Source organism: Lepus europaeus, chromosome 6 (assembly GCF_033115175.1).
Source record: "Lepus europaeus isolate LE1 chromosome 6, mLepTim1.pri, whole genome shotgun sequence".
Taxonomy (NCBI): domain Eukaryota; kingdom Metazoa; phylum Chordata; class Mammalia; order Lagomorpha; family Leporidae; genus Lepus; species Lepus europaeus.
Window position 1 is genome coordinate 100,889,034 of NC_084832.1, and position 60,948 is coordinate 100,949,981.

Below are 60,948 nucleotides of genomic sequence, written 5' to 3' on the forward strand. Positions count from 1 at the left end.
CCTCTGCTCTCAAGTTTTCCATTCGTCCAGTGGGAAGAATTATCCCAAGTCCGCGCCTTCCTTCGCTCTGCCATGTAGGGAACACCTGTGTGATGGCATGTGCTTCCCACGATGAATCCTTTTATCTGTCGCCCCTATCAGATGTGAGCTCCTTGAGGCCGAAATCCCATCTTGCTCTCTCCTGTGTCGACCACGCTGTCGAGTTTGATGCCTGCACGTGGAACACTTTCAGTAAACACAAGGTTGGAAGAGCAGCTGTCCCCTGGAGTGTGTGATTTCCTGGCGTGTTCCTGTAGCTTGCTCCACCTCGGCTGTATGGGCTTGGACCATTCCCCCAGCGTCAGATACAGCCTCCCGGAGGGCACACGTGTGAGCAGCCACCAGCAGTCCACCCACTATGGACCCTAACGGCAGACTTCCTGTCCCGAGGCTCTGCTCCTGGGCCCCTGCCTGTGCTGTGAACCCCTGGCATCCAGCAGCCTTCCAATCTCCTAGGACTTGGTCTCCCTACCTGGGAGAGACCAGAGGACCCGTCGGGTGGCCCCCAGACAATCCACCCGAGAGAAGCCAAGAAATCGACCCTCGGCACTTCTTGCTCTGAAATCTTCCCAGGGTGGCAACTGTATCCCTTGTCCCCCTGCTGTCAGCTCGCCTGTCTTTATGAGGTGGGGACCTCGGAGGGTGCCATTTGCTGCCTGGTGGTGTCACATTAGCTCTGTGTCCCTCCAGAGAGCCACCTACTGCTGCACACAGAGAGAGTGCCGGAAGCACACTTGCTGACTGGAGTGCCAAGGACTGGGAGACGAGGTGGGAGATGGAAAGCGTCTGTCCGCATACTGCACAACTGTGGCTGGATGTTTTCGGAACCGCTGGCTGCCTTCACATTTCCTGGTGGAAGTGGGGCAGGTCAACAGACAGCCAGAGTCACAGATAACTTTTGCCCACACATCATTCACTTTTTAGAGTGCTGGCTTGAAACTCTGTGTGTGTGTGTGTGTGTGTAACCGACGTGCCTTCCGTGACCCTCAGGAGTCACTCCAGTTTCTCTGAATGGGCTGATTACAACACAGAGGATGTGGACGCTGGGGTTTTTCCTGTTTGATGTCACACTGCTACCCTTTAAAAGTCTAGGGGGCCAAAGGAGGGAATGCAGCCGAGGCTCCTCACGTCCCTCTCTGCTACTTGCAAGATTCAGTTCAGCCCAGAGGGGAGTCTCAGGTTTCAGTCTCAGCATCTGCCATTCGGAGAGAGAGGCGCGATGTTAGGGGCCCGGCTCCGGCTCTTGGTCTGTGCCCTGGGCGGTGTGTGCAGCTGGTGCGTGGTCCGAGCCTACCCCGACACCTCCCCGCTGCTCAGCTCCAGCTGGGCTGGCCTGACCCACCTGTACACGGCCACCGCCAGGAACAGCTACCACCTGCAGATCCACAAGGACGGCCAAGTGGATGGCACACCGCATCAGACCATCTACAGTGAGTAGGGGCTTCTGGCTGGGAAGAACGGGGACTTCCCCTGTTGTCCACTACGGGGAGTTGGGAGAGGGCTTGGGTTAGACCAGAGTGCTAGTCCAGCCACCAAATGTGTTGCCCAGGAACCGTTTCATGGTGTGTGTGTGTGTGTGTGTGCTATCCTTAGAAGAGTCTGCCTAATGAATACTTACTGATTTCTCTCAACATGAATACTTTGTCTTAGCTAAAACCCCTCTTCCCACAATGAGAGCCCGCTTTCCCTTTGCCTTGGCCAAGGAGTCAAAAAAAAAAAAAAAAAAAAAAAAAAGGTATGGAAAAGAAACGCAAGGAATCTAGGAAGAAGAGAAGATAGATAGATGAACACAGTATGCTTTTTTGGACTTGCTAAATAGGGAGATTATAAAGAAGATTGCTTATCACATCAAGAGGTTGCTTCCAACTCCTAGCTTCTAATATTCTGGCCTCATAATTGTTCTTCGGAAGAATAGATGGAGGGCAGAGTGCCCAGGTGTTGTATCTTGGTGAGTCCGACCGAGAGCCCTTCCTTTCATGTCCTCATTTGTCCATGCACCCATTTGCCCGACGGGGTTACTCATGTTCTGCAGGAGTCCAGGGTGAGTTGGTGACTATTCTCTGTGGAGCTCAAATCTGGCCTAGCAGTGTCAAGGTGAGCTAACTGGGAACTCGCTGGACACATGAGAACACTGGAAAGTTTTCAAAGACTAGGTTTGGGGGACGTTGGATCCCAATCCACAACAGTGTACCTATAAGTGTACCTATAAGAGGGAGAAAGGAGTGAGAAGGGATGTGCGTCTTGATGGGTCTTCTGTTTTAGGAGGACATGTTAAATTACTCCGAGGACACAGAAAAATGAAAACTGACTCAAAATAGTTCAGGTCAAAGGAATGAAGGAATAATCCTGATCTCTAACTGAAAAACTTCTCATAGGAATTATGGGTTCTCCTTTATTGTTGGACTAGAGTAAGGAATTATCTTGCTGTGACCCTGCTGTGTGCAAAGCATTTGTTCTGCTAGGTATCAATGCTTTTTAAGCCTGGTAGCATGATACATGCACACACAGAGCCAACCTTGGAAACCTCAAAGGCTCAATGGGTATTGACAGGCAGTGAAGGGATGGGGAGTTCTCTCCAAATTTCAAGCAGGTGCCAGAAGCAAAGGAGATACAGCAGGACTCAGAGTCACTATTCTTGAAGCTGAGTTTGAGTCTAACAGCATATATCTGAACTAAATCTGAATCTACTTGATGTGACCACAGTCCTGCTCCTGGTATTCAGTGGGTATTAAGTAGGACCTACAATATGTCTGGAATGATCCGGAGAGGGAAGACAGAGCTCTTCAACAGCCTCTAGTCTGCCATCCCTTCTTGCCTGGCAGTGCCTTCTCGAACTTCTAGGCAACACAGGTTTGCACCTCTCAGGGGAGGCCACCTTGGCCTCCTCTACAAAACTGTCTGTGATCTGGGCCCGGCGTTGTGGTGCAATGGGTTTAGCCACTGCCTGCAATGCTGGCATCACATATGAGTTCCAGTTCTAGTCCTGGCTGTTCCATTTCTGATCCAACTCCCTGCTAATGCACCTGGAAAGAGAGCAGATGATATCCCAAGTGCTTGGACCCCTGCCACCCATGTGGGAGACCCAGAAGGAGCTCCAGGCTCCTGGCTTCAGTCTGGCCCAGATCTGGATGTTGCAGCTATTTGGGGAGTGAACTAGTGGATGGAAGATCTCTCTCTCTTTCTCTCTCTTCCCTTCCCCCATAACTGCCTTTCAAACAAATAAATAAATCATAAAAAGGCTACATGTGATTTAAAATGCCTGAGAATAGATGATGACACATTATTCTGACTCCCATAGAAAGAAAGGGTAGAGAACAACTAAGGAATATTTGTGTGTGTGTTTTTTTTTTTAATTTATTTATTTGAAAGTCATAGTTACAAAGAGAGAGGAAGAGACAGAGAAAAGAGAGATCTTCCATCTGCTGGTTCACTCTCCAGATGGCCGCAACAGCTGGGGTTGGGCCAGGCCAAAGCCATGAGTCAGGAGCTTCTTCCCGGTCTCCCATGCAGGTGTAGGGGCCTAAGCAGTGGTTTCCCAGGCCATAAGCAGAGAGCTGGATCAGAAGAGGAGCAGGGCTGGTGTTATGGCATAGGGTGCCGGTTCGAGTCCTGGTAGCTCCAGTTCTGATCCAGTTCTCTGCTATAGCCTGGGAAAGCAGTAGAAGATGGCCCAAGTGTTTGGGCCCCTGCACCCATGTAGGAGACCTGGAAGAAGCTCCTGGCTTCGTATCGGCGTAGCTCTGGTCATTGTGGCCATCTGGGGAGTAAACCAGTGGATGGAAGACCTCTCTCTCTCTCTTTTTCTCTCTCTCTGTCTCTACCTTTCTGTAACTCTGCCTTTCAAGCAAATAAATAAATCTTAAAAAAAAAAAAAAAAAGGAGTAGCCAGGACACGAACCAGCATCCATATGTGATGCTGGCTTCCCAGGTGGAGGCTTAACCTACTAAGCCACACCACTGACCCCCACTGGGACTCAGATGGACAGCATTTGGCAGCTTCGTGGGTTTCCCAGGCAGCCGCTATGCCCCTAGACTCAGTACAGGTAATCTTTGCCCTGACATGGCCATGACCTTTGAGCTTGGAACCAGTCTCCATGGAGGCAGAAGGTGAGGGGGTCAGACTTAAAGCTACTGTCAATTATTTATGGTGTAGGAAGCATGAATACGTTTCAGGCCCTGGCTGGAGACCAGCCTTTGAGAGGAGACACTGAAAGACCACAGGGGGCTGCCTATGGAATGGGAACTACCACATGAGAAAGGACCAAGGACAGCCAGGAGGACCCAAGAAAAATGTTCCATCCAACCTTGATTGCCATTCAGCATGGAAAGACAAGGCCTCTGCTCCCCTGTAGCTCACTGCCAAGGAGCTAAAGACTAGGTATTGACTAGTTAGAGTCTGGTGGGTAGGGCTCCTGCCACAACACTAGCAGAGAAGGGAGAGAGAGGCTGACTCAAATACAGTTCTGGACACATGATGAGCGCTATGGGATGCATTAGACTATTACACCGCTGGCTGGGTGGAGAACCGGACTCTACCTCCAGGGCTGCACCCTTGACAGAGATCTCAGCACAGCCTTAAACATTACAAACACAGAAGGCTTGGAAGAACATGACCACTACCACTGATGGGAAGAGGCATTAGCCAGGCAACAGGAGAGAGAGACGGTGCAGGTGCAGAGAGAGAAACAGGTATACAGCACAGGTGAGAGAATGCTGCAAGTTCAGAGTTTCCCGGCTGGCGCCGTGGCTTAACAGGCTAATCCTCCGCCTTGCGGCGCTGGCACACCAGGTTCTAGTCCCAGTCGGGGTGCCGGATTCTGTCCCGGTTGCCCCTCTTCCAGGCCAGCTCTCTGCTATGGCCCGGGAAGGCAGTGGAGGATGGCCCAAATGCTTGGGCCCTGCACCCGCATGGGGGACCAGGATAAGCACCTGGCTCCTGGCTTCGGATCAGCGAGATGCGCCGGCTGCAGAGTTCCCCAAGCAGCAGGAGGGGGGTGTGGCAGGGAGTGGGTTTGTGTGAGATTGAGACAGAGAGAGATGTGGAAAGAGTTCATTGAGTGACGCCGTCGTCAATCTTCGACACCAACACAGGAAGGTTTCATGAGAGTGCAAGTACCTGAAGGTGGGAATTGGATGTGCAAAGAGTCTCTGACCAGGATGCTTCTCTCTGTAGGTGCCCTGATGATCAGATCGGAGGATGCTGGCTTCGTGGTGATAACAGGTGTCATGAGCAGGAGGTACCTCTGTATGGATTTCAGAGGCAACATTTTTGGATCGGTGAGTGTGAGCGTGTGTGTGTGTGTGCGTGTGTGTGTGCGTGCATGGGGGGGGCAGTGGGTGTGGATCTGCATTTTCCAATAGTTATCTACTTCGGGAAAACAGAAAACATGGACTTTTCTGGCTTGAAGCTTCCATTTGTGGGTGCCTTGCTCATCTGTTCTTAGTGAACATTTTTTTGTCTGGTCTGAAATGTTCACATTTATACAACTTGGGTTTGAACCTAGGCAGTCTGCCTGGCCCCAGAACCCAACCCCTCAGTCCCTTGTCTGCACTGCCCATGGGTGCCCATTCCTGTATCTAACACAGACCTCTGTGTAGTTTTAGGTCATAGAGATACGTAAAAGCGTGTCATAAAGCACATTAGAATGGGCAAGAGGCCAATGGTGTCTGCTTGGACCTGTTACAAGCTGCTACCTTAACCAGTCCCCTCACTTTCCCAAACTTCAGCTTTTTCACTGGGAAAAAAAAAAAATGTGGTGGAGTGGCCCACATGATTAGGGAGCACCTCTGTCACAAGTCTGATCGCTGGTCATTCAGATTGGCAAGCAAAAGGTTCCCCAAAATCAAGCCTGCTGGCATATCCAGTGGATTTTGAGATAGTGACACAGTAGAACTGCTTATTTCAGGATTCTCTTTACCACCAGGCATACTCAGAGAGATGGCACAAAACAGGGATTTTCTGTTTGGGTAGCTGCTAAGTCCCAGTTCCTACAATACTATCTAGCCAGAGTGGATCTACATTTATTTATTTACTTACTTACTTACTTATATTTAAGAGAGAGAGCACATGCAAGTGTTACCATCCATTGGTTCCCTCCCCAAATGCCTTCAACAGCCCTTAGCCAGGAGCTGAGAGCTCATTTGGGGTCTCCTGTGTGGGTGGCCGGGACCCAATGACTTGAGCCGTCACCACTGCCTGCCGGGGTGTGCATTAGCAGGAGGCTGGAGTCAGGAGCCAGAGCTGGGCACTCCGATGTGGGATGTGGGGTGTGGGATGTGTCCGATCCTAACTGCCTGCCCAGAAGGACACTCTTTATCTGTGGAACATCGGAACATCTAGACGAGCACGGCTCCTAACTGTAAAACATTTACTGTGTGGAGTTTGAAAGTTGAGTGAGGCTGGTGCCGTGGCTTAACAGGCTAATCCTCCGCCTTGCGGTGCCGGCACACTGGGTTCTAGTCCCCGTTGGGGCACTGGATTCTATCCCGGTTGCCCCTCTTCCAGGCCAGCTCTCTGCTATGGCCCGGGAAGGCAGTGGAGGATGGCCCAAGTCCTTGGGCCCTGCACCCCATGGGAGACCAGGAGAAGCACCTGGCTCCTGGCTTCAGATCAGTGCAATGAGACGGCCGCAGCGGCCATTGGAGGGTGAGCCAACGGCAAAAAGGAAGACCTTTCTCTCCGTCTCTCTCTCCCACTATCCACTCTGCCTGTCAAAAAAAAAAAAAAAAGTTAAATGAAATACACGTAAAGGCCTTCATAGGCACTCAGGAAGCCTCACTCAGTACTAGATGCGGATCGAGTACTCAAGCCCAGCCAGCGCTCAGTAAAGTTCTTGCCACTGATCTCCAAGCCGCGTGCTCTCTCTGATGTCACTACTCTCACTCACTTTTGATTGTGCAAACCCCATCCAGGCAAGGACACAAGCCCATCAGCTTCCAGCTAGGAGAGGGTTCAAAAAGGTAGAGGGTGGGGGAGGGGGAGGTGACGTGTGACAGCCCTGGCTCCAAACCCTGAATGCAGCCATTGGTGTCAGCTCTCTCTGGGGTGCTGCCCAGCCCAGGTATCAAAGCCATGAGCTGTGCACCCTAGGAGCAGCCACTCCCTGGAAGTTGGGACTATATTCAGTGCTTGGGCAACCTAGAAGCCGTCTATCAACATCACTGTCCCCCAGAAGGGACCCAGGAGGTTAAACAGTGCAACTTAATGGTGTGTGGACTAAGCCAACAAGTCAAAGCTGGACACAAGAGAGCCTTCTGGGCCTTTGGGCCGGTTGGCACACAGCCTAAAGCCCCGGGTCGGGGGGGAGTCTGGGGTCCCAGGCCCACATCCCCAGCCTTCACCCTCTTCCCTCTTGCCTCTCCAGCATTACTTTGACCCCCAGAACTGCAGGTTCAGACACAGAACGCTGGAAAATGGGTACGACGTCTACCACTCTCCGGAGCATCACTTCCTGGTCAGCCTGGGCCGGGCCAAGAGGCCCTTCCTGCCAGGCATGAACCCGCCACCCTACTCCCAGTTCCTGTCCCGGAGGAACGAGATCCCCCTGATCCACTTCAACACGCCGAGGCCACGAAGGCACACCCGGAGCGCCGAGGACGCCTGGGAGCAGGACCCGCTGAACGTGCTGAAGCCCAGGTTCCGGCTGACCCCGGCCCCAGCCTCCTGCTCACAGGAGGCCCCAAGTGCTGAAGACAATGGCCTGGTGGCCAGCGACCCCTTCGGAGTGCTCCGGGGCAATAGGGTGAACATGCACGGGGACAGGATGGGCCCGGAAAGGTGCCACCATTTCCCCAAATTCATCTAGGGATGCCAAGGGAGCCTCATTAACTCTCCTTTAGCAAACTAAACTCTGTATAGGGACCAGCTCCCTTGCCCCTCGATGGATGGGGAAGGTGGTGTGGAATCAGCTGCTTCTCTCCAGTCCTTTCCCCAAGAGTCGTCTCACCACCTTCCTCACCCCTATAACCCTACCTTTCTGAATGAGCAACCCCAACAGGTAAATGAGAAACATCTCCTTCCTTACAAGGGAGAGAAGGGACTCCTTCCTCCCCATTCCCCGTCCCCCTTATATATCTCTTCCCTCGGCCTCTCTTCTTACTCAGTTTGGCATTAAGGTAAAGCAATAGCTTGGTGAGCTCAGTAACTCGCAAGGTGCAGGGTGGGAGAGAATTCCGGCAGCTTCTCCATGGATGCGAGGGTATGTGCTCCTGCCCTGATCCTGTTGGCATTTGGTTCTGCAGGACTTGCTGCTAACAGCTGGACTGGGCAAGTGATGAAAACACGGGTCTCCAGGCTTTGTTCTTTCTCAAGCATCTCTGGAGAAGAACTGTGGGAAAAGGCTGGCGGTAGTCTGCTCAGAAGTCAGCATCTAGGGTGCCTGGTGTCGGAAACCACGCCGGGAAACTCAGCTTCCCTGCCGGGAGGGAGGCGCCCTTTACCCCTCTCTCTCCCTCTGTGCAGCCAGAGCCAGAAAGCAAGAAATGACCCTGTTCCCAACAGGCTTGGGAGCTCGCCTCACCTCTGGGCCCCATCTTTGCCCTTAGTGAATCTGGCCCAAGGACCAGCTTTAGTACAGGGTCATGAAAATCTAGATTGGCGTTACAAAATGGCAAAGGCATTCAAACTCTGCTAGAGGCACTTTGTTAAGCCTCTCCTTCCAGGCTCATAACCATCCATCCTGGATGAATTACAAAAATGGGACTGGGGCAGAGGCCTTGAGATGCTCGGGCTGCTCTGGGGTAGGCCGTCTGTGGACTGAAAGATTGTGTCCCTTTTCCTAAGTGAAGTGGCATCGAGGGCTCAAGGGTAGCGGGCAGAAGTCCAATAACCAGGGGACTAAATTGTAGGAATTAGGAAACGATCTTGACCATGATTTCGTTCGCGCTGTGGAGTAGCGGCTATTGGATTACTTTAAACACTGCTAGGCAGGCACACCTGGGTCTCAATCCACTTGGAAATTTTGGGGGCATTAACCAAAGACAGCTTCCTGTCCCAGGAGCCCCAGCGTTATACTGAGCAGAACAAAGCCTCAAGTAGGGATGCCCAAGAGCTGGGATTGACGTCGGCCCTACAAGGGGGCCTTATTTTCCTACCTCTATTTTAGCGCCCACCTAAACTACAGAATATGCACCTGAAACACAGATCCCAACAACAGCTTCGTGCCAGTCGCCACCGTCTGTAACTGCCACCATATAGGCCAATCGAGCCTTTGTCTACTCGCATTGGACAACTGCTTTTTTCCTGATAGTTTTTAGCTGAACTTGAAGGGCCGGTTCCTCTCTTGAAACACTAAACCTGTGTACCATAGTATATAGCCATGCCTAGCAACTATTTTAATAGTGTTCATTTCCTGTTGGGGATACTATCCTGTATGCCAGCTGGTAGAGGCTCCCCATAATGACAACTAGGTGGAAAAAAATCTCAAAAGGACCTCGGTAGAAAAATGATTGTAATCCTACAACCTCAACACCACCATGAGGGGTTCTTCTGGGCAGAGCCAAGGTGGCCCCTATCACTTCTTTTATGTCCCTTAGCGTGTGGCAATATTTATTTATTTATTTGGAAGAATGTTGCCTGTCACTCCGTATTTATATATATTTATGAAAAATGTAACCCTACTTTTTTTCTTCTGTTTAAGAGAAAAATAAAACTCATCTCAGCTTCTCAAAGTGTTTGCTTTTCTGTATCACTCATGAAAGCATGTCAGGGCAAGGGGATAAAAAGGATGGTGGTGGGGGCAGGGCTGTGGCATAATGGGTAAAGCCGCTGCCTGCAGTTCCAGCATCCCACATGGGTGCCGGTTCAAGTCCCAGCTGCTCCGCTTCCGATCCAGCTCTCTGCTATGGCCTGAGAAAGCAGTAGAAGATTGCCCAAGTGCTTGGGCCCCTGCACCCATGTGGGAGACTGCAAAGAAGCTCCTGGCTTCAGATTGGCACAGCTCTGGCTGTTGCGGCCAATTAGGGAATGAACCAGCGGGTGGAAGACCTCTCTCTCTCTCTCTCACACTCTCTCTTTTTCTCTCTCTTCCTCCCCCACTCTCCTTCTCTCTGTGTAACTCTTTCAAGTAAATAAATAATCTTTAAAAAAAAAAAAAAGAAAGAAAGAAAAAGGAAAGAAAAAAAAAGAAACTGACTTGTTTGGGAAGTTTAAAAAAAATTTTTAAAAGGGATGGTGGGAGTAGAGCATTGGGGAAATCCAGAGAAAGCAAAAATTGAAAAGGGGCATTGGAATTTTTAAATATTCAGATTTTTTCCCCTGTATAAGCAGACTAAGAAAACAAGTTTTATTAATCCAGATAGAATTATTGAAAACAAGGAAATCTTACCGGTATTAGACTTTTGATCATTCTGCCCCTGAAGTAATTTCTTTAAAGAGAGAAATCATCTTTATTTGAAAAATGCACACTGATACAGCCACAGCAGTGTCTCGTAAAGTTAAGACATCAGCTGAGTTGCTGCCCTGTGAGACTTGGTAGGATGTCACCCAGTTCAGGAGTCTGCGCACCCTGTCCTTCTATGGCTGGGGTTCTCAGAGCTCTCCCTTTGGTCTCCATCAGACTAGCAAAACACAGGACGCAAAGACGCTCCTGACACACTGACATGGGATTCACAGCCCTTCAAGCCATAGTTGGCTTTTCATGACCTGGTCTTAGCTATCAGCTCCTCCCTTTTAATAATTAATGTAAAAATACGTAGTGGTTCACCACTTTGGTGTTCAAACCACCTTCTGACCAAGTCTCCCAAGGGAATTTTCTTCTTATGTCTCCCTTGAGAGTCTGCATGCTAAAGCTTTCCATTCTAAGGAACAGGGGACAGGAGCACCATCCCCGGTAGACCCAGAGGCACAGGCTGAAATGCTGATCTTCTTTGATCACACAAAACAGAGTTTTGGCCGGCGCCGTGGCTCAACAGGCTAATCCTCCGCCTTGCGGCGCCGGCACACCGGGTTCTAGTCCCGGTCGGGGCACCGATCCTGTCCCGGTTGCCCCTCTTCCAGGCCAGCTCTCTGCTGTGGCCAGGGAGTGCAGTGGAGGATGGCCCAAGTGCTTGGGCCCTGCACCCCATGGGAGACCAGGAGAAGCACCTGGCTCCTGCCATCGGAACAGCTCGGTGCGCCGGCCGCAACGCGCTACCGCAGCGGCCATTGGAGGGTGAACCAACGGCAAATGGAAGACCTTTTTCTCTCTCTCTCTCTCTCACTGTCCACTCTGCCTGTCAAAAAAAAAAAAAAAAAAAAAAAAACAGAGTTTTCAAAGGCTGGTTGATGTTCCTTCCGAAGTTCTCTCAAGGGGTGGGCATTTGGCATAGTGGTTATTGGATGCCTGCATCCCATATCAAAGTGCCTGGCTCTACTCCTGATTCCAGGTTCGTGTTAACGCAAGTACTTGGCAAGGTTCCTGAAACCCACATGCCAGAGATCCTGACTGAGTTCCTGACTATTGGTTTTTGGCCTGGTCCAACCCCAGCTGTTGAGGGCATTTGGGTAGTGACACAGCGGATGGAAGATCTCAGTGTGTCTGTCGCTGTCTCTCCCTCTGTGTGTGTGTCTCTGCCTCTCAAATACATAAAAATAAATAAGCAGGGATATAGTGGGTAAAGCCACCACCTGCAGTGCTGGCATCCCATATGGGCGCCAGTTTGAGTCCCAGCTGCTCCACTTCCGATCCAGCTCTCTGCTATGGCCTGGAAAGCAGTAGAAAATGGCCCAAGTGCTTGGATCCCTGCACCTGCATGGGGGACCCAGAGGAGACTCCTGGCTCCTGGCTTCAGATCAGCTCAGCTCTAGCCATTGTGGCTACTTTGGAAGTGAACCAGTGGATGGAGGATCTCTCTCTCTCTCTCTCTGCCTCTATGTAACTCTTTTAAATAAATAATAAATAAATCCTTTACCAAAAGAAAAGGCAGAAGGGCCAAGTGATTCTTCATTTTGTTTTTGGCCCACTGGACCCAAAAACCCATAGAAATGGAGCAGTGCCAAATAAGCTCTTGGGAATAAACAGGCCTTCATCTGCTTACAGCGGGAGAATGAAGCAATGAAGAAGAAAAAAAAGGCCGGCGCTGCGGCTCACTAGGCTAATCCTCCGCTTTGCGGCGCCGGCACACCGGGTTCTAGTCCCAGTCGGGGCACCGGATTCTGTCCCAGTTGCCCCTCTTCCAGGCCAGCTCTCTGCTGTGGCCAGGGAGTGCAGTGGAGGATGGCCCAAGTGCTTGGGCTCTGCACCCCATGGGAGACCAGGACAAGCCCCTGGCTCCTGCCATTGGATCAGCGCGGTGCGCCGGCCACAGCGCGCCAACCGCGGCGGCCATTGGAGGGTGAACCAACGGCAAAAGGAAGACCTTTCTCTCTGTCTCTCTCACTGTCCACTCTGCCTGTCAAAAAAAAAAGAAGAAGAAGAAGAAGAAGAAGAAAAAAGAGATACTGTGGCCATTTCTCTTCCACAGGCTTCCGGGGTTCCTTTGTTTCTGCAGGAAAGTCATTCCTGACTAAAGAAAGGAAAAGCAGAGCCTTTAACACAAAGCAATAGATGGGGTGAGGATGGAAGGGGTAAGGGAACAGAAACATCAATGTCGTGAGTGTGACTCGTTTGTGTGTGTGTGTGTGTGTGTTCAGTTCTATATATTTCAAACTGACTGCTAGAGGCTTCAACAACCTCACCATAGGCAGAGTTTCCAGTGTTTAAAGCCCAATCTTTATCCTGTTTACATAATTACAAATCCTTGCCAAAGATGTCATCACAACACCTATATATATATATATATATATATATATATATGGAGATTTACTGTTTATATAGATCTTTCTTTAAAAAAAAGATTTATTTATTTGAAAGGCAGTTACAGAGAGGCAGAGGCAGAGAGAGAGAGAGAGGTTTTCCATCCGCTGGTTCACTCCCCAGATGGCCGCGATGGCCGCAATGGCCTCAGCTGCGCAAGGAGCTTCCTCCTGGTCACTCAAGCAGGTGCAGGGGCCCAAGCACTTGGGCCATCTTCTACTGCTTTCCCAGGCCATAGCAGAGAGCTGGATTGGAAGTGGAGCAGCCAGGACTCAAACTGATGCCCTATGGTATGCCAGCACTGCAGGCGGCGGTTTTACCTGCTAAGCCACAGCAGCGACTCCTATATAGATCTTTCTTGCATTATAACTCATCCAACATTGAGAATCACATAGGTTCCTCTTCTAGTCATGATGGAGTAAATGCTACCTAGATCTGCTCTCTTGCCAAAAACTATAAAACAGAAATATGTAAATAGGAAGTAGTTGTTTCCAGGCATGGTGTAGCTCAACGCTATGATCCTCGGGAGAAAAATAACTCGGGAGTTAAGTGCCACAATCACCCAACTTTCTGCCTCAGGGTTGCTTGAGAGCCACAGCACAAGGAGACAGGACCCAGCCGAGTGTCAGTGTCACTGAGCTGACAGAGAAGCTGGCCTTTGCAGGGCAGGGTAGCCGAGAAGAGGGAGCCTTCCATAGTCTGAATGAGCATTCACAGGAGGCTTTGGCCAACGGTTGGATAGCACACGCACAAGGAAACAAGCAGTAAGCTCTAAAGCTGACCTGCTGCAGCATTAGAAGAGCAGTGAGTGATTCCCAAGGCCGCCAGTGCTGACAAACATCAGAAACCCAACCAGACCCCAGTGAAGAATCTCACTGAGTGTATCAGCATTGTTTTTTCCAAGTCAAGAGGTAGAAACAGAGAGAGACAGACAGAGCTCCCATCTGCTGGTTAATGCCCACAGGGACCAGAACTGGGCAGGGATGAAGCCAGGAATCAGGCACTCAGCCCAGGTCTCCCACATGGGTGACAGGAATCCAACTACTTGAGCCATCACTGCTGCCTCCCTATCAAGAAGCTGGAACTGGGAGCTGGAACCAGGATGGGATGGAGGTGCCTTACCTACCAGGCCAGACTCCTGCTCCCAGAAAGCTGTATCTTCTTAAGCATGGACTAACCCCAGCGAAAAGGAATAACCTACAACAAAGTCAAAGCTGAAACAGGCTTGCTCCCCCAGAGACTGCACCAATGCTGACACAACGACAGTGGGCATGGGGGATGCTTACAGGAGCTCTGTGTCCGGAAGTGAAAGAACAGTAACTACCACTACAAAAACACGAGACAAGCGATGTGCAAAAGAGAAACAACAAAGGATATCTAAAACAAATGGGAGAAATTTCTTTAAATGATACGATTAAGGCTTTACTTGTCAATAATAATCTTGAATATAAATGGATCAAATTCCCCAACTAAAAGACACAGATTGGATGGATGGATTTTAAAAACACAAAACCCAATTATATGCAAGAAACTCACTTCATGAGCCCTGGCAGCTCTGCCAAGAGTTGGATCACTGGAAATGGACCTGCCCTGGAGTCGAAGGATGCCCAGGTCAGAGCCACAGATCTTATTGGCTCTAAGCTGAAAAGCCCTTCACTCAGCCCAACTTCCAATGTGACCACTGCAGCTGAGGGGATGGTCAAGTAGGGTCAGCAACACTGCAGGCAGAACTGTAAATTTCTTGTTAGAGATGCCCCCTGCCTTTACCTGGCCAGCTCTCCTCCCAGGCCAGCCAAGTAATGAAAGTCAACAGAGTGCCTTCCCCTAGGAGGTTCACACCTCCCTTAGGATATACCCCATGTGAAGAGATAGATAGGTCTGGGCCTCTTAACTTACAAGGCCTAAAGCCCACCAGATTATTATCAAGCCCCTTCTATCAGGTTCTATTTGCCTCTCAATCAGAAAAATTACTTGTAGCTTAGACAGCACCTTTCTTAGCTCCTCTAATAATGACTCTGTCCTTTGTTCTAGGCCCTGTCTAGTGCACTTGGGCCTCATTCCTTTGTAATCATAACCTCTACTCTACCACCAATGGCTCTACTCCCAACATGTGTGTACTGATGGTCCTCTTCCCCACTTAATGCTGTATAATTGTTCAAACCTGGTAAATGCCACTCTTAGGATCATTGGTTACTATCCTCACTCTGTCTTTTATGACCTTGTCTAAAAATGATCAGAGTCGGCAAACTTGGAAGGCTTCCATAGCCTTGGCAACTCATGACGACAGCCTAGGATGGTTACTGGCGCCATAAACTAGAGTGTCAATTTGTTGGGTCAACAACAGGAGCCACTGTGCACTTGCTCCTCATGTGGGATCTCTGTCCTTAATGTGCTGTACATTGTGATTTAATGCTATAACTAGTACTCAAACAGTATGTTTCACTTTGTGTTTCTATGTGGGTGCAAACTGTTGAAATCTTTATACTAAATTGATCTTCTGTATATAAAGAGAATTGAAAATGAATCTTGATGCAAATGGAAGGGGAGAGGGAGCGGGAGAGGGGAGGGTTGCAGGTGGGAGGGAAGTTATGGGGGGGGGGGAACCATTGTAATCCATAAGCTGTACACTGGAAATTTATATTCATTAAATAAAAGTTAAAAAAAAAAAAAAAAGAAACTCACTTCACCAATAAAGACACACACAAAGACTGGAACTGAAAGGATAGAAAAAGATGTTCCATGCAAGCAGAAACCAAAAGTGATTTAGCTCTACTTATATCAGATAAAATAACCTTTACAGGCCGGCGTCGCGACTCAATAGGCTAATCCTCCGCCTTGTGGCGCCGGCACACCAGGTTCTAGTCCCGGTCGGGGTGCCAGATTCTGTCCCAGTTGCCCCTCTTCCAGGCCAGCTCTCTGCTGTGGCCCAGGAGTGCAGTGGAGGATGGCCCAGGTGCTTGGGCCTTGCACCCCATGGGAGACCAGGAGAAGCACCTGGCTCTTGGCTTTGGATCAGCGCGGTGCGCCAGCCGCAGCGCACCAGCTGCGGTAGCCATTGGAGAGTGAACCAACGGCAAAGGAAGACCTTTCTCTCTCTCTCTCTCATTGTCCACTCTGCCTGTCTAAAAAAATAAATTAATTTAAAAAAAAACCTTTACAAAAAATATAAAGAGACAAAGAAGGTCTTTATAAAATGATCAAGGAATGGATTCAACAAGAGGAAACAACAATTATAAACATATGTGCACCAAGTTCTGTAGTACCCAGCTTTATAAAACAAAAATTATTACATCTAAAGTGATAGACTTCAATATGTTAATAATGGGGACTCCAACACCCACTTTCATCACAGTGTGAGGAGTCAGATGGGTTCATAGGTGGTTCCCAGTGGAAATTAAGGGTGTGAAATGCTTGCTTCCCCCAAGAGGTATCTTTAGCAAGGTGAAAAGTGCCTGCCCCAGTGCTTGGGAGCTTCTAGCCTCATGAGAACAGCAAGGGGATGGTGGCCCCACCATTCTGAGCTCCCAGTTTACTGGAAAACAACTATCCCGGCCGGCGCTGTGGCTCAATACCTGCGGCGCCGGAACCCTGGGTTCTAGTCCCAATCGGGGTGTCGGATTCTGTCCCGGTTGCCCCTCTTCCAGGCCAGCTCTCTGCTGTGGCCCAGGAGTGCAGTGGAGGATGGCCCAAGTGCTTGGGCCCTGCACCCGCATGGGAGACCAGGAGAAGCACCTGGCTCTTGGCTTTGGATCAGCGCGATGCGCCGGCCGCGGCAGCCATTGGAGGGTGAACCAACAGCAAAAGGAAAAACTTTCTCTCTGTCTCTCTCTCTCACTGTCCACTCTGCCTGTCAAAAAAAAAGAAGAAGAAAAGAAAACAACTATCCCACTCTTCCGATGGCTCTACTGTTTTATCCTGAGCAAGCCAGGCCAGTTCCGAATCTTCCTCTCCTGAACCCCCCTCCTGGCCACTTTGGCAGGAGGTTTCCAACTTAAATAATCCTGTTTTTCTTCTCTTTCTGCCTTGTTTGCCTGATAATTCTTTCATGTGAGACAAAGAACTGAGCTGTCTATTCACTGTTGCTGCCTCACCCATATCAACTGGACAGACCAAACAGACAAAAACTCAACATGGCATTCTGGTACAGCAGGTTAAGCCACCCTCTGCAGTGCTGGCATCCCATCTGGGACCCAGTTTGAGTCCTAGCTGCTCTGCTTTCAAGCCAGCTCCCTGCTAATGCACCTGGGAAAGCGGTAGAAGATGGGCCAAATGCTTGGGCCCCTGGACCCATGTGGGAGACTGGGAAGAAGCTCCTGGCTTTGGCCTGGCCCAACCCCAGCCATTGTGGCCATTTGTGGAGTGAACCAGTGGATGAAAGACCTCTCTCTCTCTCTCTCTGTAACTCTGACTTTCAAATGAATAAATCAGTCTTAGGGGGGAGAAGATATCTCTCTTCCTTTCTCTATCACTTTGCCTTTCAAATAAATAAATAAATATTTTATTTAAAAAACTAAAGTGGACCAATAGACCCAACACAATTACAAAATTTATGAAAGAGTCCATCCAACAGCTACAGAATACACATTCTTGTTTTTAATCTTTATTTATTTTTCATTTTATTTGAAAGGTAAAGAGACTGATGTACAAAGAAAGAACTTCCATCCACTAGTTCACTCCCAAAAGCCTACAATAGCCAGGGCTGGGTCAAACCAAAGCCAGGAGCCCAGAATTTCATCCAGGTTTCCGGAGTGGGTGGCAGTGACCTGAAGCTGGATTGGAAGCAGAGGAACCACGGTTCCAACCAGGCACTCCAGCTTGGGATGCAGGTGCTCCAAGAAGCATCGTAACCACTACACCAAATACCCACCCCCAATTCTTTTCATTAGCACACAGTTCTCTGAGACAAAGCATTAGACCACAAAACAAATCTTAACAAATAAAAAAAAAAATCAAAATCATATTGTGGTGAGTTAGATGGCCTAAATTGGCAGTTCAGACAAGTCCCTGTTGGACTGAGAAAAGGGGAAGTCCCTTTAAGAGAGGACAGGGTGCTTGCTTCTGCCCAGAAGATGCCTTTAGCAAGACAAAATACCAGTCTCTTTCACTCTGAGCTTCTAGTTTTTCATGAGAATAGAAAGAAGTTACCCAGAATCCCCTTCTGATGGCTTTTCTGTTTTACGATTCCAGCTCTCTGATGGGTTTTGTCCCCACCCTTTGAGTCCTTGTTAGCTGTTATTCTGTTACTCCCCCAACACGGTGCTTAAAAGATCTCACCCCGGACAATTTTTCCGGGCAACTCCTTCCTTGAAGACCCCTCTCCCGTCTGCTGCAGCAGAAAGTTTCCGACTTAAATAAACCTTGCTTTGCTCACCGTCCTGCCTGCCTGGAAATTCTCCTTCTCCATGAGGAGACAAGAACTTGGTCACCTTCATCATTGCTTCCCCACAGAAATACAAAGAATCATTAGGATCTATCATAAAGAAGTACATCTCAACAAATTTTAAAACCTAGAAGGGGCCAGCGCTGTGGCGCAACGGGTTAATACCCTGGCCTGAAGCGCCGCCATCCCATACGGGCGCCGGTTCGAGACCCAGCTGCCTCCCATCCAGCTCTCTGCTGTGGCCTGGAAAAGCAGAAGAAGATGGCCCAAGTCCTTGGGCCCCTGGACCCACGTGGGAGACTCGGAAGAAGCTCCTGGCTCCAGATCAGCACAGCTCTGGCTGTTGCAGCCAATTGGGGAGTGAACCATCAGATGGAAGATTCTCTCTCTCTCTTTCTCTCTCTCTGCCTCTCTGCCTCTCTTCTCTCTGTGTAACTCTGACTTTCAAATAAATAAATAAATCTTTAAAAAAAAAAAAAAAACCTAGAAGGAATCGATATATTTCTGGACATACATAACCCACCCAAACAACCATGAAGACATGGAAAACCTGAGCAGATCAGTAATGAGTAATGAGATTAAATCAGCAATAAACTCTCCCAACAAAAAGCCCAGGACCAGATGGCTTCACTGCTGAATTCTACCAAACTTTTCAAAAAATAACGATTTATTTGAAAGGCAGACTGATGGGGAGGGGGGAGAGGGAGAAAGAGAGATCTTCCATCTGCTCACCCATTGCCCAAATGTTCACAACAGGCAGGATAGTCGAGACCAAAGCCAGGAGCCTGGAGCTCCTTTGGGGTCTAACATGGGTGCAGGGTCCCAACTACTTGGGCCATCCTCTGCTGCCTCCCCAGGCACATAAGCAGGGAACTGGATTGGAAGTGGAGAACCAAGAGTTGAACTAGTGCTCCGATACGGGATGCTGGCATTGTTACGGGTGAAACAGCAGCGGGAAACGGTTACTTCACATGGAAGAATTTCCACAGGGACAGGCAGAGAGAAAAGCAACATTTATTGAAGTCAGAGACCTCCTGCCAAAGTGGCCTGGAGGGGGCTCCAAGAGAAGAAAAACCCAAAGGGGCTGGTGGTACTGGAGTTTTTAAGCACAGTTTTGAGAAAAAACCTATCAGCCAATGATCAGTTACAAGACGGGGACAAAATCCATCCAGGTTCTTATCTCTCATGATAAAACAAGAGTCAAGGGTGAGACAGGTGACTTGTTTTACAGTAAACTGGGAGCTCAGAAGGGTGGAGTCACCACTCCCTTGCTAGTCTCATAAGCTTGGAAGCTCCCAAGGAGTGGGGACCTTGCTAAAGACAACTTTTGGGGGAAGGCAAACATGCTGTACTCTCTTAGAGGGACTCCCCTCTCCCTCATTTTCCACCGGGACCAACATGACTGCCTGTTGACCATCTGACTCCCCATAGCATTGCAGGCAGCAGCTTAGCTCGCTCTGCCAAACTTTTTTTTAAGATTTATTTATTTGAAAGTCAGAGTTACACAGAGAGGAGAGGCAGAGAGAGAGCTTCCATCTGATGGTTCACTTCCCAACTGGCTGCAACGGCCAGAGCTGCACTGATCGGAAGCCAGGAGCCAGAGCTTCTTCTGGGTCTCCCACATGGGTGCAGGGGCCCAAGGACTTGGGCCATCTTCTACTGCTTTCCCAGGTCATAGCAGAGAGCTGGATCAGAAGTGGAGCAGCTGGGACTGGAACCGGCACCCATATTGGATACCCGCACTGCAGGCGGTGGTTTTACCCGCTATGCCACAGCACTGGTGTCAGCTTCACCCCCATCCTAATGGGATTCGTTACTCCTGCTTCCCTGCCCACCCTCCAGCAAAGTTTTAAAAGGACCTGTTCCTGAACACGTGGCCCTCTCCTCTCTCTTCTCTCTGTTCCCTCCTGCTCGCTCTGTCTTCTCTCTTTCTCTTCTCTGCGCTCTCTGCTCTCCTCTCCTCTCCCCATCTCCCTCTCTCTTCTCTCCTCACTAGCTCCTCTCCTCTCTGTCTCTCTCTCTCTTATACTCGCCTTCTCTCTCTTTTTCCCTCTTCACCCCTCCCCTCCAGCCTGCTGGGTTTCCCCAATAAACCCTTTCCCTTACTCCGGTGTTTGGCGTGTTTTGTGATGATCTTAGAGACAGCAGCCTGGGAAACCTTGGAAGCAAACCAACACTCACATACCAAAAAGTCTCACCATAGTTCAATGACCTGGTAGGGTGCGACCCAGCCCTCTCCCTGAGGCCAGCTTAGGGGAGTCTCAGCTGCTCTTCACCAAGGGGACTATTAGGGAGTTCTGGGAGAGATTCCACACCCAGAGAGCCCTCCACCCCACAATATTCCAGAGAGGGTGTAGGGGAGGAGAAAGAAGACCCACACCCAGAATCTATAGAAAGTGCAGTCTGAGCTCTCAGTTCTTCACTGAGATGCCCACCTGTTCTGACAGGTGCACACTCTTCATTAAACTTTGCTAGCTTCCTTGCCACTACTCTCTGTCTCATGTCTGAATTCTTTCTTGTGCAAAGAACCCTGGGCAACCGATCCCCAGTAACAATCTCAATGGATGTAGAAAAAGCTCAAAGTAAAATTCAACAACACAGGGCCAGCCATGGCCTGCAGTGCCGGAATCTCATATGGGCGCTGGTTCATACCACAGTTGCTCCACTTCCAATCCAGCTCTGGCTGCCGTGCCTGCAAAAGCAGCAGAGGATGGCTCAAGTCCTTGGGCTCCTGCAACCATGTGGGAGACCCAGAAGAAGCTCCTGGCTCCTGGCTTCTGCCTGGTCCAGCCACAGTCATTGCAGTTATTTGGGGAGTGAACCAGCGGATGGAAAATTGATCTGTCTCTCCGTCTCTCTCCCTCTGTAACTCTGCCTTTCAAATGAATAAAAATAAAATCCAAAAGACTACATATGATGATCCCACAGCCAATATCATACTAAATGGTGCAAAGTTAAAACATCTGGAACTGTAGCAGGTGAAACAGCGGCAGAAAAAAGATTACCTTGGTTCCTTGTCTCACATGGAAGAATTTCCAAGCAGACAAGGAAGAGAAAAGCAAGATGCATTTAAAAGCAAGATTTATTTAAGTCAGAGACCTCCTGGCAGAGTGGCCAGAGGGGGTCTTCAAGAGAGGCAAAACCAGAAGGGGCTGGTGGTACGGTGGTCTTTAAGCACAATTTTGGGGAAGAAAAAAACCTTGATAACAAGGTGGGAACAAAACCCATCAAAAGACCTGACCTGTAATCTTATTGCCCTGTCTGGCTTGCTCCTGATAAAACAAAAATGCCATCTGGAGGTGGGACAGGTAACTCCGTTGTCACAATAAACCGAGCTCAGGAGGATGGAATCGCCACTCCCTTGCTATTTTCCTGGAAGCTCTCAATCAGCACTTTTGATCTTGCTAAAGATAACTTTTGGAGAGCCCGTGCGGAGGCGGTGCAGAGCGCTTCGGCTCTGGGCAGCTCGGACACCAGCGTCGTGCGAGGCTTCAGGCTTCGGCGGAACCTCTTTAAGGAAGGCACAAGAGGTTGACAGCTTCGGTTGAAGTACAGCGAGCAGCGACAGCAGCCAGGAGTCATGAGCGACAGCGGCGAGCAGAACTACGGCGAGCGGGAATCCCGTTCTGCTTCCAGAAGTGGAAGTGCTCACGGATCGGGGAAATCTGCAAGGCATACCCCTGCAAGGTCTCGCTCCAAGGAAGATTCCAGGCGTTCCAGATCAAAGTCCAGGTCCGGATCTGAATCTAGGTCTAGATCCAGAAGCAGCTCTCGAAGGCATTATACAAGGTCATGGTCTCGGTTCCGTTCTCATAGACGATTCCGCAGCAGGTCTTACAGTCGAGATTATCGTAGACGGCATAGCCACAGTCATTCTCCCATGTCTACTCGCAGGGGTCATGTTGGGACTCGGGCAAATCCTGACCCCAACTGTTGGCTTGGAGTATTTGGTTTGAGCTTGTATACCACAGAAAGAGATCTAAGAGAAGTTTTCTCTAAGTATGGTCCCAATGCTGATGTGTCTATTGTATATGACCAGCAGTCTAGGTGTTCAAGAGGATTTGCCTTTGTTTATTTTGAAAATGTAGATGATGCTAAGGAAGCTAAAGGATGTGCCAATGGAATGGAGCTTGATGGGCGTAGAATCAGAGTTGATTTTTCTATAACAAAAAGACCACATACTCCAACACCAGGAATTTACATGGGGAGACCTACATATGGCAGGTCACGCCGTCGGGATGACTACGACAGAGGGTATGATCGAGGCTATGATGATCGAGACTACTGTAGCAGGTCATATAGAGGTGGTGGTGGAGGAGGCGGATGGAGAGCTGCTCAAGATAGAGATCAGATTTATAGAAGGCGCTCACCTTCCCCTTACTATAGTCGTGGAGGATACAGATCACGTTCCAGATCACGGTCCTACTCACCTATTGAAGCATGAAGTTGAACACTCTGAAACCTGCCCTAGAGCTGGGATGTTGTTTGTGGACAATATTTTTTTATTGTCTCCTGTTTAAAAAGTGAACAGTGCCTAGCGAATTAGGTGACTTTTACACCTTTTATGACTGCTTTTGGTGGAGTTGAAATGCCGTTTTCATTCTGCATTTGTGTGGTTTGGTGCTTTGTTCAAAGTTAAGTGTGTTCAGAGAAGTATGTTTTGCGTGTATTTTTTTACAGTCTAGATTTTGACTGCTGAGAAGTTTCTATTGTACAAAACTTCATTTAAAAGGTTTTTCTACTGAATCCAGGGTATTCTGAAGATCGAAGCCTGTGTGTAAAATGTTACCAAATGGCAAAAAGCAACAATAAACAGTTTGGTTTTTACTTTTCTTTCTAACATATCAATGCTTAGCAGAAAGTTCAGGTTAAGTTGTCAGTAGTGTTGGCTGGCGCTGTGGTTTAACGGGCTAATCCTCCACCTTGCGGTGCCGGCACACTGGGTTCTAGTCCCGGTCGGGGCACCGGATTCTATCCTGGTTGCCCCTCTTCCAGGCCAGCTCTCTGCTATGGCCCGGGAAGGCAGTGGAGGATGGCCCAAGTGCTTGGGCCCTGCACCTGCATGGGAGACCAGGAGAAGCACCAGGCTCCTGGCTTCGGATCAGCACGATGCGCCGGCCATGGTGGCCACTGGAGGGTGAACCAGCGGCAAAAAGGAAGACCTTTCTCTCTCTCTCTCTCTCTATCCACTCTGCCTGTCAAAAAAAAAAAAAAAAAAATGGAAAAAAAAAAGTTGTCAGTAGTGAATTTAAAGACAAAAATGCCCGTTATGTCTCCAGTCCATGAAACATACCATACTTATTATACTTGCAAGTTAAGTGTTAAAAATTACGCTCTGTAACTCTGTACTGCTAGCATTAGAACTAAAACTCTCTCAATACAGCAAACGCTTGATGCTTATACAAATGTGGATCTGTCAGCCTTTATGTAACCTGTATTATTTATAGCAGGGAATAAGAAGAGTTACACAATGTATGCCTTTAAAAGGCTTTTTCTTAAAGCTGTTACAGGGGATAATGGTATTTCAACTAGTTATCAGCAAGCAACAATACATTCCACCACAAATGTACTCTTGTTCTAGCTTTGAGACCATATGAAAAAACTGGGTGCTTCAAAGTACGGGATAAGAGAAGGGAACACTACACCTGTGTCATGGATAAACTGAAGACTTTGCCTGTTCATTTTTTAAATATTATTTTCAGGTCCTTTGCTTACCAAAGGAGACCCAATTTCACTCAAATGTTTTGAGAACTGTGTTTAAATAAACGCAAATGAAAGAAAAAAAAAGATAAGTTTTGGGGAGAAGCAAGCATTTTGCACCCTCAATTTCAACCAGGATTCACCTAACTGCCTATTAACCTATCTGACTCCTCACAGAACCATAGACAAATATGTCCAGTCTCATCACTCTTGTTCAATAAAGTACTTGAAATTTTAGCAATTAGACAACAGAACAAAAGAACAGCATAAAATAGGAAGAAGTCAAATTGTCTAACTGCAGATGATATGATTCTCTATATAGAAAATCCTAAAGACTCTACCAAAAGAATATTAGAACTGATACATGAATTCAGTAAAGCTGCAGGATATAAAATCAACATACAGGGGCCGGTGCTGTGGCATAACAAGGTAAAGCTGCCGCCTGCAGTGCCAGCATACCATATGGGCGCCAGTTCAAGACCCAGCTGTTCCACTTCCAATCCAGCTCTCTGCTGTGGCCTGGGAAAGCAGTGGAAGATGGCCCAAGTCCTTGGGTGCCTGTACCCACATGGGAGACCGGAAAAAGCTACTGGCTCCTGGCTTCAGATCAGCGCAGCTCTAGCCATTGTGGCCATCTGGGGACTGAATCAGTGGATGGAAGCTCTCTGTCTCTATCTCAGTAACTCTTTCAAATAAATCTTAAAATAAAAACTTAAGACTCAAAAAGTAAACAAAAAACAGGCAAAGAAAACGACAAAACATTGAATGAGACCCGGAACAACGGAGAGATCTATGGCGTTCTTAAAGGGGGAGATGACTGTTTGCTAAACTACTCGGAAATTCAACACTCAGGCTCCTCAGTCTATCACTGTAGTGGTCCACTGCGGATGACCAGGCCCCTGCTGGCTGCCCTGGCCCTGTTTCTCCAAGTGGCTCAGAGCTTTCATCCTCCCTGCCTCCTTTCTTATGCTCCCACAGTGCCCCCTACAGCTGGTGCTCTACATAGCAACCAGGGAGGTCCCCACCGAAACACGTCTCACCTTGCCACTCCTGTCCAAAGCCTTGTGGCCTCTGCCTGTGTGCCTCTTCCCTGTGGCTGTCTGCCCACTCCCCCACTCCCCTTGCTCCACACTTCAGGGCCTCTGCATGTCCCACACCTCTGGGTTGCTCTTCTCCCTGGGCCGAGCAGAGCTCCCACCCAGGGTCCCTCCCTGCTCATCCTTCCAAGAGCAGCACCCCACCCCCAATCTTCTCTCCTCACCCACCCCTTCCCAGTAGAAGTCCCACAAGCATGGTGACTTTGTAGTTCTGCTGTGGCTACAACAGTTGTAATAGTTAATAATACCTAATGAGTGTGCAATACTCAAACATATTTATTGGATACTAGATTAAAAAATGAATGTGATCCCAGGAAAATGTGTCACAGAAGCTTTCCAGGAACTGATCAGTAATAAAATTTACATTGAGAAAACACAGAGTTCAGTGAAACAGGACACAGCCCACACACAGCCCCCAGCATGCACGGCACAGAATCAGAGCCTTCGCAAAGTGGACTCCTCACAATGGTGTGGGGTATCTACTCCCACACTACTCCCACTACTCCCAGCAAAACCGTACCATTGAATTTTTACCTTAACTGCAAAAAACACATTCCACATAAAGATCTGACTTTCAAAAATCCACTAAAGTGTTAAGAAAAAGGGAGATTAATTTAGGATCTCATGGTACAGAAGGCTTCTTAAAGATACACCAGGAACTCATAGCAGAGTTTGGTAAAGTAGCAGGATATAAAATCAATGCACAAAAATCAACAGCCTTTGTACATAAAGACAATGCCATGGCTGAGAAAGAACTGCTAAGATCAATCCCATTCACAATAGCTACAAAAACAATCAAACACCTTGGAATAAACCTAACCAAGGACGTCAAAGATCTCTACGATGAATTACAAAATCTTAAAGAAAGAAATCGAAGAGCATACCAAAAAAATGGAAAAATCTTCCATGCTCATGGATTGGAAGAATCAATATCATCAAAATGTCCATTCTCCCAAAAGCAATTTATAGATTCAATGTGATACCAATCAAAATACCAAAGACATTCTTCTCAGATCTGGAAAAAATGATGCTGAAATTCACATGGAGGCACAGGAGACCTCGAATAGCTAAAACAATCTTGTACAACAAAAACAAAACTGGAGGCATCACAATACGAGATTTCAGGACATACTACAGGGCAGTTATAATCAAAACAGCATAGTACTGGTACAAACACATGTGGATAGCCAAGGGAACAGAATAGAAACACCAGAAATCAATCCAAACATCTACAGCCAACTTGTATTTGATCAAGGATCTAAAACCAATTCCTGGAGCAAGGACAATCTACTCAACAAATGGTGATGGGAAAACTGGATTTCCACATGCAGAAGTATGAAGCAAGACCCCTACCTTACACAAAAATCCACTCAACATGGATTAAAGATCTAAATCTATAACCCGACACCATCAAATTACTTGAAAGTCAGAGTTACACAGTGAGAGAAGGAGAGGCAGGGAGAGTCCTCTATCCACTGGTTCACTCCCCAATTGGCCACAATGGCCAGAGCTGCATTGATCCGAAGCCAGGAGCCAGGAGCCTCTTCCGGGTCTCCCACGTGGGTGCAGGGGCCCAAGGGCTTGGGCTATCTTCCACTACTTTCCCAGGCCACAGCAGAGAGCTGGATTGGAAGTGGAGCAGCTGGGACTCAAACTGGAGCACACATGGGATGCTGGCACTGCAGGTGGCAGTTTCACCTGCTACGCCACAGCGCCAGCCCCTAGAATGGCTTTCATACAGAAAACAACAAATGCTGGCGAGGATGTGGGGGAAAAGGCACACTAATCCACTGTTGGTAGGAACACAAACTAGGAAAGCCACTACGGAAGACAGTATGGAGATACCTCAGAAATCTGAATATAGACCTACCATATGACCCAGCCATCCCACTCCTCAGAATTTACCCAAGGAAATTAGATTGGCAAATAAAAGAGCTATCTAGACCTCCATGCTTATTGCAACTCAATTCACAATAGCTAAGACATGGAATTAATCTAAATGCCTGTCAACGGAAGACTGGATAAAGAAATTATGGGACATGTACTCTATGGAATACGTACTCTATGGAATATACTACACAGTGGTAAAAAAAAAATGAAATTCAGTCATTTGTAACAAAATGGAGGAATATGGAAAACATCATGCTGAGTGAAATAAGCCAGTCCCAAAGGGACAAATATCATATGTTCTCCCTGATCTGTGACAACTGAGCACCTAAAAAGAAACTTGCAGAAGTGAAATTGACACTATGAGAAGCAATGACTTGATCAGCCCTTGTACTATCAAGGAACAGTTTACTGTTTTATTCCTTTTACTATTTTCTTGTCCTACTTAATACCACTGGTTGGGGGCCGCCGCTGTGGCACAGCAGGTTAATGCCCAGGCCTGAAGCGCCGGCATCCCATATGGGCGCCGGTTCGAGACCCAGCTGCTCCACTTCCATCTAGCTCTCTGCTATCGCCTGGGAAGGCAGTGGAGGATGGCCCAAGTCCTTGGGCCCCTGCATCCATGTGGGAGACCCGGAGGAGGATCCTGGCTCCTGGCTTTGGATTGGCGCAGCTCTGGCCGTTGTGGCCAGTTGGGGAGTAAACCAGTGGTTGGAAGATTCTCTTTCTGCCTCTCCTTTTTCTGTGTAACTCTGACTTTCAAATAAAAAAATAAATTTAAAAAAGCAGGGCACTTTGATAAAAAAAATACCATTGGTTGAACTCATTACACAGAATTATTCTTAGGTGTTTAAATCCAATTGAAAATTGATCCCTATTAAAAATAAGAGTGGGGATAAGAGAGGGAGATGTACAGTCTGGCACACGTTCCCTCAGACTTACCCCTAAGGGTAAAACTAAAAATTTGCCATGGGACTCCAAATCCCATTAAGTTGGCTGGTACCAATGCCATCTTACTAAAGTAATTAAAAGTAATTATGTTAAGTGCATAACTGATCATAAAGATAGGATTAAGTATCAATGGGATCACATAAATAAGATTAAGTTTCTGCCAATAATAGATAGAATTAAAAAGGAGAGAATGCTCCAACATGGGAAGCAGGCTACACAGCAGACTCATAGAATGACAAACACCCTTAAACAGCACTCTGGCCTCAGAATCAGCCCATGAGAGCATTTCAGGCATGGAAAGCCAAGACACTATGGCAAAAAATGGCCTAGATGAAAGATCTCTGTGAGTGAGATCCCAGTGGAAAGAATGGGGCCATCAAAGAAGGAGGTAACTTTCTCTGAAGGGAGGAAAGAACTTTCACTTTGATTATGGCCTTGTCTAAATAATGTCAGTTTGTGGACTCAAAAGACTTCCATAGCCTTGGCAGCTCATGACAAGAGCCTTGGGTGATCATTGACATCATAAATAAGAGTGTCAATTGTTAAATCAACAACAGGAGTCACTGTGCACTTGCTCCCCATGGAGGACCTCTGTCTTTAATGTGTTGTACTATGAAAATTATAGGTAAAACTAGTCTTCAAACAGTACTTTATACTTTGTGTGTCTGTGTGGGTGCAAACTGTTGAAATCTTTTACTTAGTATAGAGTTGATCTTTTGTATATAATTAAAAATGAATCTTAATGAAGAATGGAATGAAAGAGGAGTAGGAGGTGGGACAGGAGAGGGGGTAGGGTGGGAAGAACTGCTATATTCCAAAAGCTGTACCTATGGAATTTATATTTACTAAATAGAAGCTTTCTTAAAAAAAAAAAAAAAAATACACCAGGGGCCAGGAGTTGTAGTGCAGAAGGGTAAGACACCACTGATGCCAGCTTCCCCAGGGAGCACTGTTTGGAGTCCCAGCTGCTCCACCTCTGATCCAGCTCCCTGCTAGTGCACCTGGGAAAGCAGCAGCAGATGCCTGGGCCCACGTGGGAGGCCTGGATGGAGTTCCAGGCTCCTGGCTTTGGCTGGGCCCACCCCTGGCCATTGTGGCCATTTGGTAAGTGAACCAGCAGATGGGAGATCTCTCTCCCTCCTTTTCTCTCTGTAACTCTGCCTTTCTTTTTTTTTTTTTTTATTAAACTTTTATTTAATGAATATAAATTTCCAAAGTACAGCTTATGGGTTACAATGGCTTCCCCCCTCCCATAACTTCCCTCCCGCCCGCAACCTAAAATAAATCAATCTTAAAAAACAAAACAAACACCCAAACCAGAAAAACCTGACAAAAGACAATCAAATCACTTTACACTTACAAATCACTATCACATATATGAAAAGTATGCATCATAAACAAATGTAAGAGACCAGCAACACACTGGGAGATATTTGCAATGTGTGTAACAGAGGCAGGACTCCTACCCAGAATGGTCAAATTACTTCTGCTACTAAGAAAAAAGCCAAACACTCACAGAGAACATCAGGCCAAAAGTATGTACCAATGACTCACCAGTGAGATCAGATCATCAGTATACAAATGCGGGGTGGGGAGTTTGCTGATTAGCAGTCATGGAAAAGCTTATTAAAACAAGGCAATTTTCACTCATTAGATTAGCAAATTTTGCACAGCATCAAGGGCTGACAAGGATTTAGGAAACAGGAATTCTAGATGAAGGCACTTAGTCCAACAGTAAGACACCCATCTCTCACATGGCTCTCAAAAAATAATAAAGTAGCATTCTGAGTGCTGCCCGTCAGTGTGGCCATTCTGAAGAGCCATCTGGCTTTGTAGAACTTGAAGATCCATTTTTTAAAAGATTTATTTATTTATTTATTTATTTGAAAGGCAGAGTTACAGAGGGTGAGACAGAAAGGTCTTCCATCCGCTGGTTCACTCCCCAAATGACCACAACCAGGTGGATCCAAAGCCAAGAGCTTCCTCCAGGTCTCCCACATGGGTGCAGGGGCCCAAGGACTTGGGCCATCCTCCACTGCTTTCCCAGGCCACAGCAGAGAGCTGGATCGGAAGAAGTGCAGCAAGGACACGAACCGGCGCCCATATGGGATGTCGGCACGGCAGGTTGGGGCTTAGCCTACTACACCATAGCGTCAATCTGTACCTTATGACCAGCAGAAGGAGTCATGCAAATGACAATCCCCTATAGCTTATTTTTATAGGAAAGTAATGAATAAACTCAGGAACCCAGCAATAAACAAAATGTTTTGTATTTATTCCACAGAATACAGTAGCTATCATGAACTAATTTACACATAATCAACAGAGAGAATACCAAGACAGAATAAAGCATACAGACATCCAGATATTTAGTGTACTTTTTTTTTAAAGCATCAGAAAATACTGTTTCCTTACAGACATGAGGCGAGAAGGCAGGAACAGATGGACACACTCAGACCCACTGTACCAGCTGCCTCTGCGGGCACAAGACTGTGACATCCGGCTAAAAGGAACTCTACTTACATCTTTATTTATTTATTTAAACAAAAGAAGTGATTTGCTTCTGCATGTGGGAAAGTGGGTGCTCTGTCCTTTTCAGTTATCTTTTCAAGTGATTTAGTGTCCTTCCTCTGCTCAAACGCACGCCATGTTCTGACACTGGCAGAGGAACTGGCAGCGCTGGACACTGAGAAAAGAACAATCCTGAACTTCACGTATGATTTAAAGACACTCAAAGCACATGTTGGTCACACATCGTTTCTGCCTTTACCGACATCTCTAGTATCGCTCCTCTTATTAGCTGAGACTCATGGCATTCGTCTACCTGGTGGCTTAAAGAAACCACATGGACAACATTCTCTCCGTTTGCACAGGGGTTTCTGAAGGCCTGCACAAAATACCTTTCCGCCAGTGCCCCCTGGTGGAGGAAGCAGTCACGGCATCTGTAGCTTCCACCAAAAATCACTTGTGGTTGAGACCACCACTCTTCTCCAGGACAATGCTCCCTCTTTTATCCTGAGGTTTCCTGTAGTGTATTATTAACCGTTTGCTTTGTTTAGAGCCTGAGAAAAGCAAGAGGTGGGTATTTTTCTCCAACCTCGAAGTCAAACTTTTTTTTTTTTTTTGACAGGCAGAGTGGACAGTGAGAGAGAGAGACAGAGAGAAAGGTCTTCCTTTGCTGTTGGTTCACCCTCCAATGGCCGCCATGGTTGGCACGCTGCGGCCGGCGCACCGCGCTGATCCGATGGCAGGAGCCAGGTGCTTCTCCTGGTCTCCCAGGGGGTGCAGGGCACAAGCACTTGGGCCATCCTCCACTGCCTTCCAGGGCCATGGCAGAGAGCTGGCCTGGAAGAGGGGCAACCGGGACAGAATCCGGTGCCCCGACCGGGACTAGAACCCAGTGTGCCGGCGCCGCAAGGCGGAGGATTAGCCTAGTGAGCCGCAGCGCTGGCTTGAAGTCAAACATTTTTCTTTCTCCTTTTCGTTCTGGCTTTCCTGGTTTCCAGAGATTTGCTTTGTCCAAGACACCTTTCAGACAAAGTTGTTCTTGCATCTCCTGCTCAGCGCGCTTTGTTAGCGTGCTTTAAATCGAATGATATTTTAACTTCTTCCCCCAGGCGTCCCACAACCATCAGCACCCACATTTTGAGCCCGCTAGAATAAAACATTCCAACAATTCACCTCTACATAAAGTGTTTCAGTGTTACTTTATCATTTCACTTTACATAAACTCACGATGGTAGATATTTCATTGAAAGGACTTTTGATATAATGCATAGTCACTATAAATATACAGTGGGAATTATAAATAGTTCTTTGTTCCAAACACTGGATGCAATAGTAAAAAACATAGAGTATCTTTCCAAGAGTCAATAAAATGGGCTAGACTTCTTCAGATGTTAAAGAAAAATGTCAAGATTAAAATAAAAAAAGTGAGGGTGGGAATATAGTAATCCAGGTATTAATTCCCCAATTTGCAATAGCAAGTTACATGCAGAGATGTAACTGAGCAGGCTGGGAAAATGCCAAAGGACTCAGACAGAAGGAGCCACTCCAACATGGTTTTCCATCACTGTCTTGTGTGGCTATGATCCCCCGGCGCCCACTTCTTAACTCTTTGCAAATCAGCACTAGCAGAGGACAGAAAAAAAAAAGAAAGAAAAAAGAAAAGAAAAAAAGAAATAAAGCGAAAGGCACTCCCTTCAGAAGCTCAAAATCATGAGACCGCGATGGAGACTCAAACTGAGTGGGTCGCAGTCGCTCCATTGAGATGATCCTGAAGGTTCATACAGACACACTGCACTGTCGGCTTCGCTTCCCCTCCCTCCTCAAAGCCTACGATAAAGAGACTGAGCCCCGTGTTGGGACTGACTGACATGAGTTCAGATTTGCTCAGAGTCGCTGGTAAGGAACATTTGAGGTCAGTCAGAAAATAACCAAACAGGCTTCTCATGTAGGCGCCGTGACTCACAACTAAGACGCTGGCCGCTAATCCTGAATTAAATTCGGAGTCACAGCTTTCTCCTAAAGGAAAGATCTCTGCCAAAGAACTTTCCAGACAGTTGCTGGGAGCTCCCTGGGGACACTGTTCTCTTGCACCTGCTTCCTTCAGGATGAGCTGACAAAGAAATTCAAAGAAGTCTTTCCCACGCATTTTCACCTAGAAGGAGAGAAATACAAGGTGAAATCAAGTGACATTAATGACTTCCCGAAAATACAAACGTAACTATTTCTCTAATCTGTCAACCTGAGAACCACACACACAGACAAGTCTTGACTTCTATTTCTAATCACGCCATCTTATTTCCATGAGCACACTGGGCACAAAGGCAAGTGGGAAACAGCTCCTAATTCCCGACTCCAAAGCACTCCTGGTCCAGGCAGGAAATCTATAAGCATCCAGAAACCCATAAGCAGTGCTGGCCTGGAAATTTGAGCTGGCACTCTGTTCAGCTGGAACGAGAACTACAGATCTTTCTCCTATTAAGTTCCAGTTTTGAATCGCTTTGCTTCTTGAGTGATTTGTCCACTCTGTCCTTGAATATGACTACAGTCGCTTTGCTGGCTACCCCTGCTGCTGCTCATGGCACTGCTTCACATTCAAGGAATTTTCCATTTACTTAAAAAGGAGATTTATTTATTTTGAAAGTCAGTTACAGAGAGATAGAGATATCCATCTGTTGGCTTACTCCTCAGTAGGTTGCAACGGCCTGCACTGACCGGGCCAGGCCACAGTCAGGATCCAGGATCCAGGATCCAGGATCTTCATCCAGGCCTCCAATATGAGTGGCAGGGGCCCAAGCACCTGGCCCATCCTTGGCTGCTTTTCCCAGATCATCAGCAGGGAGCTGGATCGGAAGGAGCAACTGGGACACGGACTGGTGCCTACATAGAACGCCGGCGCCGTAGGCGGCAGCTTCACCCATTTCTTCCGAGTACCACCTAATGACACATTTCCTTAAATCCATTATCAATAATGACTGACAACTTACCTGTGAATGAGAAATTCAGGATAACTTTAAAATGCAAAAAAGATACAGCATCGTGCTTTATGAACCAAACAACTCTCAAGCTGCTTAGCCATAATTCACAAACAGCTAATTTACAGAACAAGTGAGATTTGGCCCTCCTGCCATTGGCCTACATACCTCATCTAACGTCTCGCCTCCGGGCGGTGTGAACACAGGGCATTCTTCCCCGGCTGCTTTGGCCATGGCCCTGAGCTCGCTGAGTGCCTTGCCTTCTGCAACCCCGTATTTCTGCAATAGGCCAACAGATAAAGGTGCCTCGAATGGATTTGCAACGCAACAATTAAGGGCATGTTCATGGCAAATTTGGAAAAAACACCCCAGGAATAAGTTTAGTTTCCTCCTATCTGAACTGTTCATGGGAACGTACTCTCTGAAGGGCTTTAACCCTAGAAGACATGGTCTATGTCTTGAGGTGCACACTCTGAGTAGGCTGCATGGAAGAACTTCCTGAAGGTAATTTAAGTGGACGGTGGGACTGCACTGGCAAAGTACCCGGAGTGTGGGCCCAGAGATCACCTCATACACCCGGCTCTACCACACACACACCTAAATACACCTCCGTATTTACAGGGGATGACGCCGAGTCCCAGAGAGGTGAAGCAACCTGCAGATTCACAGCCAGTAATCAGCAAGGTTAGGATTCAAGCCCAGAGCTGTGTGCCTTCAAAGCTCATTAACTTCCCAGGTTCATGAAGAGCAAGCCCGAGCCAAGGACACATAAGTCACAAGAGAAATACAGCCAAGACACATGGGAAATCTACTGCCCTAAGAATCCATAATGTGAAAATTAAAACGACGACATGTGTCAGCTCTTAGAAGGGAAGGTCCGAGAGCCTAATGAGCATCGAGTGTTGGTGTAGAACACACGCTCTCTCCTGGGTCGTTCCTAAGAAGATGGATGAATGGGCGCTTTCTGGGAGGCAATGTAGCGATACGCATACAAGCCTGAAGAAAATACACACTTAGGGTCAGCGCTGAGGTGCAGTGGGCTGAGCTGCACAGCCCGCAACACCAGCATTCCATACCATCGCTGGTTCAAGTCCTGGCTCTCCAATTGTGATCCAGCTGCCAGGACCCTGCCCGTGTGCCCAAGAAAGCAGAAGATGGCCTAAAGACTTGGGCCCTTGACACCCTAGCCCCAGCCATTGCGGTCATTTGGGGAGTAAACAAATGACAAAAAAATTTCTTTCTTTTGTCTCTCCCTCTGTCACTCTGCCCTTCATATGAAATAAATCTTTAAAAAAAAAAAAAAAGGCAAAAGAAAATGCACACTCATAATGCCTGCATCTAAAATTGTATGACAGGTGAAAAAATACCTGATACAGAAACAAGTTAAATAGACATTTATTAGTTTATTATTTACATCAAAAGTTCATTTAATATATGGCTGTCAGCAGTAGCTGGTTGCATAACTTTCAAAATATCCATAGACTAGAAAAACACCGAGCCACTAATTAGGTAATCATATCAACACAATTTACAAGACTGAAAAACAATCATTACACTGTAAATGAGAAAGGCTGGCTTAAAAGCAGTACAGACAGTGTGATTTTCTTCAGAAAAGCGCACACACACAGATAGATGGACGGGCAGCCAGCCAGCCAAACATGGAAAAACGTCAGGAACGCTCATGCCAAAATTCTCACAGCGCTTATGTGTGCACAGTAGAAATGCTGGCTGGACTTTTTTCTACATTGTTCTCTCTTTTAATCCCCTACAATGAACATGGATCACTTGTATAAGGAAGTACTTAAGGAGCCAAGTCAGCAGGTAGGGTTTGCCCTGATGATGACCAAAGACTTTGCCACCATCATCAGGTGGAGGCCCCAGTACTTGGGTCCCTGTCATCCATGTGCAAGACATGGGTGGGGTTCCTGGCTCCTGGCTTCAGCCTGGCCCAGCCAAATGCCACTGGGCACTTGGAGAGAACGCTAGAGGACAGAATCTCTCTTTCTCCCTAATACTCTGCCTTTCTAATAAATAAATCTTTTTATAAAGGGGGTGGGAGGTAGGGGAGTGTTTCACAACCTCTTGAAGTAAAAGAGAACTAGTAAACTGCTTTATACCGGGGGTGAAACAACTGCACTTTCCAAAGATGGCGCTAACTGCAGTGTGACGAGCAGACGGGACAAGAGGGAGCAAGAGAGAAAACAGGAGAATCACGGCTTCAGTGGAGGTGAAGAACGACACTGGCACGGCAGCAGTGGGTTTACAGAGAATGGAGCAGCTCTGAGCGCTATGTAGAGGTTCAACTGACAAAGCGACAATAGACTGCGCAGTGCGAGAACCAACCAGTGTAGAGGTGAGAATGAACGGTTCGACTGGCTGGGTAAAGCAGCAGGTGCACAGTGCTGAGCTGGAATGAGCGGCAGGGCACATGCACAAAGAGCAGACAGTGTGCTGTGGGAGCACGCAGCTCAGGTAAGAAATCTAAGCTGAAACACTTGCATACAGTTTGAACTATGCCAGAGACCACACAAAAGCCGAGCACAGCAATCCTTCAGAAATGCCCTAGGTGTTGTGTGGCATTTCTACCCAGCTGCAGGAGCCATCAGAGAGCTGGCAGGGGCACTGGTAAGCCTACAGCTGGATACAGCAGAGAACATACTGCTCTAGGAAGGACCGGGGCTCAAACCTCTGACACTGCTCCACGGCTCTGGGTAAACCATGGCCTCGGGGAGACTCCTATCTGGTGAAGGAAGTGGGCACGAGAAAACCATGTGTGCTGTAAGCTGGGGAGGATTGCGAAGTGACAACTTTTCACTTTTCAACTCAAAGTTCATTTGAGTGTCCCTTCCTTTATACTCGAAGATGTTTATTTCAATAACTTCATTAATAATTAAGGTACTACAACATACAAGAGCATGGAACAATGGGTCACAAAGTAGCATCGTAGCATATGCTAGCTAGCCAGCTCCCAATCCCTGATGGGATCACATTTAAGTTTCAGTCACATGACAAACGGAGGAGACTAACTGATAGTTTGGGGTAAAGAACAATTTGTAAAAAAGTCACTTACCCTTTCCCGAAGTCTTGAATCATACTTTACTGTCATATCTTTGCAAAATTTGCTTTTCTCCAAAATACCATGCATAGTCTAAAAATTTTAAAAGACAAGTTTCATTTCGTACAAGAGTGATTGCCATTCTCGCTGAATGTCAGTACAGTACACACCAGCTTCGGTAGTCACTTTCCTTTGCAGAAGCTGCCTCCACTGGTTTCTGCTCTTTGTCCCTTGATGCCTGATGTTGATATTTTCTTCTAACCTACAGACCAAATCCAGACCACCCCTGCTTTTGTAAATAAACTCTTATCAGAACACAGCCACACCATTCATTTAGGTGTTGCCAATGCTGCTCTGGTACTCGGCAACAGAGCTGGACAGCCGTGAGAGAGGTCACATGAACCAGAAAACCTAAAATAGATAGTAATCTGGCTCTTCACAGAAAAAAGCTTGTTTCTTCATCCTCCACTCAAATCTGTCTAAACTTCTGTTAAACCCACCTACTGGGCATTAATTTCAATATGATTTTCAATTCTAGAACTAGCATTTGATTCCTGTTTATTTTTTACAGTTCTCTGTTGAAATCCTCAATGTCACCTTTCACCTATGCATAAAATGGTAATTTTTTAAAAAAATTTATTTCTTTATTTCAAAGGCAGAGTTAGAGGAATCTTCAACCTGCTGGTTCACTCCCTAAATAGGCACAACAGCCAGGACTGTGGAAGGCTGAAGCCAGGAGTTTGGAACTCCTTCTAGGTCTCCTATGTGGGTACAGGGGCCCAAGCACTTAGGGGCCATCCTCCACTGCCTTCCCAGGTGCATTAGCAGGTAGCGGAGTTGGAAGTGGAGCAGCTGGTACTCAAACTGGTGCCCATATGGAATGCGGTTTAACCTGCTGTGCCACAATGCTGGCCCCAAAATATTTAAGTTAAAGTCTGGGGACTAGTTACCAGGTAACTGCTGTGACTCTGTTGTTGTTTTTATTTATCCAGTTGGGAGGCAGAAAAACAGGGAAGCTGGATTCAGCAGCTGGAACCAGGGATCAACCTCAGGTACTCCAATGTGGGGTGCAGACGTTTTAACTAGCATGTTATCCACTAGGCCAAACAGCACCCATCTTTTTTTATGTGCTCATTTTTATGTTTCTTTCTCTCATCGTATGTCTTATTGCTTCTGGCAAAAGACGCTGTAATTTGCAAAACTGCAGAAATTTAGTCTACAATCTGCCTTGTTTTTTTGCATACCCTCTATAGATTATCACTACTGAGATAATTTTTATTTATTGGGGCCAGCATTGTGGTATAGTGGGTTAAGCCACCACCTATGGCACACTGATTCATGTCCCAGCTGCTCCACTTCCGATCCAGCTCCTTGCTAATGTGCCTGGAAAGCAGCAGAGGATGGCCCAAATTTGGACCTCTGCTACCCACATTGGAGACCTGGAAGGAGTTTTCTGGCTCCTACCTTGGCCAGGCCCCACCCTATCCGTTGCAGCAATTTGGGGAGTGAACCAAGGATCGAAAATCTGCCTCTACCACTCTCTCTGTAACTCTGTCTTTCAAATAAATAAATCTTACAAGATTTGTTTTTATTTATTTGAGAGACAGAGTACAGAGAGAGGGAGAGAGTGAGTGCACTTCCATCTGCTGGTTCACTTCCCAAATGTCCACAACAGCTGGGGCGGGGCTGGAGCCAAAGCTGGGAGACAGGAACTCGATCCATTCTCAGTGTGGGTGGCAGGAACCCACTACTTGAGCCATAACTGCTGCTTCTCTGTGTTGTGCAGTAACAGGAAGCTGGAGTCAGTAGCTCAGGCCAGGTAACAAACCCAGGCATTCTGATGAGGCTTAACCACTAGGCCAAATGCCTGCTCCACGTTGCCATATTTCTTTATATTAACCTATTACCTTCACCAACTTTTTTGCTCACCACCTTTTCTGAAGCTCAGATCTTTCTGGAAGCTATTTTCCTTCCCTTCCAATTATCCTTTGAAAGTTTACTTTATGGTCTGCTTATCTGAAAAGTCTTCATTTTGCTGGGTACAAAATTCTAGGCTGATCCTTCTCTCTTAGCATATGAAAAGAATCACTATCAATACGGAATGCTTGCTGACAGCCTAACTCTTGGTCTTTAGTGATGATTTTTTTCTCCTTAATCATGGAAATCACTAGCTCAGTCTTTATCTGCAGAGTTGTATTCCATTGCACATATGTACCACAATTCATGTGTCCACTCATCTACCAATAAACACATGGTTTGTTTCTACTCTTTTGGGTTTTTACAAGGAAGCTGCTATGAAACAACTGTCTGCAAGTGTTTAAGTGGATATATGTTCTTATTTCTCTTGGATAAACTTTTGGGTTTAAACTTGCTTCATGATAATGTAAGTGTATTTGGATCTGTCCAATAATTTTCCAAAGTATTTGGTTCACTTTACAATTGCATCAGCAATGTCTGACTTCTAACTGATCTACAGTCTTGTGTCTTAATATCAGTCATTCAAATGTACAATAGCATCTCATTGTGACCTTAATTTCCATTTCCATGACAACCTGTGATGCTGAGCATCTGTTCATGTTTACTGGCCTTCCTGTCACCTTCTCGTGGGATGTACCTGATCAAATTCTAACCTTCATTTTAAAGCAGATATTTGTCCAAATACAAAGTTCAAAGAATTTATACACTTTGTCGGATACACACACAATATATATATATATGTATATATATATATATATATATATATATATATATATATAACATGAGAACATTGGGGGGAAAATGGAAAAGATATCTAAGTTTATTTTAATAAAAAAATTTTAAGTCTATGTATAATGTGATCTTCAAAAAGTTCAGAAATGTGTATCATGCAACAATTATGCCTGGATTTCAAAACTTTATAAATTTACCTTTAAAAAACTGAAAATTTTCATTCGAATAAAATCCAATTTATCGGCCTGCGCCACAGCTCAATTGGCTAATCCTCCACCTTGCGGTGCCGGCACACCGGGTTCTAGTCCCGGTTGGGGCACCGGATTCTATCCCGGTTGCCCCTCTTCCAGGCCAGCCCTCTGCTATGGCCCGGGGAGTGCAGTGGAGGATGGCCCAAGTGCTTGGGCCCTGGACCTGCATGGGAGACCAGGAGAAGCACCTGGCTCCTGCCTTCAGATCAGCGCGGTGCGCCGGCCGCGGCAGCCATTGGAGAGTTAACCAATGGCAAAGGAAGACCTTTCTCTCTCTGTCTCTCTCTCTCTCTCTCTCTCTCTCTCTCTCTCACTGTCCACTCTGCCTGTCAAAAAAAAAAAAAAAATCCAATTTATCAAATTTTTCTTTTACGGTTCATCCTCTAAGAAATCTTTGGCCAACGCGAGGTTGTAGATTTTTCTCCAGCATTTTCTCATATAAATTTTACATATTTAGCTTTTAGATTTGTTCAATTTCAAGGCAGCTATTGTATATGGAGGGAAGATTCACAGTTCATGTTTTTCCACATGGTAACCCCATTGTTTCACCACAGATATCAAAGACTACTCTTTCTCCACTGAATTACCTTGGCATCTCCACCAAAACTCAACTGACAACAAAAACTAAAACAAAACAATTGATTGGGTCTATTTTTGGTTCCTTAACTTTTACATGAAAGAAAATACTTTTTATATCTCCATACTCATCCTTGTGCCCACTCCCCCATTTTCCTTTTCCTTTTGGGACTCCAACTACACATGCAGTACATTGATCTTCTTCCATAGTATCTAGTATGCTGTGAAATTTTCATTTCAGAATACTGTTTTTTTTTCATCTCTAGGTCAATTTGGTTCTTTCAAAAGATATATATCTTTTGCTATCTTCTATTTCTCTAATTATTTCCCTCCATGGTTAGTTTCTCCTCACTACTAAGGTGTGATTCCTCTGGAATCTATACTATACGCTCTAGGGACTCAACTAAATCTCTCCGGTTTGGCTGACGGGAAGTCCAGTGAGCCCTCACCCTGTGTGAGCTCTGGAAATCGCTCTGCTTACAGCGCTGCATTGACTGTTCCCTCCCTTGAGGGGCTGTTGAGTCTGGACTCATGCAGCTCCCCCAACGCATGTGCACAAGACTAGGTTGCAGAGGATTTAAGGGGATCCCTACACACTTCGAGAGCTGTCCCTTTCCAGCTCTCTTCCAGGACCCTGCTCAACCAGCTCGGGGCTGTTAACCTCCCAAAGCTCCAAGAGGCTTTGTCTCCTCCACTCAGTGAGACTACTGAGCTCTGTCTGGCTTCCCCTACCAGAGTATAGGAACTGGTTCAGCTGCAAAACCCAAGACAAACCCAGGACTCACCTGGTTCTCCTTCACTCCGCCATCCCAGACCCACAGAGCCAGATGCCCAAAGCCTGGCAACAGCCGTTTCACATAGTTGCCCATGTTTGCTGGTTGTTTAGGGGGAGGCAAAACTCTACCCCTACCATCCAGTCGTGGTGAGTCACAAAAATCTCGTGTCATTGAGTTTGCACAGGTTGGTTTGGTTCTTTGTAAAATTTCTGGCATCATATTTACAGCAGTCTGTGCACTAAGGATTTTTCTAACGTGTCTTCCATTTCTGTACAGTAACATGGTTTTTTACTACATCCAGTCATTCTAGTATGGGCTGTATTTTGGGTTAAATTCTCCTGCCTGTTGTTTCTGCTGGTGCACTTTCTCATGACACTGTATTTGTATTCTTAGATATTTCCCTAATGGACTCTAATTTTAAAATGAATCTCCCAAAAATATATAAAGTAAAAATTGTTTAAATGGCATGAGTTGTTTTGGGGGGTTGGGAGGTAGGAGGTAATGGCTGTGTGTTACTTAATTCCTTACAGACTCTGACAGATTTTTCAAGCTTACACAACTGTTAAGACTCCTGACCTGAGGCCCAAGACCCTGATCCTGAACTTACCTGTTTCGTCCTCGTGAGGTCGCTGGAGAAAGCATGTGAAAACCTCACATTATGCAGAAATACACCGGCGGCGGCTGCTTGTTTAAATCCAGTTTCTGAAAGCGGTTCATCTACTCCTTGTCCTGTGGTGTTTACAAGGAATGACAACACTCAACAACGTACGTAAGAGACGCAAATTAAATCACATGTAAAAGAACACACAGTGAGTCCATCTGTATTTACTGGAAAAGTTTCCTGGGGTGCTTTTCCACATAACTTTCACACAGCTGAGAGAATACTACAAAATCAGCCTACAGTTCTCTAAAGGCTGAGGGATGCAAATGTTTTCCTAAAGAATGTTTGCCTAACGGAAATGGGATGATGATGAGAGGTGTCCCCTCCCTTGCATTTGCCCATCTCCTCCTTAGCTGTATTTTCTAACATTGGCTCTGAGCTGCCAGGTGCTGTGCTAGGGTGGCAGGACTAGTACCTACAAGTTGCCCTGTCTTTATTTCCACTGTCCAGCTATTCAGTATTCTAACAGTATCACTTTTCTTTTTTCCTTCTGCCCTCCCTTTCTTGTTCTTATTTAAAAATAAATAAAATAAAATGCTTTGGAACCTCTCTACTTCCCCGAGGAAGGCTCAGCAGACACTTGGAAGAGCCCTCTTACTACAAAAGGACCGAACGTGGTGTGCTTTGCATGGCTGGGATGTACAGGGAACATCTGCAAGGGACCAAGCACAGCAGGAAACCGACCTGAGAAGAAACGGAGCTGCCGTGCTAAGAGCACCAGCTGTGGGGTGAGGGCAGAGGCTGCCGCACAGGGCAGTAAGGGGGAGGGAGACACAAAAACGGGAAGGCAACATTCCTGGAAGTAGGGTCTCTGCAGGGAGGCAAACACAGTCCCAGGCCAGGGGTAAAAGCAAATGCTGTGGGACGGGCGCTGTGGTGCAGTAGGTAAAGCTGCTGCCTGCAGTGCCAGCATCTCATATAGGTGCTGGTTTGATACCTGGCTGCTCCATTTCCTATCCAGCTCTCAGCTATGACCTGGAAAAGCAATAGAAGATGGCCCAAGTCCTTGGGCCCCTGCACCCTCATGGGAGACCTGGAAGAAGTTCCTGGCTCCTGGCTTCAGATCTGCACAGCTCTGGCTATTGCAGCCAACTGGAGAGTGAACCAGCAGATGAAGACCCCTTTCTCTGCCTCTCCTTCTCTCCCTGTGTAACTCTAACTTTCAAGTAAATAAATACATCTTAAAAAAAAAAAAAAAAAAAAAAAGGCAAAAGCTAATCCTCCCCAGAGCAAATCACTCTCAACAAAGGCTAATCCACTAACTGCAAAAGAATAATAGTTCCTTCAGTAGAAAATCACCCATGAAGAAGCAGAAACAACAAGTAACACATTAGGAATTATTAAGACTACAGACGATTCAAGCAGCCAACAGGGGCCAAAATAACCTTGAATAAAAAATGAAGATAGAATCACAAAAGTAAGCAATTAGCAGGAAATTTCAAAAAACAATCAGCTCTCTAAAAGAACCAAATAGGTCATTTTAGTAAGGAAAAATAGAATTGCTGGGGACAGGCAGGGAATCCCACAATGGTTAGGAGAGATTGCTGAAAAGGAGGCTTAAAGAACTCAAAGGCAGGACTGACAGTGTTACCTAGAGAACAGCACAGAGGAAAAGAGATGGGCCACATCTTAGAAATACTAGAGATGTGAAGGGGAAAAGGACTCCTAGCAGGCACTGTCCTAGTGCGCCTGCTCTAACAAAGGATCACAGATTGGCGCTGGCGGCTCATAACCAATCAAGTCCCCAAGGCTGGGGGATGGCCAAGATCAGGACGCTGGCCAGCCTGGGCTCTGGTGAGGGCCCCTCTACAGCGTGCAGACTGCCAACTTCCTTCTGTACGGTCACATGGCAGAAAGAGGGCGGGAAGCTCTCGGAAAGGATAACCTGGCCATTGCAGTGGGAAGCTGAACATACTTCACTCATAAATGATTTAGGTCAGGTAGGCAAATTAGTAGATTTGCAAACTAGTAAAGCTTAGAAGATTTGAAAAATAAAGTCAAGATTCACTGATATGTAACTCTAATCCCAACTGTTGGAGAGCACAGATTTTTGTCAAGTATACAGTAGATGAATTATAAGAACTACATTAACAAATGTCAATCCTAAATCTGTATATGAAATATATGAAACTTGTATACCTTAAATAAATTTTCTTTAAATGTCAAAGATGTAATTATGAGATGTATGAAGTTTGTATTCCTTAAGTAAATAGTTTCTGGGAAAAAAAAAATGCCAAAGAAGTATTATCAGCTAAACCATATCTTTGGAATCCAAAGCAATTCAATAGGAAGTCAACTACAAAAGATGATAAACAAAAATAAAAGGCCCATTCATTAGGAAATCTAAAGATTTTGAACACATGGGTCAAGAAAGAATTCATAAGAGAAATTTAAAATAGTGCTGAATGCCTATATAATCACTGTATATCAAAACTGCAGGTAGGAAATCAAAATGGTACTTGGAGGGGCCGGCGCTGTGGCACAGCAGGTTAACACCCTGGCCTGAAGCGCTGGCATCCCATATGGGCACAGGTTCTAGTCCCGGTTGCTCCACTTCCAATCCAGCTCTCTGCTATGGCCTGGGAAAGCAGTAGAAGATGGCCCAAGTCCTTGGGCCCCTGCACCCACTTGGGAGACTTGGAAGAAGCTCCTGGCTCCCGGCTTTGGATCGGCGCAACTCCAGCCGTTGCAGCCATCTGGGATGGAAGACCTCTCTCTCCGTCTCTACCTCTCTGCAACTCTGTCTTTCAAATAAATAAAATAAATCTTAAAAAAAAAAATGGTACTTAGAAATATATGAAACTTAAACTCTTAAAAAAACTTAAAGAACTAAGCATTCAACTTACAAAGGCAGGAAAAGACAAAAAACCTGAAAATTCATATTCATATTTCACTGTCAGCTGGCTTCTAATGAAGGAAGACAAATGGGAGGTGCTAAGGGACAGGTGGCAGGCCACAGGGTCTGAAGGAGGGCATGGGTGGGGTGCAGGCTGTGGGAAAAACAAAGGTTCATTTAAGTGTCCCCATTTGAGTCTCCAGGAAAGGGAGTCAGGCCCACTGGGCTCGAAAATCAGTATCTGCAAATCCCAGAATCCCAAACGTTTAAAAAAAAAAAAAAAAACTAGATGCTTCTCTAATCACAGCACAGAAATAGTGTGTCTAGCTGATTGAGCACCCAAGATAGTCTTTTTTTATTCCTCTTTTATTTTTCCCAAAAGAATCCTTTTATTTAAGGAATACAAGCTTCATGCATTTCCTAAGTACAACTTTAGGAATATAGTGATAAGATATAAAAAGCCAGACTAGCTGGATCATAGGGCAATTGAAAGATCTAAGTCAAGATTAACAGAACAAGGCGGGAGAATCTCTCCAGACTCCAATAATAACCATGTGCAAGAATAGCTCTTTTTAAACCTCTCCTTTGTTTCTACTAAAATTAAAATACCTTATCTTAGCAGAAAAACACTGTTAGTGCCAGTCAGTAGGCTACACGTTTCCAAATATGAAATCCTCTTAAACCCAGACAGTCGTATTTTAAGACATCTACACCAAATATAGCTCCCTCTCATCAGCTGACCGGGTGCTGGGAAGGCGTGGAAAGAGCAAGCTGGAGAGCCATTCTCACACCAGCTCCATCACGAGCTCCGCTCCTCCGGTCCGAGCTGCTCTGGGCCCAGCTCCGCGGATAAAGGCGTTCATTCCTGCATCTCAATTCAATTCCATCCCAGTCTGGAGCTGCCCTCAGCAACCTCCCCTACCCTGGCCCACTCACCAAATCTGATTAAGTCGCAGATCTCATTAATACCACAGGACAAATCTAAAGTCACAATCAGATCATACCAACCTTGAAGTATTTTCTGTTTGTTAAATCTTGTCTCTCCACTAAAACAGAAAAAGGAGAAAAATTTTATTACCAAGTTATGTTGCTTTTGAGAGGTCAGAAAAAAAGTAAGCAATGAAGGGTAATGATATTCATAAAGATACTTTTTTTATATCACACTTACACTTACAATAGTCGTGGCTGGGCCAGGCCAAAGCCAGGAGCCTGGAGCTTTCTCTGAGTTTTCCATGCCGGTGTAGGGGTCCAAGCACCTGGATCTTTCCCTGCTTTCCCTGGCGCATTAGTAGGGAGCTGGATCAGAAGTGGAGCAACCAGGACTCAAACCAGTGCCCATGAGATGCCAATTCTGCAGGTGGCAGCTTAAGCTGCTGTGCTACAGTGCCAGCCCCTATATCATGAATCTTGTAACGTAGCCCATAATCTAACACATAGAAATACAGTTTATTCTAAACTAATAACATTGAGGTAAGAATCTCAAAGTGTCCCAAACTGTACAGTTTAGGAATTAATCTTTAAGCAAATTGCAGGTAGAAAATTCTATTTTTAAAAAAATATTTTTTCTAAATAACCTTGCTAAAAATAAGCATATTGATCAAAACTACTTTCAGGAACAGGCATTTGGCCCAGGTCTATAGTGGAGTCTCTGGGCTTGGTCCCAGGGCTGTTTCCCATCCAGCTTCCTGCGAATCCAGAAGCTCCCACCCATGTGGAAGACCTGGACTGAATCTGTCTCCTGGCTTCAGCCTGGCCTCACCCAACTGTTGTGGGCATCTGGGGGTGTAAACCAGGGAATGGAAGACCTCTCTCTCCCTGCCTTTCAAACAAATGAATGATTTTTTAAAACTCCAACTACTTGAACATGCAACAGGGCCAAAACATCAGTTCTTGTTGTTGGACTGAATAAGCAAGTGCAAGGGCATCCAAATGGAATGGGAACAAACAGCACAGACCTTCCAAACCCCTACCTTCTCCTGGTCCCTAGAAGTTAGCAGTGTCATCTTCCTGGCCAAACGCACCAGGAACTGAGGTTTGGGTTCTGTACTTTGAGGAATTAAAGGAACAAAAATAAACCCTAACAACCCTGAAGCACCCAAACAAGTGGGAAGAAGTCGAAACCTTATCACAAAGTCACTGGGGCAACTGAGACTGGGAGGAGGAGGAGGGAAGGGAGGTCACAGCCCAGACCGGATGGCAGGGCAGAGCTGCAGTAGAGCAATCGTCTGGGGCGAGCAGAATGGAATCGGGGGAACTGCACTCACATCCTTCTGTGCTTACAAGGCTTGCTGCCCCACGCCTAGGGATGTGCAAGAGCACCTGGCACTACAGTTACAGGGCCCTACACAGGGCATGCGGATGCCCCACTTTATTAGGTAATGCCCAAGAGGCTGTACCAATTTGCAGCACCCTGCAGTCAATGCACCAAATGCCTGCCCCTCAGTCAGCAACACACGAGCTTTCCATCTGTACCCATCCGTCCCTGAACGGTTCACCTCACCGTGATTTTAACTTGTGCTTCCTGATGACGGTGGAGGACCATCACGCCTCTGCTTTGAGGTGAAGCACCAGTTTAAAAGTACAAGGATAAGCCTGCGCCGTGGCTCAACAGGCTAATCCTCCACCTAGCGGCGCTGGCACCCCGGGTTCTAGTCCCGGTTGGGGCGCCGGATTCTGTCCCGGTTGCCCCTCTTCCAGGCCAGCTCTCTGCTATGGCCGGGGAGTGCAGTGGAGGATGGCCCAAGTGCTTGGGCCCTGCACCCGCATGGGAGACCAGGAGAAGCTCCTGGCTCCTGCCGGCAGATCAGCGCGGTGCGCAGCGGCCATTGGAGGGTGAACCAAAGCAAAGGAAGACCTTTCTCTCTCTCTCTCTCTCTTCTCTCTCTCTCACTGTCCACTCTGCCTGTCAAAAAAAGAAAAAAATTTAAAAAAAAATTAAAAAAAAAAAAAAAGTACAATGATAAAAACCTTACAGGATTGACAGGAGGGTCTCCCACATGGCTAACAGAGGCCCAAACACTTGGGCCATCCTCTGCTGCTTTCACAGGCACACTAGCAGGGAGCTGGATCGGAAGTGGAGCAGCTGGGACATGAACGGGTGCCCATATGGGACGCCGGTGTCATAGGCGGCAGCTTTACCTGCTACACCACAACACCGGCCCTGTAACTGTCCTTTAAAAAGAGATCCTAAGTATAGATACAGAAACACTAGAGATATATGATTAATTAGAAAAAAGTGCAGAATAATAGAGTAGAATATAATATGAAAGTACAGGGTGCCACCTCTTTAGCAAGAAGGGAAATGATAAATATTTGGACCTGTACAAAGAAACACTGAAAGGAACCAAGGGTAAAAGAACTGCTGTTTAAATACAAGCTACACACTCTTTATACAGCGCCTGTGTAGCCAACCAACCTCCAGCAGGAGCCAACGGAGCATATATTCCTTAAACTGAAAATCAAGGGTGAGGAGAAATTTTACATTTTTTCACCCAAAACAATCATTCAAGCACCACCAAAAAAGCTCAAGTCTTTATTAAACCATGCAAATTCAGCAGAGATGATCAGCTTTTGTACCCTTACCAGCTCTCAAGATATTAATTTAATCTCAATAGCCGATGTGATGAAAGACTCAAGTTAAAATGAACTATCATACTCTCAAAATGTTACCTTATCAAAGCTAAAATCCCAGTAAATTGATGGCTTTGTAAAGGCTCTGCTCCACCATCCAACAATTTTTGGTGAAAGGAGAAAAATAGCTGTGACAATGAAGAATATCTGGACGCCATTTAGCTTTAGTCAGGAAAGGCTGGTGCAGACATAGCATCATTAACCACTGGCATCCACATTTAGCTTATTAGGCATTTTTGCCTTCAAACCACTTTATAAATATAACAAAGCAGAAGTCCCAAAACTGATTTTTTCTCCCAAACCCCCATCTCTTGTTTTATAGCTTTGATCAGCTTTATCAAGAGGGTTATATAACTTCTTGAAGCAAGTGTTTAAAGTTAGTTTGTTCTGAAGTGGGAGAGTAGATGGCTAACACAGCTTTCCTAGTAATCTACCTCTCTTAACCCAAATCTGGCTAGGAAAGCTGCAGACAAGGTAGGGCAAGCTGAAAGGTCAGAGGATATATTCTGAAGGGGTCAGGAGTAACTCCACTCCTTTTCAAACTCTGCAGTGAGATCCATTTCCAAAACAGAACACCAGCTCTGCAGGAATCCAAACGCGTTTGCCAAGAAGTGAAGTCTTGTGAGCAGCCATTTATAGGCCTGCAAATGTGCATCACTCATGCTGCCAGTGACCCACTGCTCCCCACTGCAAGGGTAGTTTGTTAGTCCTGACTCACATTCTGTGGCTTTTTTTTTTTCTTTTTTTAAGAAAATCATATAGAAAACTTAATTCCCCTATTATATCTTTCTACAGAATCCAACTTCAAAAGCAATTTGTTTTGTCCCAAGACATGATGAAAAATGAGTGTACATTTGGGGAACATTTACAAAGCACATAGGATTTACTATAGACGGAAACGTGAAGCCTCACTTGATACTTAATCATGAATATAGTTTTTTATAAATTGATCAGTATTTTTTTAAAGACTGATTTATTTATTTGAAAGGCAGAGAGCTACAGAGGCAGAGAGAGAGAAAAAAAGAGAGGAAAAAAAGAGGAAGGTCTTTCATCCACTGGTTCACCCCACCCACCCCCCTCCCCACCCCCAGGTGGCCACAACAGCCAGAGCTAGGCTGATCCGAAGCCAGGAGTCAGGAGCTTCCTCTGGGTCTCCCTTGAGGGTGCAGGGCCCAAGGACTTGCGCCATCTTCTACTGCTTTTCCAGGCCACAGCAGAGAGCTGGATGGGAAGTGGAGCAGCTGGGACTTGAACCAGTGTCTATAAGGGGTGCCAGCACTGCAAGCAGTGGCTTTACCCGCTAGGCCACAATACCGGCTCCTCATGAATGTAGTTTAATCCTTATTCCTTTACACCAATTAATTCGCTTGTGAATACAGATTAACAGCTAGTAATATAGAAACTTACACTTTCGATGATTTGAAAGGAAAAAAATAAACTTGTAAGATACTCAGCTTATGATATACTTTGGTTTATATATAGATTAGCCCTAGTCCCAAAGGCTCTCACCAACTGATCAACCTCATCCCCAGACAACAAATATCACAGTAATGTAACAAATAAGATACAGCTGTAGGTGGCCGGCGCTGTGGCTCACTAGGCTAATCCTCCGCCTGCGGCGCCAGCACCCCGGGTTCTAGTCCCGGTTGGGGCGCCGGATTCTGTCCTGGTTGCTCCTCTTCCAGGCCAGCTCTCTGCTATGGCCGGGGAGTGCAGTGGAGGATGGCCCAGGTCCTTGGGCCCTGCACCCACATGGGAGACCAGGAGGAAGCACCTGGTTTCGGATCAGTGCAGCGTGCTGGCCGTAGCGGCCATTTGGGAGGTGAACCAACGGAAGGAAAACCTTTCTGTCTGTCTCTCTCTCACTGTCTATAATTCTACCTGTCAAATAAATAAATAAAATCTTTAAAAAAAAAAAAAAGGAATTGTATCTATAAGCATATTGAATCTATTAAAAACTGATTAAAAATTAAAAAAGCAAATTCTATCTTCTTCCCCACTAGCCATGGGACCTTAAGCAAGTTACAGGGCCTGAGTCAACTTCCTCACCTCACATACAGGGTAGTAGTTCTTACCACGGATATACTGCATATGGGGGAAGGGGGATTCGTTACACAAGTGCCTGACGTGTAACCATTCTTTCAATGTCTCCTGAGGGCCTCCAAATTAAGCTCTTTCTAAACAGCAAGAAAGAAATGAAATTCACATGCACGCAACTGTCCTCTGTTAGGACTCTGAACATGGTGCCTTCATCCAGATGTCCCATAACTCTTTTTTTTTTTTGACAGGCAGAGTGGCCAGTGAGAGAGAGAGAGAGAGACAGAAAGGTCTTCCTTTGCTGTTGGTTCACCCTCCAATGGCCACCACGGCCAGCACGCCTCGGCTGGCGCACCGCGCTGTTCCGATGGCAGGAGCCAGGTGCTTCTCCTGGTCTCCCATGGGGTGCAGGGCCCAAGCACTTGGGCCGTCCTCCACTACACTCAGGGGCCACAGCAGAGAGCTGGCCTGGAAGAGGGGCAACCGGGACAGAATCCGGCGCCCCGACCGGGACTAGAACCCGGTGTGCCGGCGCCGCAAGGCGGAGGATTAGCCTGTTGAGCCACGGTGCCAGCCCCATAACTCTTAAGTTTCAAAGGTAAATCTGAACTTCCACTTTGATTATGGCCCCGTCTAAATAAGCTCAGAGTTTGTGTACTCAAGAGGCTTCCATAGCCTTGGCAGCTCACAACAAGAGCATCAGGTGATCACTAATGTCATAAATAAGAGTGTCAATTGTTAAATCCACAACGGGAGTCACTGTGCACCTTTAGTCCCCATGGAGGACCTCTGAACTTAATGTGTTGTACTATGAGAATTAACGGTAAAACCAATCTTCAAACAGTACTTTATACCTTGTGTGTCTGTAGTGGAAATGTTTACTCAGTATAGAGTATATACTCAGTACAGAGTATAGAATACTCAATTTAGAGTATATAAAGCTAATGAAAAATTCATCTTAATGAGGAATGGGATGGGAGAGGGAGTAGGAGATGGGGTGGTTTGCAGGTGGGAGGGTGGTTATGGGGAGAAGAACCACTATAATTCAAAAGTTGTACTTTTGAAATTTATATTTATTAAAAAAAACTTTTCTATAAAAAAAAGGTAAATCTGACCCTGCTGGCTAGGTCCCGAAAGCGTACCAAACCTCAGGGGAAGGGCGACAGGGATTTGAATCCCTGTTGGCATGACCCTAAGTCAGTCAAGAGTCACCGCCCCCATAAAGTAGTCCAAAAAACGGAGAGGGGTTAAGAAGAGTTAGGGTGGAAATGCATTTCCAGTTTTGCTACTGAAAACCTGTGGTTTGTAAAGAACAACTTTGGCAGAGTCCCAGTATTATCTTCCTATAAAGGAAGAACAGGCACAGTAGGTTAAACCACTGCCTGCAGCACCTGCATCCCACATGGGCGCCAGTTCAAGTCCTGGCTGCTCCTCTTCCAATCCAGCTCTCTGCTAATATGCGGGGAAAGCAGCAGATGGCCCAGGAGCTTGGGCCCCTGCACCCATGTGGGAGACCTGGAAGAAGCTCCTGGCTCCAGCTTGACCCAGCCCCAACCGATGCAACTATTTGGGAGTGAACCAGTGCATGGAAGATCTGTCTCTTCTCTCTGTAACTTTCAAATAAAATATATAAATTTATGGTGCTATTGACATAGTAGGCTAAGCCTCTGCCTAGGGTGCTGGCATCCCATATGGGTGCCAGTTCATGTCCCTGAGGCTCCTCTTCTGATCCAGCTTTCCGCCTATGGCCTGGGAAAGCAGTGGAAGACGGCCCAAGTCCTTGGACCCCTGCACCCGTATGGGAGACCTGGAAGAAGGTCCTGGCTTTGGATCAACCTAGATCCAGCTGTTGCAGTGCAACTGTTGAGGAATGAACGGGCAGATGGAAGACCTTTCTCTCTGTCTCTCCCTCTGTCTGTAGCTCTACCTTTCAAATAAATAAATAAAACCTTTAAAAAAATCTTTTAAAAATTTATATATGGGCCGGCGCCGCGGCTCAATAGGCTAATCTTCCGCCTTGCGGCGCCGGCATCCCCGGGTTCTAGTCCCGGTCAGGGCACCGATCCTGTCCCGGTTGCCCTTCTTCCAGGCCAGCTCTCTGCTGTGGCCCGGGAGTGCAGTGGAGGATGGCCCAAGTCCTTGGGCCCTGCACCCGCATGGGAGACCAGGAGAAGCACCTGGCTCCTGCCATCGGATCAGCGTGGTGCGCCAGCCGCGGCGGCCATTGGAGGGTGAACCAATGGCAAAAAGGAAGACCTTTCTCTCTATCTCTCTCTCTCTCACTGTCCACTCTGCCTGTCCAAAAAAAAAAAAAAAAAAAAAAAAAAAAAAAAAAAAATTATATATGTAGAGAGAGAGAGAGAGAGAAAGGAAGAACACAGAAAGACAGCAGCTAGAAGTCAGCTGAGGGATGAAATCCCATTAGTGTTCCATGAAGGCAGAAAGCTGATCTTCCCGTCTGTAGAACCCACGTCACCGCCACACTGTAAAACATCTATTCAACAGGCTGCTATGATACACTGCACATAAATGGCTCAAAGCCAACTGCATTTCTATTGGCTGTCCTTGCAGAAGCTACTGAATTCTCAGGTACATTTATTCCCCTCTGCTGTACTCTACACTTCACCTTTCCCTGTTAGAACCTCACTGTGCCCTAAAGCCCCCAAACCTGATACAACTGGGCACAGATAGCCCAAAGGTTAGCGGAATGGCCGTCGCTTGGGAAGGCCCCTCACCTGGACACTCAAACTCGCTGAGACAAGACGCTGCTAAGCACTGGACCTACCACGCCCTTGGGCTACAGACCCCTCCCCAGAGATGACATAATCAGGCTGCTGATCATTGCCCGGGGATTCCATACTCACTTTGAGCCTCCTCGCCAGCTCTCCAGGCGGCCTGCAATCCAGTCCCCAGCCCCCTCCGCTGTCCTTTCTACAACCAAAGTCTTTTCTGAGCCTCTTCCAGCCCTAAAAGTCCTAAAACCCAACACCCCCCCCCCCGAATGCTCACAAGAGCCCAGGAGCTATCATCAACCTCATTTGTGGATCAGGACCCTAAGGTCGGGTTAGCTGGGTTCTCTGGGGCCCAGGCTCCTAGGCTGCAGCCTCGAGTCCCACCCAGGTCTGTTTTATTTAAAAAACTCTGTGCGTGGACGCCTGGTGCACATGTGCTGAGAGGGAACAGCACGGGCGACGTTGTGCTGCGCGCTCATCTGTGGGTGACCCGAAGGCAAAGCGTGTGCTCAAGTCTGCAAGGGCTGAGGTCCTCTTATCTCTCCCAGAACCCCAGGCTGGAGGCGGGGAATCAACCTCAGCCTCACACCGGTGGGGCTGCCGGCCCGCGGGAGGCAGCCAGCACCCAGATCGCCAGACCCTCGGGGCCCACAGCGGCGCCTCCTGCCGTCCAAGGACCGGGCTGGGGGCCTCCATCAGCGGCTCCGGGGAAACACCGCACCTGCCTTTCCGGCGCGGCTAGGGTTGCACGAGGGACGGAAACGAGACAACCCAGACGCAAGCGCCGCGAAAACCGCTGCCGGCGAGGTTCCCTTCACCCGCCCAGAAACCCTCAGCGAAGACACCGGCGGAGGCAAAGGCCCGGTGCGAGAGAGCAACACTCACTGGCGGACAACGGTCAGGGCGAAGCGCGTCATCCTCATGCGGCCGGAGGCACGAGAAGCAACAGCCACAGCCTGTCCACCGCCGCCGTCCCGCTCCGAGCCGCGCCGCTCCTGCACTGCGGGATCACCTCGCCCACACGACTTCCGCCAACCCGGCAGGCCGGCCGGCTCCGCAGCCATAGGCCGAGGCGGCCCCCTACGTCAGGCCGAGATGGCCAATCAGAGCGGGAGGAGGCCGGCGGGGCGGCGGAGACTGGAGCACGATGGGGCCCCGCCCAGGGATGCGGCGCTTGCGCCCCTGCGCGCGGGCCTGTGATTGGCTCGTGGCAGGTGCGTGCGGGCCCCGCCCCCGGAGTCCGGCTGTGGGATTCTTGCCCCAGCAAATGTGCGTCCTGCGGGCTGGGTAGATAAGGTAACCAGTGTTTTGATTTGGGGTTGAACTGATTTGAGGCTGGGATGCAACCAGTAGTTTTTATAGCTGCTCGATATGATGAATACCTCCCCAAACTATGTCCCCGGACCTTGGGGAAGCAGGGCGAACGAGCGAGCCGTGCAGGCTTGGACCTGCCCGACTTCAGCCCCAGCTCCTCCTTGACCAAGCCTGCTTCCGTAACTAAACTGTAGCGACCTCCTCTGATTGCTCTCCTGGACCGAGCCTCATCCTTGGTCTGTTAAGCCGGTTGGTCAAGAATCCACTCAGCTGATTTTCAAACAAACTTGGTGTTATCTAGTGCCACTTCCCTGTTGCCGTGGAAACCTCACCGCTTCCTCTTGGTGATTTTCTCCCTCACCACGTCCCTCCTGCACCCTGGCTGTAAATCTCTCCAGTCTCTGTCCCATTGCAGTAGTCTTGATCCTTGTTACGAAGGTCTTGAATAAGGCCTTTCTTGCAGTTTTTAACAAGGCTCAGCTGGGTAATTTACCGTCAACAACCTTCAGGGCCTTGAGAGAGTTCCTCAACCTCTGTAACCCTTGGTAAAGGTGAACTGGGATAACCTAACCATGGCATGGTTAAAACTTGGTAACGTTAGGTAGGTGTTAGAATCTGTTATATATCCAATATGGGTGCCAGTTCGAGTCCTGGCTGCTCCACTTCCCGCTCAGCTCCCAGCTAATGGCCTGGGAATAGCAGCACAGGATGACCCAAGTGCTTGGGCCCCTGGCACCCACATGAGAGACCTGCCTGAAGCTCCTGGCTCCTGGGAGTGAACCAATGATGGAAGATCTCTGTGTCTCTCTCTCCTTGTAACTCTTTCAAATAAATAAATATTTTAGAGGAATGAACAAGAGATCACAGTAAAATGGTACTTTGAGAAAAAAGAACTTATTAAGCCACTAAGGTCCGATGGAACACGTGGGTCACTGGTGCCTCAAACCCCCAAAACCCAATAAAAACTCAATAAAACCATGCACAGATAACCCAAAGCTCAGTGACTGTCTATTCCTTGGGAAAGCCCCTCACCTAGACACTCCAAATTGCTGAGACAAGGGACTTTACCACGCCCTTCTGCTGCAGAACCCCTCCCAAAAGACAACATAAACAAGCTGCCGCCCATTGCCCACAGGGCTCAATATTCTCCTTCAGCCACCCCACCACACTCTAGGCAGCCTACAATCCTATCCCAACCCCCTTCTGTGCTTTCCTGCAGAAGGTTAAACCTCCGCCTGCAGTGCCAGCATTCCATAAGGGTGCAGGCCCAAGTCCCGGCTGCTCCTCGTAGGCCATATCATCTTCACCTGAGAGATCAGAGGTCTGACCTGCAGGTGAACTTAGCAATGTCTAGGCTCACATAGCTGGTCTGGGGCGACACAGTGCTGGCTCAGAAGTCTGCAAACCCACCTGTACACTAGAATCATCTAGAGACCAGACTGCTCCCTAGAATAATTAGTTGTGGGCCGGTGCCGTGGCTTAACAGGCTAATCCTCCGCCTTGCGGCGCTGGCACACCGGGTTCTAGACCTGGTTGGGGCGCCGGGTTCTATCCCGGTTGCCCCTCTTCCAGGCCAGCTCTCTGCTATGGCCCGGGAAGGCAGTGGAGGATGGCCCAAGTGTTTGGGCCCTGCACCCGCATGGGAGACCAGGAGAAGCACCTGGCTGCTGGCTTCGGATCAGCGAGATGCACCGGCCGCAGCGGCCATTGGAGGGTGAACCAACGGCAAAGGAAGACCTTTCTCTCTGTCTCTCTCTCTCACTATCCACTCTGCCTGTCAAAAAAAAAAAAAAAAAAAGAATAATTAGTTGTGAACCTCTGGAGAAAAGACCTAGCAATTGATAGTTTCTTAATCCTCAGCTACAAGAGTACTTCAAAAAGTTCATGAGAAATGAAATTAAAGGATCTGTTTATTGCGGTGCAAAGAGGAATTGGAAATCCGTGCATCATTTTTCACAGTGAACGTTACCCAGGAGCTTTGTGAAGGCCCTTCTACTGGTTCTGAGAGCTGGAAGTTTAAAGCAGTGCTTCTCAAACTCGAATGTGCAAGAAAATCAGAAACTATCCTGGGAACCTTGTGAAAATGCAGGTTCTGGATTTAGAAAGTCTGGAGAAGGGGCCAAAGTCATCATTGCTAATAGCTGCCAGGTCAGCAGGAGGCATTTCCAAATGAGGGTGGAAGGGTATATAACAGGGCCACGGTGGCACACCGTCTGTTCCCACAGGTACACCATATAAGTGATCTGAATGTGTGAGTCAATTCATTCAGCCCAACAAGTTCTCCTAGCAATTTGAACTGGAAAATGAAATGAAGTTGGTAGTTACCTGCAAGGGCTGAAGCAGAATGCAAGGATGGAGGGAAGCCCTGAGATAGAGCCGGGGCTGGGAGAAGGCATGCAGGGTGAAACAGAAACCAGGAATGGTGTAAACTTGAGAGCAAAACAGAGGACAGGCTATGAACAAGTGAGATACTAGAAGAACCATATAATTACATGGATATTTCAAAAGGTTCATGGAAAATGGAATTAAAAGCTAAGTTTAGACACAAGGATTGTGACACAGTGAACTGAGTTGTTGCTGGGGCTGCCCACATCCTCCATTAGAGTGCCAGTTTGAACCCTGGCTACTCTGCTTCCAATATGGCTTCCTGTTAATGTACCTGTGAGGATAGTGGATGATGGTCCAAGTACTTGGGTTCCTGCTACTCACATTGGAGACCCAGCTGGAGTTCTGGGCACCTGGCTTCAGCCTGGGCCAGCCCCAGAGATTGTAGGCATGTAGGGAATGAACAAGCAGATGGAAGATTGCTCTGTTTCTCCCCTTCTCTCCCACTGGGCCTTCCAGATAAATAAATAAAATTTTTAAAAAAAGTTTATTTGGGTGCAAAAAATATTTTGAGATAGATGCATAGTTTTTTCATAATATGTACTCTGATGCAAAATAGTGAAATCCATGCATAGCTGTTTCATACACATTTTCTGAGAGCTTGTGAGAACCTCACACAGACACAAACACAGACACAGATGAGTAACACATTTAATACCTAGTCACTAGTCCCTTGAGCTGCCATGGTAACAGAGACCTTGTAGGTTCTAGCTTTTAACAGGTAAGCCCTCCCCCCACCCTTTAAGATTTATTTATTTATTTATTTATTTGAGAGGCAGAGTTACAGTGAGAAGGAGAGACACAGAGAGGTCTTCCACCTGCTGGTTCACTCCCTAAATAGCAGCAAGGGCCGCAGCTGGGCCAATCCAAAGCCAGGAGCCAGCCTCTTCTTCTGGGTCTCCCACAAGGTTGCAGGGGCGCAAGCACTTGATCAGTCCTCTGCTGCTTTCCCAGGCCATTCACAGAGAGCTGGATCAGAAGCACAGCAGCCAGGACACAAACTGGAGCCTATATGGGATGCTGGTGCTGCAGGCGGAGGCTTAGCCTCCCTAGCCACAGCACCAACCTCTGACCCCTTTCTCTTTAAGGTGCTCCAAGCACATTTCCAAAGTCTAAATAAAGTTTTGTCTCACTTAATGCCAGCAGTAACTCTACAGGGTAGGAGTTATTATTTCTTTTTTTTTTTTTTTTTAATATTTTATAGCTACAGACAGTGAGAGGGAAAAACAGAAAAGTCTTCCATCCACTGGTTCACTCCCCAGTAGTGGCCACAATGTCTGGAGCTAGGCCCACCTGAAGCTAGGAGCTAGTAGCTTCTTCCAGGTCTCCTACACTGGTGCAGGGGCCCAAGTGCTTGGGCCATCTTCTACTGCTTTCCCAGGCCACAGCAGAGAGCTGACTTGGAAGTGGAGCAGCTAGGACTCAAACCAGCTCCCATATGAGATGCCAGCACTGCAAGCAGCGGCTTTACCCACTATACCACAGCCCAGCCCCCCTTATATATCATTTTTAATGCTGAAAGTTATTTTCACAAGAGTTATTTTGGTAGTAAAGCTAAGATAGTTATAAAGTCAAATCTCTGGACCATCATGGATTTTTTAAAAAAAAATTTATTGTATTTATTTGAAAGAGTTACAGAGAGAGGTAGAGACAGAAAAAGAGAGAGGTGTTCCATCCACTGGTTCACTCCCCAGATGGCCGCAACGACCAGAGCTGTGCTGATCCAAAGTCAGGAGCCAGGAACTTCCTCCGGGTCTCCTATGTGGGTGCAGGGGCCCAAGGACTTGAGCCATCTTCTGCTTTCCTAGGCTATAGCAGAGAGCTGGATTGGAAGAGGAGCAGCTGGGGCTAGAAACAGCGCCCGTATGGGATGCTGGCGCTTCAGGCCAGGCTTTAACCCCCTGCGCCACAGCACCGGCCCCCATCATGGATTTTTAAAGATACATATCTTTTAAATTTGTGGAGACCTGTTTTGTAGACAAGTCCATAGTCATTTTGTGTAACTGCATCATGTGTGGTTGTGAAAAGTGTGGGGTCACTCATTTTTGGATGCAGAGTTCTATAGATGTCCAAGTATGTCTGAAGCAAGTTGATTGTGTGATTGAGATCTTCGATAAATAAGTAAACAATAAAAATTTCCGTGGGGTCACTCACCCAAATGTGTCCGGAATCCACCACTTCTCTGTGTGACCTGCTAGGGTTTGAATATGGTTTGTCTCTGTAGAGACTCATGTTGAAATCTGGTTGCAGTGTGGGTCGTTGAGAGGAACTGATGGTGTTCTTGCAAGACTGGACCCCAGACGAGAGCAGGTGTGGCAGAGCAAGGCAGACGCTCGTGTTCTGTCTCTTTCACTTGCTCCTGCTTTCTCCCATGAGCTGGAGCAGCATGGGGCCCTCACCAGAGCCCTCGTCAGGCTCTTGGACTTCTCAGTCTCCAGATCTGTGAGCCAAAGTCGATCTCTACCCTTTCTGAGTCACCCTGTGTCAGGTGCTCCGTCAGAGCAACAGAAAGATGGACTTGGGCGCTGTGTTTCGGTGTCCTAAGGCTGAGTCTTCATCATCTCCTGTTGGGACAGCGGTGACAGGTGGCTAGCCCAGTTCTGCTGTCTGTTCTCATATTCATCCATCAAAGTGATGTCTCTATGATCGCACCACGTCACTGCCTTCCTGGAAGAGTCTCCAGTGGGTTCTCACTGCGCTGGAATAAAGTCCTGGCTCCCGCAAGGCCTATGTGACGCCCTCCCCTGGCTCCTCTCTCACAGTCTTTATATTTTACATTCCTTCTCCTCCCAAAGCTCCTTCCCAAGCTATCTGCATGGCTGCCTCCTTCTTAGCCTTCAGGAACCAACTCTAATGTCCCTTCCTCAGGGGGGCTTCGCTCAGGCAGAGCAGCCTCACTGGTTACTGTATTACCCTAATTTATAGTACTCAGGTCTGAAATGAAATCATTGACTGCGCTCCAGCTCCAGTGTCTGTCTCCTTGCAGTAGGGACTATGCTAACTAGTCTCTTCTACGTCTCCAGCACCTGGAGTACCAGAAACATTTTAGAAACCCAATCAATATCTACTATCAGTGGAGAACACGTCCTGAAAGAATATGTCATAGTCTGATAACATTCCCCTAATATGTGGTTAAAAAGGGAGCAGGACAAAAAACCATCAATTCTTAATGAACCTGATTTAAAAAAAAAAAAAAAACACTTTTTTTTTTTTTAAGAAAAGAAAAAAGCCCTGTCATTTGTGTCAAGGGTTTCTCTGGGTGGTAGTTATAATGTTGAAAGTGCTTGTTCTGTCCTAATTTTTTTCCAGAGATATATGCACAATAACTAAGCAGGATTTTTTTTTTTTTTTTTTTTTTTTTTTTTGCCAAGAAAATGATCCAGGGGCGAGTGTTTGTCAAAGTGGTTAAGATGCTACTCAGGACACCTGCATCTCAGATTGCAGCGCCTGAGTTCAAGTCCCCGCGCTGCTCCAAATGCCAGCTTCCTGCTGAAGCTGACCCGAGAAGGCAGCGGGTGGGGCGTAAGTGGTTGGGTCCCTGCCACCCATGTGGGAGACCTGGACTGAGTTCCCAGCTCCTGCCTTTGGCCTGATCTGGCTCTGGCTATTGTGGTCATTTGGGAAGTGAACCAGCTGATGAGAACTTCTGTCTGTCTGTTTTTCCCTGCCACTCAAGTAAATGAATTTTTTTTTAAAAGAAGAAAATTATCCAGATGGTTGATGAAGAACAAAGTATGTATTGCTTCATGGACATCATACCTACCGAGTGAGACAGCTGGGTTACTGCTCTTGCTACTAAAAAAGAGTACAACTGAGTATTAAAGAAAAAGTTTAGTTGGTGAGTATGGGTGTTTTGGGAATGTTATGTTTGTTTTTAATTCTGTCAACTTATGATTTTAGGTTAAGGCTCTCTCTAAGACTCACCAGAATACAGACAAGAGAATTTTAAGCCTAAGACTAAAAATGGACAGGTACAATCAACATCAGACTACAGACAGAATTTCCAGGACCAACTGACAATGTGTCTCGCAACTACTCCAGCTGTTTCCAACACTACTACTTAGCTGTTTTCTTTATGTTGCTTAAAAACTTTTAAAACAGGTTAAACATGGGAAATTGTAGCAATTCATGTAGCTTTAATAAAAAGAGAAAGACTTGAACTTCTACTGGCTGGGATTTTCTTGCACCACCCACTGTCATAATTGATTACATGCTGGATCCAGATGGAAGCACAGAATCTCTTGGCCAACAGAAAGTCACGAATACATGGTAAACCATCTGCTTTGTCCAGTGACTGAGGAATAATAACGTGACCAATGATCCAAGCGAGCAGGGGCTGCCAGTCCCACTGTGCCCAGCTCTCCATCAGCTTGCTGTCTGAAGGTGGAAGGAGATTTGTGTTGGCAGCCACTCGGCCAACAGCTGACATCTGTCACCAATAAGTCCCCATTATTGCTGGTTCCAAAAAATCATATCTGCCACTCCAACCGCTTTTCTGCTGATGGGCAGTTGAAGGATGCCTTCTCAGCCCGATGAGCTGCGGGGGACGCCCCTTCATTTGCATACAGGCAGCCAGTAATCCTTTTTCATGCCTTGCCTCTTAGCCCGTCAAGCCCAAGTTCACTGCTGTCTGGGAGAATGGCAGCAGCACGCAGGGAGGGGAAGTCACAAACGTTGTA

At 47.1% G+C, this 60,948-nt stretch overlaps 3 protein-coding genes across 3 annotated transcripts; 2 read left to right on the forward strand and 1 right to left on the reverse strand.

Annotated features, from left to right (window-relative positions):
- Positions 1-1,258: 1,258 nt before the first annotated feature.
- Positions 1,259-7,844, forward strand: FGF23 (fibroblast growth factor 23). Its single transcript, XM_062195461.1, has 3 exons — positions 1,259-1,469; positions 5,213-5,316; positions 7,404-7,844. Exons 1-3 carry the CDS (start codon positions 1,259-1,261, stop codon positions 7,842-7,844), a joined length of 756 nt encoding a protein of 251 aa, XP_062051445.1.
- A 13,864-nt stretch (positions 7,845-21,708) lies between these two features.
- On the forward strand, positions 21,709-22,636 carry LOC133762160 (transformer-2 protein homolog beta-like). Its single transcript, XM_062195204.1, has one exon. The coding sequence runs from the start codon at positions 21,773-21,775 to the stop codon at positions 22,634-22,636; it is 864 nt and encodes a 287-aa protein (XP_062051188.1). The 5' UTR covers positions 21,709-21,772.
- Positions 22,637-30,080: 7,444 nt separating this feature from the next.
- Positions 30,081-53,579, reverse strand: TIGAR (TP53 induced glycolysis regulatory phosphatase). Its single transcript, XM_062194768.1, has 6 exons — positions 53,456-53,579; positions 45,180-45,217; positions 41,282-41,403; positions 36,378-36,455; positions 33,476-33,586; positions 30,081-32,487 (listed from the first exon to the last, which is right to left on the reverse strand). Exons 1-6 carry the CDS (start codon positions 53,491-53,493, stop codon positions 32,065-32,067), a joined length of 810 nt encoding a protein of 269 aa, XP_062050752.1. The 5' UTR covers positions 53,494-53,579; the 3' UTR covers positions 30,081-32,064.
- Between the last annotated feature and the right edge of the window lie 7,369 nt (positions 53,580-60,948).

Coding starts and splice junctions, on each gene's coding strand:
- FGF23 (XM_062195461.1), top strand. CDS start 1,259: ATGTTAGGGGCCCGGCTCCGGCTCTTGGTCTGTGCCCTGGGCGGTGTG. Junction 1,470..5,212: donor ACCGCATCAGACCATCTACA/GTGAGTAGGGGC, acceptor TTCTCTCTGTAG/GTGCCCTGATGATCAGATCG. Junction 5,317..7,403: donor GAGGCAACATTTTTGGATCG/GTGAGTGTGAGC, acceptor TTGCCTCTCCAG/CATTACTTTGACCCCCAGAA.
- LOC133762160 (XM_062195204.1), top strand. CDS start 21,773: ATGAGCGACAGCGGCGAGCAGAACTACGGCGAGCGGGAATCCCGTTCT.
- TIGAR (XM_062194768.1), bottom strand. CDS start 53,493: ATGAGGATGACGCGCTTCGCCCTGACCGTTGTCCGCCA. Junction 45,218..53,455: donor GCCCTGACCGTTGTCCGCCA/GTGAGTGTTGCT, acceptor TTTCTGTTTTAG/TGGAGAGACAAGATTTAACA. Junction 36,456..41,281: donor ACCTCACGAGGACGAAACAG/GTAAGTTCAGGA, acceptor TAAAATTTTTAG/ACTATGCATGGTATTTTGGA.